The sequence below is a fragment of the Taudactylus pleione genome, unplaced genomic scaffold (assembly GCF_031769625.1).
Source record: "Taudactylus pleione unplaced genomic scaffold, aTauple2 ptg001478l, whole genome shotgun sequence".
Lineage (NCBI taxonomy): Eukaryota > Metazoa > Chordata > Amphibia > Anura > Myobatrachidae > Taudactylus > Taudactylus pleione.
In genome coordinates, this window is record NW_028285876.1 from 55764 (window position 1) to 127852 (window position 72089).

The window sequence follows — 72089 nt, forward strand, 5'->3', positions numbered from 1 at the left end:
CAAAAAAATGAATAGATGTGAGCGATTTGTCTGAGTAAATAAAGCAATATAATTATACTAATGATTAAGGCTATTAGTAAAATAGCTGCAAACTACAGCAAAACATGATGCACCAAGCTATAAAGCATGCCCATCTGCTCTAATGATTAATTTGGCATTAAACAGAAGGATGAAGTCCACGCTTGCACTCTACGTGAACATAAGGCGTGGACAACATTGCACATCTGGGTCTGGTAGTGGAATGGACATATACAGATTATGGGGGCAACCATGCTGGCTGGACCAGTATGTACCTAATCATTTACTAGGAACCAGTGACATCATAAAGGCACTGCCTAATATTCATGAGGCCTGCCTAATATTCATGAGGCCTGCCTAATATTCATGAGGCCTGCCTAATATTCATGAGGCCTGCCTAATATTCATGAGGCCTGCCTAATATTCAGTGAACAAGTAGATCAGCATGCAAAATAGCTGCATTTGTCATGAGGTTATGTAACAACTGCACAGCATTCTCATACCCCTTTCAGGCATACACCAAAAACCCGGGTTTTCGCTATATGTGAACAGAAATGACCCGGGTCGAAGTCCTGGGTCCATGACCCTGCTCTGTACCAGGGTTTTCCCGGGTGAACCCCTGGTAGGCTGTAGTGTGAATACATCCAACTCAGGTTTCTAGACCCGGGTTTTAAGAAATCTTTCTCATTGGCTGTTCCGTGCACCTGCAGATGACATCAATTGCAGTCACCCGGACCACGACAGGGGAGCAAATTAATTTAAGTGTGTATTATTTTACGTTTAACTTTTTTATGTGAAAATTTTGTCTTTGTATAGACCAAGACTTATATTCATAATTATCTTATATTGTAATGTAAACATTTATTGGTTTTCAATAAAAAAAAAAACACATTGGAAACAAAGTTTGTGGCCTTTACTCTAAAAATGGTAATTTTTATACTATGTCATTACTGTGAATAAAAAAAATAAAAATAAAAATGTTCCTTTTAAATCCATACCAAATTTCAGGGCAGACCCGGGTTTAGTGTTAATGTATCCGACCCTGGAATTTCCCGGGTTTTGGTGTAGTGTGAATGGGGGTCTCATCGATTTTGTCCCTCACTATTCTACCTTCTCCATCCATCGACTTCAGCTTTGTCCCTCACTATTCTATCTTCTCCATCCATAGACTTCAGCTTTCTGCCTCATTATTCTACCTTCTCCATCCATCGACTTCAGCTTTCTGCCTCATTATTCTACCTTCTCCATCCATTGACTTTGTCCCGCACTATTCTACCTTCTCCATCCATCGACTTCAGCTTTGTCCCTCACTATTCTACCTTCTCCATCCATAGACTTCAGCTTTCTGCCTCATTATTCTTCCCTTTCCTTCATTATAAATCATTATTCTACCTTCTCCATCAATCGACTTTGTCCCTCACTATTCTACCTTCTCCATCCATCGACTTTGTCCCTCACTATTCTACCTTCTCCATCGACAATGTGCCTCACTATTCTATCTTCTCCATCCATCAACTTCAGCTTTCTTCCTCGCTATTCTACCTTCTCCATTCATCGACTTCATCTTTGACCCTCACCATTCTACCTTTTCCATCCATCGACTTCAGCTTTGTCCCTCACTATTCTACCTTCTCCGTCCATCGACTTCAGCTTTGTCCCTCATTATTCTACCTTCTCCATCCATAGACTTCAGCTCTCTGCCTCATTATTCTACCTTCTCCATCCATAGACTTCAGCTTTCTTCCTCATTATTCTACCTTCTCCATCAATCAACTTTGTCCCTCACTATTCTACTTTCTCCATCCACTGACTTTAGCTTTGTCCCTCGCTATTCTATCTTCTCCATCCATCGACTTCAGCTTTCCTCCTCGCTATTCTACCTTCTCCATCCATCAACTTTGTCCCTCACTATTCTACCTTCTCCATCAATCGACTTCAGCTTTGTCCCTCACTATTCTACCTTCTCCATCAATCGACTTCAGCTTTGTCCTTCACTATTATTCTACTTTCTCCATCCATCGACTTCATCCTTCACATTTCTACTTTCTCCAACCCATCAACCTTAGTTTTGTCACTTAGGATTTTACCTTCTCCAACCCATCATCATCACCTTTGCCTCTTACGATTCTACCTTCTTCAACCCATAGACTCCATCAACCTTAATTTTGTCCCTCGCGATTCTACCTACTCCAACCCATCAACTTCAACATTGTCCCTCACAATTCTACCTTCTCCAACCCATCAACTTCATCCCTCGCAATTCTTTCTCCATACCAACAACTTCAGTTTTGTTGCTCACGATTCTACTAATTTTTCTGAAAACTTCTAAAACAAATTATAAATAACCAATACTTAAAATAAATTGTTTTTGCAGCAGTCACCTACAAGCAACTGTAGCAGCTATTTTGTCAACCGATACACAAGAACGCCGTTACGGAACCAGCGACACCACTGAGGAACTTCACAGCTATCCCGTATTGTACCTGTAACACTCTTTTGGTAGTGTCTACAAAGCACCACGCAATGACCCACAGATAGCACTACATGTAAGGAATGAGACTGTGCTTTTGTGCACAAGTTACTCTATGCTATAATCCTATCTCGCTGCGGATCTCACCTTTTCTGCAGGGTCTGTGCTCGCTTTGTCAAACTTTGAGGGTTTAGGAGCCACGATGGATAGCAGCTGAAAGAAACCAAAGTCAAGTAATCGTTATCACGAGATATAGGTCGCTTCCAGGTATTTTCAAATCAGAGGCCCTGCGCATTTTCAAGAAATCACACACTACAATTATCGGGGCGTTTAGTGGATATCGGGTGGGTCGCTCCGATAATTGCATTCTAGGGTGTAGAAGTTAATTTTATTTATTTTAAGTTAAAAAAAAAAAAAGTATCAAAATCTGCACTAATGGTTGTTTTGATGCCATCTAGTGGTCAGTGTTAGAAAATGCCAAGTCCAGACAAGAGATAACAGGCCTGATTCATTACGGATCGCAATATTGCGCACTCATGCATGCAGTTCAACTGCGATAACATGCAAATCCATTGCAATCGCAATGCAAACTCAGCACTATATAAGGACGCCAACTTTACATTGCACACATGCGTAATACTTAGCAGAATAGCGAAACCATCGGTACAATCGAGTACCATCGCAGACTCATGCACATTTGAACAAGCCCTGACCTTACTCAGAAATTGCTAACAACCACGCACACTTTGAGACCATGTATGGTAATGGACAATTTATGCACGCCCCTGCAACGGCGTGCGAACTGGCACACCTGCGTTTCCCTGACCACCACCCCCAGTCACCACCCAGAAACGGTGCTTCCTGTCAGTCTGCGTAGCCTCTGCGATCGCAGTCCCGATCACAAAAGCTAGTTTGCGCACTGCAAAGCATATGCATGCGCGGACGCAACAATCAGGCGACTGCGTGCGTAATCGCCGTTGCGTACGGTAATGAATCAGGCCCAATGTTGGGTTTGTATCATGGAGATGACCAATCCAAGCGCATTCCGTATCTGAAACCCCTAATCCTGGTTTCCCCGGTTAAAATTTTTTAATTCTGTTACCTACACATCTCAATTCATATGTTCAGACAATAGTAGCCGTTTAGCATGTATGGTACACAATACACGTACAGGACCAGAAAGCCGTTTAGCATGTATGGTATACAATACACGTGCAGGACCAGATAGCAGTTTAGCATGTATGGTATACAATACACGTGCAGGACCAGATAGCAGTTTAGCATGTATGGTATACAATACACGTGCAGGACCAGATAGCTGTTTAACATGTATGGTATACGATACACGTGCAGGATCAGATAGCAGTTTAGCATGTATGGTATACAATACACGTGAAGGACCAGATAGCATTTTAGCAGGTATGGTATACAATACACGTGCAAGACCAGATAGTTTAGCATGTATGGTATACAATACACGTGCAGGACCAGATAGCCATTTAGCATGTATGGTGTACAATACACGTGCAGGACCAGATAGCCATTTAGTATGCATGGTGTACAATACACGTGCAGGACCATATAGCCATTTAGCATGTATGGTATACAATACACTTGCAGGACCAGATAGCAGTTTAGCATGTATGGTATACAATACACGTGCAGGACCAGATAGCAGTTTAGCATGTATGGCATACAATACACTTGCAGGATCAGATAGCCGTTTAGCATGTATGGTGTACAATACACGTGCAGGACCAGATAGCAGTTTAGCATGTATGGCATTCAATACACGTGCAGGACCAGATAGCAGTTTAGCATGTATGGTATACAATACACGTGCAGGACCAGATTTTGGGAGTAGCCTCAGTCACATTCATTTCATCCTTGACCCTTCTCTCACTGGTTGTGAGCCACAGAAAGAGTACAGGGTGGGACACACTCCCACCTATAATGGTAGGACCATTTACCATGTATATAATTTAAAAGACTATTTCTGTGCAAACTATCACTCATTAACGTGTGGAGGCAGCTAGGTTACAACTATTTATTTTATGTACTTCCCACCAGTGTTCCTCTCACGGCCAGGTCTGTTACGCATTATTTTATGTACTTCCCACCAGTGTTCCTCTCACGGCCAGGTCTTTTACACATTATTTTATGTACTTCCCACCAGTGTTCCTCTCACGGCCAGGTCTGTTACGCATTATTTTATGTACTACCCACCAGTGTTCCTCTCACGGCCAGGTATGTTACGCATTATTTTATGTACTTCCCACCAGTGTTCCTCTCACGGCCAGGTCTGTTACGCATTATTTTATGTACTTCCCACCAGTGTCCCTCTCACGGCCAGGTCTGTTACGCATTATTTTATGTACTTCCCACCAGTGTTCCTCTCACGGCCAGGTCTGTTACACATTATTCTATGTACTTCCCACCAGTGTTCCTCTCACGGCCAGGTCTGTTACACATTATTTTATGTACTTCCCACCAGTGTTCCTCTCACGGCCAGGTCTGTTACACATTATTTTATGTACTTCCCACCAGTGTTCCTCTCACGGCCAGGTCTGTTACGTATGCACAGCAACCCAACAAAATATAGAGCTCCCTTGCTCAGGGACGAATAACTAATACGCCATTTGATACAATGATCTCTCAGCATTTGGCGCTTTCTCACCCGTAGGGCAGCCGATAAACTCTGGATGACGAAGACGACGGGAATTCCAGCATTTTTAATGGCCTCCACAGCTTCATCGTGTCTGGTTTCTCTCAGATCTACACCCGACACCTGGAAATTATATTCAGAGGCAAATTATACACCTCACATACAGGTTCTGTGTCACTATTCTATCATAGGAAACATTTTTAACAACTGAAACACATAATCAGTTTTATTGCAAATTTAGTAATGTACAAATTAGTACCAACATTTAAAACAATGCAACTGGAAGGGGGGAATGATCTACATAATGGCCAGACAGGGAGTACAATAATAAAATGCAATAATTCTAGATACCATAGCTTAAACTAATATTTAAATTCACTAGTTGATAACGAAGGCAGAGGTTTTACGGTACTCTGTGTTCGTGGGATGCAATTCCCACACTTGTCTGGGGTAAAAGAATGGTGAGAATGGTAACATGATGGTAACAGGATGGTTGTAATGGTAACAGAATGGGTAAAATGGTAACAGAATAGTTAGATTGGTAACAGAATGGTTAGAATGGTAACAGAATGGTGAGAATGGTAACAGAATGGTTAGATTGGTAACAGAATGGTGAGACTGGTAACAGAATGGTTAGAATGGTAACAGAATGGTTAGAATGGTAACAGAATGGTTAGAATGGTAACAGAATGGTTAGCACCTGTAAGTAACACCAGCGGCGATAGAGGCAGATAATTTATGTAATTGCAACTATTATCCAACAACTTGGTTACCTCTCCTACGGTCTCTGCTATGACTATGCTAAATGCTAACAATACAATTATGTCATACAGAAGATTATGGAGATCGTCACAAATATTGGGGGTTGCAAAAAAAAGCTTTGAAGGGCCGCAGCAGACTAAAAGAGCCCTGTATCAGAACATAAGTCATCCGACAGGTCCTTATACTCCTGGCAAGAGACACATGAAGAACATTGAACCTGGTAAACGTCTCAATTGACATATGTAATACTTTAATATTTACAGATATTTTCAAACTTCGCTGCTAAGCAGATGCATGTAACCACACCCTATAGAGTCCTGCACTACACGATTAAGCTTCCTTGCAATGCAAGATGCTACCTAAATGAAGTTTGTATATTCATCATATTCTAAAAGGTCCTCCCACAAGTCAAAAATATATTGTTGGGTTATTGGGCTTCGCTTCTGACTAATTTTTCCCTATTGTTTGTGCGCACTTGTGTGCCTATGGTCGGGGGATTAGATCATAGGCTCCACAAATTGTACTGTACAAATGGTTAGATTGAAAAATACAGAAACTGTACAGGAACAAATCTTTAAAGCCTTGAAACTTAGGGTAAGTTGGTAACTATGCCATGGAAGTCCCAGGGGTGAGGAACCGGTAGGCGTCCAGCTCAGTGGAATAAGACGGGAAGGCGACGTCACCAGGAGGAACAAAATTTACAGAACTGTTCCACAAACTATTAGTCCCATGGTGCATTTACAGTGCATCCGGAAAGTATTCACCACGCTTCACTTTTTCCACATTTTGTTACATTACAGCCTTATTCCAAAATGGAATAAATTCATTTTTGTCCTCAAAATTCTACACACAATACCCCATAATGACAACATGTAAAAAGTTTTTCGAGATTTTTGCAAATTTATTTAAAATAAAAAAAACTAAGAAATCACATGTACATAAGTATTCACAACCATTGCTCAATACTTTGTTGATGCACCTTTGGTAGCAATTACAGCCTCAAGTCTTTTTTGAATATGATGCCGCAAGCTTGGCAACCTAACTTTGGGCAGTTTCGCCCATTCCTCTTTGCAGCACCTCTCAAGCTCCATCAGGTTGGATGGGAAGCGTCAGTGCACAGCCATTTTCAGATCTCTCCAGAGATGTTCAATCGGATTCAAGTCTGGGCTCTGGATGGGCCACTCAAGGACATTCACAGAGTTGTCCTGAAGCCACTCCTTTGATATCTTGGCTGTGTGCTTAGGGTCGTTGTCCTGCTGAAAGATGAATCGTCGTCCCAGTCTGAGGTCAAGAGCGCTCTGAAGCAGGTTTTCATCCAGGATGTCTCTGTACATTGCTGCATTCATCTTTCCCTCTATCCTGACTAGTCTCCGAGTTCCTGCTGCTGAAAAATATCCCCACAGCATGATGCTGCCACCACCATCCTTCACTGTAGTGATGGTATTGGCCTGGAGATGAGCAGTGCCTGGTTTCCTCCAAACATAACGCCTGGCATTCATGCCAAAGAGTACAATCTTTGTGTCTCATGGTCTGAGAGTCCTTCAGGTGCATTTTGGCAAACTCCAGGCGGGCTGCCATGTGCTTTTTACTAAGGAGTGGCTTCCGTCTGGCCACTCTACCATGTAAGCCTGATTGGTGGATTGCTGCAGAGATGGTTGTCCTTCTGGAAGGTTCTCCTCTCTCCATAGAGGAATGCTGTAGCTCTGACAGAGTGACCATCGGGTTCTTGGTCACCTCCCTGACTAGGGAGGTGACCAAGATCCCCCGATCCCCCGATCGCTCAGTTTAGACGACCGGCCAACTATAGGAAGAGTTCTTGTGGCTCCGAACTTCTTCTTTTTATGGATGATGGAGGCCACTGCTCATTGGGACCTTCAAAGCAGCAAATATTTTTCTGTACCCTTCCCCAGATTTTTGCCTCGAGACAATCCTGTCTCGGAGGTCTACAGACAATTCCTTGGACTTCATGCTTGGTTTGTGCTCTGACATGCACTGTCAAGTGTGGGACCTTATATAGACAGGTGTATGCCTTTCAAAATCATGTCCAATCAACTGAATTTACCACAGGTGGACTCCAATTAAGCTGTAGGAACATCTCAAGGATGATCAGTGGAAACAGGGTGAACTTGAGCTCAATTTTGAGCTTCATGGCAAAGGCTGTGAATACTTATGTACATGTGATTTCTTATGGAGCATACACATGGTCAGATTTGTCAGATCTGTCAGATGAACGATTGAACGATTTTTGACCGCATTAAAATGAATGGAATCGTCCAAGTCTGACTGCAAACACATCAGATGTCAGATATAGTTATCTGACCATCGGGAACGCGCATCATTCAAATCGTTCATCTGACAGATATGTCAGATTTTCCTTCAGATATGACCGATTGAACGATTTTTTAAATCATTATCGTTCAGATCTGAAGAAAAGTCTGACCGTGTGTATGCTCCATCAGTGGTTTTTTTTTAATGAAATTTGCAAAAAAATCTCAAAAAAACTTATTGCACGTTGTCATTATGGGGTATTGTGTGTAGAATTTTGAGGACAAAAATTAATTTATTCCATTTTGGGATAAGGGTGAACATAACAAAATGTGGAAAAAGTGAAGCGTTGTGAATACTTTCCGGATGAACTGTAGCTGTAAGTTTTGAACATTTCAATTTTGGAATTTACTCTTAAATTCTCCTATTCCCAATCCAACCACATCACCCGGTAGAATGAAATGATCGTGACAGTTCTGCAAACCATACTGCAAATTTACAAATACAGTGCAGAATTGAAAAGGAAAAAGCTGGATAATGGGGCAATTCAATTAGCGGCCTGGCCGTGAAGTGCTGTCCAGGAAAGTTACATCGCGACCAGCAACATCGCTAGTTTCTCCTTGCACCCCATAGAAAACTAGCGATGCTCAGCCTACCCTAATAGGCAAATAGGAGCGCAGCCAAACATTGCGGGATGTGTACAGCGGCACAGCGTCTCCAATTCAATTGGTCGGTAAGACTGTATTGTTTGTATTTGCTATTACACTTACTTCTAGAATTTTATCTCCAGTCTTCAAGGCATTGGTTCTCCCCGCGGGACTGTCTTCCAGGACCTGCTTAATAAAAATCCCTTTCAGCTCCTCCCCATTTTTGAGGCGTTTTATAACGGTTTGCCCACCAACAATGCTGATTCCAAGGGAAACTTCAGGCTCTCTCCAAATTTCTACCCTGAAAGGAGATCAGAAAACAGGAGATGGTTGGACAACAGTAATGCAGTTATTGGAAGTGGTTAAAGACAGGGACGCACACTGACAGCTATGACATACACACGTGGGGCGCTCCAGTGGCTGAATGTTGGGGTCTCCTCTCCTTCCCCTTCTTCCCGTTCAGGTAGTTTCCTATAGATAGAATAAAAGTGACAAATGTAATACAGAGTACAAGACAGCAGTGCATCTTACTGCAAATGCCATTACTGCCATGCAAGTACCATGTACCAGTACATCCATGCCCTGCACCTGGGGCGAAGCTGGGAAGATAGAGAGCACTGGGCATCACAGGAATTTTTTGAAGTGGCCACTAACTGACTTCCATCGTTTTGTGCTGTTCTGCATAGCACGGCTATAGGCTACATGAGCTATCGTATACTACTGGAAAAGAAGGATACAACCGTATATACTCGAGTATAAGCCGACTTTTTCAGCACATTTTTTGTGCTGAAAAAGTACCCCCTCGGCTTATACTCGAGTGAAGTGTAGCGCTGACCGGACGGAGTTCGGTAAGTGCTACACACTGCCAAACACACAGCCGCCGGAGCCGGCAGCTGCGTGTTTGGTGTAATCAGCAGCGGCTGAGAGTCTGTCAGACTCTCAGTGGCTGCTGCTGCTCCCACTGCGGGAGCCATCTTCCGGCTCCCGCAGTGGGTAATGGGAGACACGTCGTCATGACGACGTCTCTACCATGCAAAGCGGCCGGAGGAGTGGATAGCGGCGGGACCAGGAGTGGGAGTTTCAGGTAAGTGATTTTTTTTTTAAATTCTTATCACGTCTCTCTCTATTGGGGGGGGGACTACAGGGGGCACTACCAGGGGGCGTTTACTACAGGGGGCACTACCAGGGGGCGATTACTACAGGGGGCACTACCAGGGGGCGATTACTACAGGGGGCACTAAAAGGGGGGATTACCACTGGGGGCACTACAAGGGGGGGATTACTACAGGGGGCACTATAAGGGGTGATTACCACTGGGGGTACTGCCAGGGGGGGATTACTACTGGGGGCACTAAAAGGGGGGGATTACCACTGGAGGCACTGAAAGGGGGGATTACTACTGGGTGCACTACCAGGAGGGATTACTACTGGGGGCACAACCAGGGGGAATTACTATAGGGGGCACTACCAGCTGTTGCCATTTCCCACACTAGGCTTATACTCGAGTCAATAAGTTTTCCCAGTTTTTTGGGGTAAAAGTAGGTACCTCGGCTTATATTCGGGTCGGCTTATACTCGGCGTATATACGGTAATACAACATTCAAGGCACTGTACCATCATTAACGTAATGTCCAGACAAGTTATTATCCTGCTTTAAAGAGACACAGAGGAGAACACATTTGGTGCTTCTTACAAAGTTCGTACAGTGAATATAATGGAGAAAATAACTTCATATTAACTGCTGGCTCGTAAAATAAGTTATTAGACTTCCAATGAAAACCTGGGAAGAGTAACTGTGCAGCCTTTGGCTAATCACTATTGGTACCTGCGATATGGGACCGTTAAAGTGCCCCCCCTTCGTCTACACACAGTGAAGACCGACAATTTTGGGGCAATATTCATCACCGAGGCAATAGGCAAAAAAGTGCCTTGTGCCTCAGTGATGTCACTGATCATTAGGAAATAGCTAAATCAAATATGGGCTCTTCATGCAAAATGTTCCAGGCGCCCTGCAAGTGTGTAAGCGACATTAAAAAATGCACAGTACAGGCAACATTATTAACCATGACAAGGAATTAACGCTGCTACTACAGAAAAAAAAACTTCCAAAATACTAACAGGAAGCAAAATTACAACAAAACTCTACATCTATCTATGTTAAACAAAATTGAATCAAAGACGCAGTCTCACAGCTTTAACATTTAATGCGATCATGCCCAATATATTATTAAGTGTGACACCTACTGTATTTGCCTGAATGTATAACCGTTTATTAGATATCTAGATAGAGCCAGGAGCAATACAGGTTGAGTCTCCCATATCCAAAATGCTTGGGACCAGGGGTATTTTGGATATCGGAACATTCTGTATTTTGGAATAATAGCATGCCATATTAAAATATCTTAGCTATAGGGCCCAAATCTAAACACAGAATGCATTTATGATTTATATACACCTTATACACACAGCCTGAAGGTCATTTTATACCATGTTTTCAATAATTTTGTGGCTCAAACAAAGTTTGTGTACATACATGAAATTTATTTATGTGTCATATACACCTTATACACACAGCCTATTGGTCAATTTATACTTTATTTTTAATAATTTTGTGCCTTAAACAAAGTTTGTGTGCATTGAACCATCAAAAATCAAAGTTTTCACTATCTCAGTCATGCTTAAAATATTCCGTATTTCGGAATATTTGGATATGGGATACTCAGCCTGTATCAGAAATGCATTCTAGAGAAGGCAAGGCAGACAGCACCACCTAGAGGAGACTAAAGAGCCAACAAATTACAACTAAGGCCCGTATTCAATTTGAGGCGAAAAGTCAAGACTTTTCGCCTGCTGGACTTTTCGCCTCCTTCACCTGTTTTCCAGGCAGAAAAGTATTGCGCGCGTGCCCACTATTCCCCGTATTCAAAGGACGCGAAAACGAGACCCGGCAAAACTGGGAGCGGCAAAAAAAATGGGAATTTTCGGGAAAACATCCTTGGACCCACCTAAAGATGAAGACATGGGGGTTCACTATGGGTACCCCCGTTTTTGCCTGCTGAAGGGAAGTCGGGTTTTTAAATAGCCGCGGCAGGTGCATAAATGCGGCTTTGAAGAAGGTGATACAGAAGAGGATTTAGCAATTTTTTTGGGGGAAAAAATAACTATGCCCATCAAATTTGGGGTACATGAAAATGGGTGCAAGCATATTTTTAACTCCCTAAAATGATTTTTTAAACATTCTTCAATAATATACCTGCCGCTACCACCCGCAATGCAGAAAACACCTTCCGCATATAAGGGAACCCCTGTGGATTTATTATCGCTATTTTAGAAGTGTGTTCCCTATTTTTTTACAACCAAAATTAAAAGTTCATTTTTTGGGGTGCCCCTTTTTTTTTTTTTTTACATACATTAATTTGAGGGGCCATTCCCAGTGGTGCAGGCTATTTTTTTTTTAAAGCCTGCACCCCTAAACCCCAATTCTGCACTTTTTTTCACCAGCTAAAGGAAGGAGAAAACTTATCCCTGTTTTTTTACAAAGACTTTTCGCACCTATGAAAAGTCTTTGAAATTGAATACAGGGATAATGCAAACAGGCGAAAATGATAACGGGTTTTCGCCTCAAAATGAATATGGCCCTAAATGTGCAACTTTTTAAAAAAAATGTTTCATTTCAGTAACTCTCCAATAGTCATTTTGCTGCAAATGGAGTACCCTCATTTTAAAGTAGGTGGACAAAGATTGGTACAGTAATTTTAATAAAGGAAATTCTGTTTGAACTAATAATGATGCACAGTGATTCAGTAAAAGTTGATGCAGTAATGTAGGGAGGAAAAATAAAGATTACACTGAAAGGATGAATAGTTAACGTGCCCTATTTATACCAACTGTGCATACTGTACTTAGGGGCAGATTAATACTACATCACGCCATAGACCCAAAGCCAAATATTTATTTTATGCCTGATAACCCCCTACTTTACACCATTTATTCTGTATGACGCACAATAAGCCTCATGCTTCCAGTATTTGCTGCTGCATCTCCCCAAGTTCATTGTAATATTCTGCACACCAAGATCATTTACATTACTCTGGCAGTCTGAATGGGTCCGGACATTGTGTACAGCAAGTTCCACTGACAGGCGTCACTTGGAGACGTGTTGGGGGTGCTGTCCCTCCAGGAAGGCACCTGAGCAGGATATTCATTTGGATACGTGAGTGCCGGGGTTTGCCAAAAAGTCTATTATATATATATATATATATATATATATATGTATATATATAAAAATTATCGGCACTCACCAGGTAAAGAGGCATAGAAAGGTTTAATTTACCATTAAAACAATAAGGTGCATAAGATCAGTCGACGTTTCGATCCCATTTAAGGATCTTTATCGAGACATAACAGCAGTTCCCAATAGCAAGACAGCCAAGTGCAAAGTCTATATATAATATATTTTTATATATATACATATCTTGGAGCTGTGGCTGTACATTGTTGATATGTCTGATTGTCGCTATCGTTGATATGTGCTATTGGCTTGAAAAAGGTCTGGATATGACCGAAACGTCGCTATGCTATTTCAACTTTTTGATAATATTGGAAAAAATCATCTTTTTGCTACATCTGACTGGTGAGTGCCTCCATTGGGATATAGATATATATATACACACACACATATATACACATATATATACACACATATACATATATACACACATATACATATATACACACACACACCTGTGAATGTTCAATGCAGCTCTTTATCACAAATATACATTTAAATTCCGGCAGGACCATTGTACGCGGACCCAAAAAGGGATGGGGCTTCAGAGGGTGGGTGTGGCTATTGTGCACTAGGGTGAATAAGAGGCACAGACAGTGTAATGGTTAGCGTTACTGCCTCACAGCACTGAGGTCATGGGTTCGATTCCCACTACAGCCCTAACTGTGTGGAGTTTGTATATTCTCCCTGTGCTTGTCTGGGTTTCCTCCGGGTACTCTGCTTTCCTCCCACATTCCAAAAATATACTGGTAGGTTAATTGGTTCCCAACAAAAAATTAATCCTAGTGTGTATATGTGTGTGTACATGTGATAGGGAAAATAGAGTGTAAGCTCCACTGGGGCTGGAAATAAATAAATGAAATAAATAAATGGTTTCCACAGATTATTTTGTCCTGATTTCTCCTGGATAAATGTTAGGAAGTATGACATAAGGCAAGCTGTACCTTCGGTAGGGATTTCCATTGAATGCAATAGTGAGGGGGTATATTGTGCTTGTGTGGGCGCTTCCAGGGTCAGAGCAAGCCTAAACTATGACTGTGATGAGTATCCCTAGTATAAAACTCACAGGAAGGTCAATACTGGCAATGAAAGGGTGTCATCCCATTGAGTGCTCTGCCATCAATAGCTGAAGGTTTTGAACTATAGTCGGACAACAATTTATGGCTGAAACATCAATAGTTCGCAGCCACGCATGCGCAAGCCTCTGAAACCAATGGTAAAACTAGGGGTGTTAAAATGGTAATTGAAGGCTCCATAGCAAGAGTTTGTAAGGGGCCCTTTGTACCACCCAATGGTGAAAAATATATAACACACTTAACTTTGAGAAGGAAGATGAGCCCCCCTCAGCTCTGGGCCCCACTGCAGCTGCATCCTTTACACCTATGGTAGTTACGCCCATGGGTAAAACCATCTACCTTTGCCAGCTAACCATTGATGGTCAACCCTAATTTTTGCCACCTACATAGGAGACCCATGGGATTTCAGGTACCTTTACCATAAGGGTCTTGTGTTATTATTTATGGTCCAATTCCAGAATTTAAGCAAAGGCTTTGTTCTGTCTCTTTCTGTGTGATCGATCAGGATCTACGAGATCTGCTTCACTTTCCTGCCAGCCCTGATTATCACCTTCACCAGTCCACTATCTGCTCCCAAGGGAGATTACTACAATAGGGGCTAGAACAGGGCAGCCAGTCCGCTAATAAACTGCACTAGAAAAACATTGGCCCTCATTCAGAGGCGGTCGCAAGAAGCGATCGCTCTCTCTGAATGAGGGCGGCCGCTTCCTTTTTTTTTTAGTGTGGCCTCCTGGTCGCTAGCTAAGCTGTGGGTTACCACCCACAGCTTAGCAACCGACCAGGGTGATGGTCGCGATGGTGAACACCATCGCGACCTGCAACGAGACCCTAAGGTTGGGTCTTGGTAAACGCAAGCCCCAGGGAGCTTCCTGCTCTGATTGAGGTCAGTGCGGCCGCCCACAAAACGGCAGGAGTTCCTTAAGGAACACCTCCATTTGTGAAATAACCCCTCGCCCCCAAAAAACAGGGTGAGCTGTCGATCAACATCGACAGCCGCCCCTTTTGTAGAGAGCTCCGGAGTGAGAGAGATTCTCTCTCGCTCCGGGGCTTGCGCACGCACAGCGCGGCACATGCTGCGCATGCGCAGGGCTAACCATCGACCAGGTTGCGAGCGCATCGGCGCTTGCGACCGGGTCTGAATGAGACCCATTGTTTCTTATTGTCAATAACAACTTTTTTTTTTTTTTCAACAGTTTCCAAAATTGGCCCCTACAGTGTATCACCGGTATAGGGGCATATTCAATTAGATGCAAAAAGTCCCGTACTTTTCGCTGACATCACTGGTTTTCAGTGCGAAGAAGTATCGTGCTCGTCCCCGTTTATCCCCGTAATCAAAAAGAAATCAGCAAAAACGGGACCCGGCGAAACTGTAACATGCGAAAAGTGCTGTCAGATTTGGGGAAATCAGCCTGACACCCCCCAAAAGATGCATCGACATTGGGGATCACTATAGATACCCCCGAATAGCTCTGCTGAAGGTATTTGGGGTTCTTAAATGGTCTCAATAGCTGCTATTTAGTGTCTTTGCATTAGTGGTGAAGAAAATTATTTAGCAGGTTTTTTTGGTGAAAATAAGTAGTCCCAGCAAATTTGGGGTACATGAAAATGGGTGCTAGCATATTTTAAAGTTGCTAAAGTGAACTTTTAATAAACGTAAAAAATCCACCTGCCGCGACCACCTGCAAACTTAAGAACACCTGGGGCATACTTGGGGACCCCCTGGAGTCTATTTTGCTAGTTATTAAGTTTGTAACTCAACTTTGGACTTTTTCGCCCCCAAAATGAAAACACTTTTTTGGGGTGATCTAAAGTATTTTTTAAACTTTTTTTACGCAGTTTACCTTTGGGGGACTGTCCCAAGGGTGCAGGGAGGTTTTCCGAGGTTTGCACCCCAAAACCCCAATTCTGTACTTGTTTTTGACACCTATTCATAGGCAAAACTTTTCACAGGTTCAAATACATTGGAGTTTCCGCACCGGTGAAAAAGTCTCCAAAATTGAATACGGAGGAAACTTTTCGCATGGCGAAATGTCACTCGCGATGCAGTTTTCTGCGAAAAAGTTTTTCGCACCTAAGTGAATATGGCCTATAGAATGGTCGATGTAACCTCCATAGCTGCATCAGTCATGTACCCAGCATCCCAATGCACCCGATTTAGGGGACTGTCCCGCACATCAGGACTATTGTCCCAATTCCAGGAGAACTGTGCCCCACTAATGGATTCCCCTCAATGCTGTGTGTGTGAGGGACAGGTGGGTGGGCACAGCAAGGGTGTTTGTAGAGCAGTATAGAGAGGACTGGGAGTGACCCAGCACTTTGGAAACTCTGGGTATACCCAAGGGGCACATGGCCCTGTTCTATTCTCACACATGGTCCTGAATACTATAATATATAATCTGTGAGGATCTGCCACCTCTTTATCTGGCCTAAATTGTGTTTTTTCTGTCATTTATGTACCTTGCAATGCCCAAATAATTCTCCCCCCACCTTCCCCCCAAAAATTATATTACAAAAATCATATAACTAGGCCATTCCTTCAAGCTATTGTATGAAGAGGCGATGATCACAAAGAAGGCAGTACAGCAGCAGGATTTACTGTAAACTGAGCATAGGGAAGAGAAGGCAAACAATGGCACCTCTCCTGAACGAGAGCTCAGCAAGCAGATTATACTAGCACCAACAGAAGTTGTTCAATAGCATGAATAATTATTATTATTATTAATCATTTCAGTTTATATTAGACAAATTATAGGGTTACAGTTCTTTTAAATATTTTTCTTACGGATACAACTTTGGTAAAATAGACGACAGCTCATTAATTCTCAGCTTGGAGGTTTGTCCTACACGCTCATGCTGTAAGCAGATCTACTTGTGTCACTCAGAGTCTTCAGATGCCCTCCTGATTAGGTCATAACAAAATAAAATAAAATTCTACCCAAGGGAGATGAGAGAGCATAAAACTCGATTGGCAAAAAAGACGTTAATGGCACTGCACGATACCCTTCTGAAACCGAATTTATCATTCCATTACCGAGTCAGAAGTAGGGAGCTCATTATATCGTAATAAAATTATACACCTTCTGAAATGTTGTTAACGAAAACACAATAATGTTTTATGTGCCATCCTTACAAAAGCCAAATAGATCAAGCCTCGGAAACCCTTGCCGCTCTGTTGCCTCTTCTAGATCGTCAAATGATTGATCAGACTTCAACAGAATACGCATAAATATACCGGCACCTCCAGATTTTATACCCAGTTTTTAAACTGAGAATATGCCAAGTTTAATTTCAGTCCAAAAAAAGAGTAATAAAAGTACAGAAGCCTTTGGCCCATTTTTATTAATGATGGAGGAGAGACAAAGATACAGTTACAGAAATTGGCTATTAATGGTTGGTGTAAGGTTCTATACCAGGGGTCTTCAACCTTGGCCCTCCAGCTGCTGTGGAACTACACATCCCAGCATGCACTGCCATAGTTTTAGCATGCTGTTATATCAAAAAGGTGGCAGTGCATGCTGGGATGTGTAGTTCCACAGCAGCTGGAGGGCCAAGGTTGAAGACCCCTTTTCTATACTATATTACTGGGTACTTTGCACTGAAATTTGTCTTTTTGTGATCAGTCTACAACAGAGGTTTTCAAACAGTTCCCGATTTCCAGGTCACCCAGCAGGTGCACAGGTGTACTCATTACTCACTGACACACTTTAAACGAGCCACAGTTGGAGCTAATTATTTCACTTGTGATTCTGTCAGGAGACCTGGCAAACATGACCCGTTTGGGGTCCTGAGGACCGAGTTTGAGAACCTGTGCTCTACAAAGATGATGTTCAAACAATTGCTTGAAGAGCCTTCAAAATACTACAAAACTTCTCCTACTAATAAAGTGTGTTTCAATGTTTTTATTTGGATGACACGTCAGGCCTGAGCCAAGTCTGTCCCTTACAGCCAATATAAAAAGGCTTCAGGGAGATAGATGTGTCCTCCTAAATCTATCCTCAATACGCCATGCAGCGCGACATGCCTGACGTGAGGGAGCCGTCAGGTCCTGTGCAGCACTGGTCGCATCGGTAGTCTTTTTGTGCCGAAAATGCAGATCCTACAATGTGACCCCTTCCACCTGGTACAAAAAGCTCTGCTCCTGGATTTCTCTCTTAATTGATGACTGCAGCTACTTGTGGTGAAACACCTGCCTCATCTTTTAGCTAGCTCTACACAGGTGTCTGTAATCATTAATTAAGAGAGAAATCCAGGAGCAGAGCATTTGTACCGGGTGGAAGGGGTCATGTTGGAGGGTAGGAAAATGCATCTAAGGGCCGTATTCAATTAGGCTGCGAAAAACCCGTTATTGGCGATACTTTATCGCCGATGATGTCATTTTCTCAGTTTTCACTTTTCCCCGTATTCAATTTCAAAGACTTTTCACAGGTGCGAAAAGTCTTTGGCAAAATCTAGGGATAAGTTTTCACAATAGAATAGGTGGCGAAAAAAAGTACAGAATCGGGGTTTTGGGGTACAAACTAAAAAAAAGTACCCTGCACCCCTTGCACTGTCCCCCCAAAAGTATTCTGTGTAAAAAAAAAAAAAAAAAGAGTTCCACAGGACAGGACACTCCACAAAATGCAAAATGTATTTATTTTTGGGAGCAAAAAATAAAAATTGGGGTGACAAACCTTTTAAACTAGCAAAATAGACTGTGCGGGGGTCCCTAAGTTTGCCCCAGGTGTTTTTTGATTGCGGTTTGTTGCGGCAGGTGGATTTTTTCACTTTAGGGACTTAAAAATATGCTTGCATCCATTTTCATGTACCCCAAATTTGATGGGACTAGTTATTTTTCCCAAAAAATGTTTGTCAAAGACGCATAAAAGCACCTGTAGAGACCGTTTAAAGACCCCACATACCTTTAGCAGGGCTATTCGGGGGTACTCATAGTGAACCCACATGTCAGAGCATCTTTTGGAAGTTGTCAGGCTGATTTCCCCTAAAATTACAGCACTTATCGCAGATTTCCTTTTCGCCGGGTCCCGTTTTCGCCAAAATGCAACGGAATACGAGGAATCGCGTGGACAAGCGCGATAACTTTTCACTTCCAAAACCTCCTTTGGCTCCGAAAAGACCGGCAACTGACTTTTCGCCTCAAATTGAATATGGCCCTAAGTCGCAATGCAATGTCACTAGGAAGCACCAGGAGACTGTGCTGATTAATATAATATGTGACACTTGTATATCTGTGTCTGCGACTGAGAATGTAAACGGTGCTTGGCGTGGGAAAAATCAGTGGTCGCTGCATTGTCGCACTTTGCGCGCTGATTGAGACAGCCAGTCGCACACAGAAATACAAGTGTCACATATCAGACTAATCAGCACACTGTCTCCTGGTGCACCCTAGTCGCATCGCATTGCGACTTAAGGTGCCCACACACATACCGATGTCCTCACGATACGATTTTATGGCCAATTTCCTCATGAACTTTCACGGAAGCTCCCTTGCCGTCGTGATCACTATTTTGGAAAGAAGACACCCAATCTGTGTTGCGATCTCACGATCTATCGGATCGTACACATCGTGAGATTGGCCATAACAAATCGTGAGTTAAAAAAAAAAAAAAAAACAGGCTCTTGACTATTAGTGGGAAATTTAAATAGCCATAACAATGGGAGGGGCTATCTAGGGAGTATAAAAAGCAGGCATCCTTTAAACTCTGTGTACATTCTGCTCTGCTACTAGATGAGGCTAGGTGTATTCCTGCTGAATCCTGTACATTGCTACTGTGCTCTTTGTATTTGGCTTGCCTTTTATAAAGGTTATTCTACCTGCAAGTGTGAGGTACCTACCTGCATTCTAACCTGTTCCTGAATTCTGTACTGATGCATCCCTATCGGTATAGAGTGTTGGTCGCTGAAGCTGGCGTCCTGGAGATTAGGAAGAGGGCCCAGCGAAGAAGGACGAGAGCATGCTGGACCAAGGAGTGGCTGCTACAAAGGGATACCCGCTCTCACATGTCCCTGCTGATGGAAATCAAGGAGAATAACCCGGACGACTATCGGAACTACCTGCGCATGGATGACGCCAGCTTCCAAGAATTGCTGCATCTGGTGACCCCCCACATCCAGAGACAGGACACAAGGTGGCGGAGGGCAATCCCTGCTGAAGACAGACTGGTGGCTACCCTAAGGTACCTGGCTACAGGAAGATCACTGGAAGACCTAAGTTTGGGACACTCATCTCACCTCAGTCTTTGGGCGTCATCATTCCGGAGACCTGCAAAGCCATCGTAAAAGTGCTACAGTACCAGTATTGCAAGGTAAGTTAAAAAAAAACACCACACATTGGTTTCTTGTGCAAAGAATAATTTTTATTTTTTACTCAACATAAAGCAAAAAATTGCCTTCTTTTAGTACAATGTGCACTGACCTGCAGGCAACTGAAAGTGTGCACTAAACTGTGTGCAATATACTTTTTTTGTAACAAGTTCACAAAAGAACATTATCACCAAATTTTATGAATCCCAATAGGTAGCCGGCTGTATGTGATAGGGTGGGTCAGACGCAAGTTTGAACAGGCCAATACACATATGGCACAAGTGTACATTGTGGCCCCAGCTTCCAGCAATGTGTACTTGTGCCATGTGCGTAGTGACCTTGTCCAAATAGCGTCATCACCACCCTATCCCATGCAGCAAGCACCTATTAGAATTCATAAAATTTGGTGACATTAAAAGCAAGACAGAAAAAACAACCAAATTACTTATCAAATAAATTTACATCTCTGTATATTGGGGCGACTCATCTGCATCCAGCAGAGCATTATACAAGGTCGTGCTGGTGCTTGGTGGGGGAGTAATATCTAACTGGGCAGGGGGGGGGGCGGACATACCTATTTGGGGCAGGGGAAAATAGCATTGGATCTGCAATGTATGTAGAATTTGTGAGATTTTTGCTCATATAGCGACTCAATAGGTCGTGGGTTAACTTTAGAAAATTTCTTTGGATATCTGTATCCATATTTCTCAATGTGCTGTTCACATGAGCTGTGAAATCATCTATTGCATCTGGGGGTTTCTGCAGAAGCCGTTCTGCGTTTTGTAAAATATTGTCCTCACGTTCAGTAAGATTTTCCTTTCTCCCTTGTTTTTTTTTCTTTTTTTGGGGTTGTTGAGAAGATGAGGGTCCAGGTGGAAGTGGAGTTTTCACTTGTGTGCTATTCTCCGGATCACTGTCACCACCGAGCAGACTGAGGTCCGGTGTGGATGCTAAATCAGGGTGTTGGGTGGGAGACTATATAGGAAAAAAAGATATGAAAAAAATTATAGTCATGTTTTAACCCCTTTTTTACTATTTTTACAGTTTCCTAACATCGTGGAGGAGTGGACCAGCATCGCGGAAGATTTTGAACAATGTTGGAATTTCCCTAACTGCGGAGGAGCCATCGATGTGAAACACATCCGCATCAACCCACCTGCCAACACGGGATCATACTACTACAACTACAAAGGATTCTTCAGCATCGTTCTCATGGCAGTGGTGAATGCCAACTACGAATTTCTGTTTGTGGATGTCGGCAAGAATGGCCATGCTTCAGATGGTGGGTCCTTCAAAAAGACGGCTTTCTACCAGAGACTCGCCAACAAAACCCTCAACTTGCCCTCACTGGACCAGACAAAGCACGGCCTAAATTACGTTTTCGTTGCAGACGAGGCTTTTGCATTACATGAACATGTGATGAAGCCATTTGCACACAGGGGCCTGACCAGAGAGAAAAGGATCTACAACTACCGTCTATCCCGGGCACGACGCATTGTGGAAAATGCGTTTGGAATAATGAGCAACCGCTTCCGCATTTTCCACACCACCATCAATCTACATGTGGAGAAGATAAACTGGGTCGTGATGGCGTGCTGTGTGCTGCACAACTTTCTGCGAAGAAAATCTACTCAACGAGGACCTGTCCCAGCTAGAGCAGAAGATGTAGGACCCCTGGAGGACATTGAACATTTGACATCTGTGTCTGCACCACCAATTACAACAACATCCACCGCACGTGCCAAAGAAGTGAGGGAGGAGTACATGACCTATTTCAATGGACCAGGTGCTGTACCATTGCAGGAGGACTGTCTGTGAACTACTGACTAAATTGGACATTTGGGATTTAACAACAAAAACATTAAGGATTTTGGTTTAAACTGTGTCACTACTTACCAAGACTTCTGCAACCTCCTCTTCTCCCTCACGCTCAGACATCAAGATGATAGATTCCCTTTGAGGCTCTTGTTCACTGATGAATGACATCATATGGTAGTACCACAGTGCAGGAGTATATATTTCATCTGTGCCCGCTCCTGATTTTTTGGAGTCATCCACCTTCTTTTTTTCTTTGATGTACACTGTCCTGAGATTTTGAATCTTTTGCCGTGCAGTTTTCAGGTCTGCATCAGATATGTATTTTTTCGTATACACCAAAAGTTCCTCTAGTGCGGCCAACTTGTGCGACTTATTGTGGTACTTCCGAGAACTGATCTTCCACAGACACTCTTTCGAGTGCAGGATTTCAATGAATCCTGTAACGAATTCACGTTCAGAATCCATGGACATTATCTATGAATAAGAAAAAAAAGGACATTTAAATATTTGTGTATATAGTTTTGTTAAATGTAATGTTGTTATAGTTCACATTTTTAATGTTTTAATATTATTTTTTTTACAGGTTTTTAAAGGTTTGTTATGGTATTCTAATCATGCTTTCTTTTACAGGAATGTGATGTGTTTATTGTTTTTCTTTGTTTGACAGTATGGGTTTTCCACCTTTGGGCCTGTTGTTGTGGTAGAACTACAGATCCCAGGATGCCCTAAAAACAGTTTCAAAGGTGGGTGGCAGGTCATCCTGGGATCTGTAATTCCACAACAGCTGGAGACCGAAAGGTAGAAGACCCCCAGCTTTAAATAATGTGTTTTTAAATGTAATGTATGGTGATTATTTTGTAAAATACGTGTTTATTTATTTTTTTGTTATATTACACACATTGGTGTGTAGTGGAAGCTTAAATGCATGACCCAGCCACCGCCCGCCTCAATACGGCGGGCGATGGCTGGGTCATGCATTTATTACCTGGGGGCACACATTGGTGGGCAGTGAGAGCTTAAATGCATGACCCAGCCACCGCCCGCCTCAATACGGCGGGCGGTGGCTGGGTCATGCATTTATTACCTGGGGGCAGACATTGGTGGGCAGTGGGAGCTTAAATGCATGACCCAGCCACTGCCCGCCTCAATACGGTAGGCGGTGGCTGGGTCATGCATTTATTACCTGGTGGCACACATTGGTGGGCAGTGGGGAGCACATATTGGTGGTCAATGTGGTTGTATTTCAACTGTACCAATACTCACCAAAACTTGTCCAAAACAAGAATCCAGTGTGCAGGCTCCTCAATGTGCGACTGTCTTGCTCCATACACGATGCTGCACAAGATGGCGATGGGGCGTGTCCAGGCTTCTGTCAGTCAAATTCCGCATTGTGTGATGAATCGTACGATTCATCATGAGGGAAAAAACCCTCACGATCTGCTTCCATCGTGTTCATGGTTGGCTAATCTGCCCTACAGCACGGCAGATCAGAAAATGCGATGTACGACGAGCGGGGACGTGCATCGGCATCGTGCCCGTGAGTATAAACTCACGATTTGTACTTTTTTTACCCGATTCGTCGAAATCGGCCAGATCGTGTAAAATGTCGCTATATGTGTGGGCACCTTCAGTGTCTTCCCTCACATGCTGCCTGCAGGAGAGAGAGCCAGTCCAGGCAGAGCAGGAAGGGGCGGGGACTCGGGATAGGGACTGGAAGGGTGCAGGGAGGCGGGGCTTCACACTCAGCTTGCTGGGGAGGACAGGCAAAGCAGGAAGGGGCGGGGACTCAGAGAGGGGGTGGGGAGAGGGGATTTATCTGTCTCATGATCATCCCCTGCAGAGGAGAAGTATGGACAGGTCATGCAGAGACACTATAAAGCTGGGATGATGTCGGCACGACATGTCTCTTACGAAAACAAATCGGAATGAAATATCGGCCGGATCGTACGATCGCGTGTACACCCAATCCATGCCCTCCCGTGGTCGCATGCGATATCGTCTGGTCGGCCATGCTACTCGGTCAACCAGATGATATAGTTTGCGGCGCCATTGCAGGTAATCGGGCGTTTCTAGAGAGGAGGGGGCCCGCGTGCAGTCTCCGACACGGGCCCCCTCCTCTCCGCCCGGCAGCGCACTGAGCTGTGCGCTGCCAGTGCCAGAGTTATAGACTCTGGGTACTAGAGTATGCCCAGAGTCTACAGTGTCTGCACAGATCACCGGGAAAATGGCCACGGTGGCCATTTTTCCTGTACTGCGCATGCACAAATGACGGGAAAATGGCATGCCGCAGCCATTTTCCAGTCGTTTTACAGCGCCGGACCCCCGCGCCGACATGGGACTTCGGAGAGGTAAGATTATGGGTGCAGGGTGTGCAATGCGGGGCCCCCCTGGACCCAGGGGCCTGCATCCATTATAGATACGCCCCTGCAGGTAATGAAGAACGGAGCAAGGGATCATTCTTTTGTTCATTACATCTCTCTAATGTGCACTCGCGGTACTATATCTCGACCTGTTGGGCCAATCTATTGTCCAGGTACACATCGTCCAGGGTGTAACCACCTTAAGTTGTGCAGTCTTGCAGCCTCTGCTTTGCTCTCCTATGAGAAGGGGCACACATCTTCCGCTAGCCAGTAGTCACAGTGACTGACACTGATAGGGGGGCCCACAGCTTACCACTGATCCTAGCTGCAAACTGCTTTGTCCTCACAAGCAGACATGTGTCTGTGACTAATGCTAGGTACACACACTAGACGATATATCGCCCGTTCCCGCAGATCGGAGCCACATATCGGGTACATTGTCTAGTGTGTACCCATGATATGTGCGCTCCCGCAGGTCGTTAGCGACATCGCCCGTCGAGGATGTTGTTAGGTCCCATTGCACTAGGTATACATCGTCTAATTTGTACCCAGCATAACAAGCCGTTCACAGGCTGTATCATCTGCACTCTGCGGGCCCTCCTCTGAGTACGGGCCCAGCACATTAGTACCGGCAGTACCCCCCTGATGCTGGCCCTGGGACTAAATGTAATAATGAGTATAGCTAGGAAAGCCAATCCCGCCTCATTTTTTTAATCCCAGGATTCGGGATTGAAAAAAATCTCAATCCCGGTAATCCCGGGATTGAGTTTATCAATGAAAATAGGCCGCCAGCCCCACAGAAAAAAATAATTATTTCATGGCCTCCAAGCCCCATCATGGCCCCCATATACAGAACAGTCACAGGAAGCCAGCCAGCCCAGCCCTCACACTCAGCCCACACTGAGAAGAAATTGTGAGCGTCTGTGTGTGTGTTACTGTCACACATTGACTCACCCTCCTCAAGAAGAACAATTACAGGCACAGCATAGTCATTTTGCAGAGTACAGGACCAGGCAAGCAGTGTGTCACCGTGGTTCTTTCACAGTCACTGCAGTCCTCAGGCTCAGACAGAGAGAGTCAACCTCCACTTTGAGGCGTACGTCTGCGCAGCATGACCCCTATGACGTCACACACAGTTGCATAGCTGTAGGAGGCCCGGGGGCAGCGTCTGAGCCCTCTGGACTGGTGCTGCCCAGGGTGAAAAAAGCCGCACAGCCTGCACTGGAGCATTCCGCAGTGGCCACTGAGTTAATCCCGAAAATCCCGTGAGTCGAGGCACCAATCCTGGAATTTAAATCCCAGACTTTGTAACGGTAAATCCCAGGGTTCCCGCTGATACCAGGATTGGCTTCCCTAAGTATAACTGATCTCTATGTGGGCTTGAAGGGCATAGACAATGCCGGAGAAAAATGGATGCAATTTTATGGGCCGGATTCAGATATTTATGCGAACCTGATGGTTTGCGCACATCTCCAAAGGCGGGGAAACTGCGCATGTGCAGAATGGTCCCTGTGTCCTTGCACGCAGAGATTGACAGGCTGCAGCCATTTTGGGGGATGTGATCGTCACGATGCTGATCTGATCCTGCAGGTGTCGGATCTGAGATGCCGACAGGAGGCGTCTTTTCCTTCCTCTGCAGACATTAGACTATTTTTGCACAGCAGCTGCGTCCAAAGTCACAGCTACTGTACAAAATCGTCCATCTCTGAATCAGTCCCTATGATCCCTTTTTTAAATATGACCTGTGTGTAAAGCCCACATTTATTAACCTAGGATTTGTTATCTGCCTGCTGCTACCATAACCCAACAAAAGTCAAACCCACCAGTGTTGAGAGGGTTGGCACCAGGGAGTGAAAGTTTGGGTACACACTAGGCGACCCGCCTACACAATGCCTGATCATCCGATGGAACGATATAGCTACACGATCCGGTGAATGACCATCATGCACGAATGATGGAACGACCCCGATGTCGGTGTGTGGGAGCACACCTAGGGCCTGATTCAGCAAGCATCGCACCTGCGATTACGCATGCAATGGGATGATTGTTGCGTACTGCACATGCGTATGCATCACAGTGCACGAACACTCCACTGCGATCGGGACTGCGATTGCAGTTGTCGAAGCCGGATGATTGGCTGAGACAGAGGGCCTGATTCAGACCCGCTCGCAAGCGCTATGGGCTCGCGAGCGGGTCGATGTTTGGCCACTGCGCACACCGGAGCCGGCTCCGACGCGCGCATGCGCGAGACCCGGCTAGCGACGGGTGCTCTGTTGCTCCGAGTCTCTCACCAAAGGGGGCGAGCTGTCGATGGTGATTGACAGCTCGCCCCATTTGGGAGGCGGGCATGGGGGGTGGCTGGCCAAAGGGAGGCGTTCCCGAAGGAATGCCTGCCATTTGGGGGCGGCCCCAATGACATCACGAGTGATGTCAGTGGTGAGCTTCCGTCTCTATTTAGAGCCGGAAGCTCACTGGGCCTTGCGGGAATGAGACCCTACCGCAATGGTCTCGTCGCAAGCCAAGATGGTCGCGATGGTCTCGACCATCGCGACCATCACCCGGCCACTCGCAATAACTGTGGGTGGTCACCCACAGCTATGCGAGCGGCCAGGAGGCCGCACGAAGAGAAAAAAAACGCCCTGATTCAGAGCGAGCGCTCTTTCAGACAGTCTGGCTCTGAATCAGGCCCAGAATCTGTTAAAATTAAAGTCTGCATGACGCCATTTTGCGAAAAGTCACACAGGGCCATTTTGCGAATCCCACATAGTATCAGTAAATATACAGCACTATGTTATTATTTAGCATTGTGCGTTTCCTACGCAACAGAACACTGTTAAAAGTCCTTACTAAAACAATACACACATTTATTAATACACATATGACCAACCCCGCAAAACACGTACCACGGTGTACTCCACAAACACGTAGATGCACGACGCATACTAGCATCTTTTATCTAATATCCCCACACTTACATATTGCATACTAAAAACACTGAAAGGTTCCCCAGCATTAAGGCCGGGCTTCGGTCAGCGAAGTTGAATAGATGAGGCTTGGGACTTCAGTGAGGTGAATGGGCAGGGGATAAGCTAAGGACAGCCGGGGTTAGTGGGTTGAATGGGCGTGGCTAGGGACTATTGGGGGAGAGTAGGAATTAGACTTTGCAATGCTGCTAAAGCTGATGGGACAGAAAAAAAGTAATAAACTGTCAGCACTGGCATTTTCGTTCATATGGGCCTATTTTCATTTGGGGCCTGGAGCTGTAGCTCCACCCGCCCCATTGTTAATCCGGCCCTGTATATAATAGCTATAGAAAAACTTTCTATAGCTCCACCCCCATTTCCTGAATCTATTTTTCCAGTTAAGCAGCCCTGTTATGTATATATCGATAGATATAGAATATATTGTATCAGCGGTACTCTCCTTCAATATTCTAATGTCATGGTGACGTCCTATAGCTCCTACTGTACATAGTGACAGGACATAATAAAATCCTTAAACAGGTGGCATATTGCAAGTATAAAACAAACATGAGGCAAATTAACCCACTTTACCCTGCCTCATGTTTCTTTTATTTGTACAAGTGCCGTCTGTTTAAGGATTTCCAAATATAACAATTACATTGGGTGCCAGGATGCAGTAGTAAATATATATTTGCAATATGCAGTAATAGACACTCAGAGCCTGAATCAATTAGCACCGAAAACAAACGTTTCTATCGCCATTTGTGAAAACGGGCGTTTCCGCCCACAAAACGACAACAGGCGAAAAAAAACTGGAGAAAAGTTTTCTCCATCCCAGACCAGGCAAAAAAAATGCAAAATCCCTATTTTTACCTAAAAATGTGGGGATTTCTTTCAGAACCCTGTGGATACCCCCTAATCATAAATTACCGTAAAAAAAATTGTAAGTTGCGCACTTTAGCCAAAAAAGAAGCTCAAATTTTGGGCAAAAATAAATAAATTTGAAAATGGTTTGAACGTATTGGGTCTGATTTTTCGATGGGCGATATGGATGCGTCAAGTGTTTTAAACATCGCACGCAGTCGCAGCAGGCGGTTTTTTAAGTTTTTAAAACTGTGTTTTTACAACATGAAAATATACTTGTACCCATTTTAACGTACCCCCAATTTACATGGAACAGTCATTTCCTGGAAAAAAAGTAGCTTTCAATCTTTTTTCAACGTTTTTTTTTTTGCCCAAAATTTGCAACTTACGATTTATTTTTCTGGTAATTTATCATTGGGGGGGGGGGGGGGGTGATAACCTGGCAAAAAAAGAGTCGGTCTGTTTGCATTTTTCTCTGTCTAAATGAATTTACAAATACACAAATGTAGATCTAATCTGTCCTGCGGCTGGAATCATGACCCAATAGCCGTAGTATATAATATAATTGTACTAAAAAGAGGTTCATATGGTTAGGACTTATGAGAGCTGCCCCATACTATTAATGGTAGTGCCCAATGCTCCTTTTACATTATTGTGCAAGTGCTGCAGCAGCTGCAGGAGACCTGAGTGGGCAGGCAGGAGCCGGAACTCTCAGCACACGGGCGGCAGTTGGCAGCTGCATGCGCTGCTGTATAGGGAACCACCATCCTGAGCGTCTCCTTCCAGAGGTCACCCGCAGGAGAAGGCTGTGTCAGAGATGTGAGGGTAGGATTTAAGGTGGAGCCAGTGAGAGTGACAGGCTGTGGGCAGAGATATCTGGCAACTGAGGGGGCGGGGCTGGAAGTTACACTGGGCCCTATCAACGCTGATGAGTGGTCAGACAGAAGAGGACGGCTTCCGGCTGTGAGACGCACCCTGAGGTACAGTGCCCAAACTCAGTTACTTATCCTCATTGTATAAACCATACATTCATTTATTGGTATTGAGGTAAATTGTTGTATCAATCAACTAAAAGATTAGTACATATAGTGCAATGCACATATCAATACAATTACAAAAATCAATGTAAAAAAATTACACTTAAGTTACAAAATACCTTTAGTGCAAAATTAACTGTTGCGTCACGGTGACAACACTTTACAAAAAATAAGTTGCCTAAACCTAGTGACCAGTATGGGAATTTCTTCTTGAAAGGCTGGGGTAATTCGGGAAGGTTACCGCATATATGTGATACGATACACATTTTTTAAACATTTATTTATATATATATATATATATATACTATACACACACAGTATATCGCATCGTGCATGCAGCACAGTTCAGAATTCAAACACCAACTGTCACTCCAACTGCTGCCACTCAACACTGGCAGTTGGTGTGGCTCCCCTACGTCAACAGTGAGGGAAGGGATTGCGTTACTACAGAGGTGAGAGAGGAAATGTCAAATGTGTACTACGGGGTGAAGGAAGGGAATGAGTTACAACATGGATGACGGTGGAGAATGTGTTACTAAAGGGGTGAGCAGGGGTAATGTGTTTTACTATAGAGGTGAGGGAGTGGAATGTGTTAGTACATAGGTGAGGGAGGGTAATGTCTTACTATGGCAATGATGCATAACTATTAGAGATGTGCGGGTTCGGATTTACTCGGTTCTTTTTGCCACATTACCGCAAGTTCGGATTAGTTTGGATTTATCTTATTGGCTATCAAAAACACGTCACAGCCGGATAGCCAATATCATGCCGTTTTTAAAATCCGAGTAAAACCGATCCGCACATTTAGGATTAATGTGTTACTGGAGAGGTCTGTTTCCATCTTGGAAATGGAAACAGTAAATAGCTACCTGAGCAAAACTGGGTACATCTGCTAGTGTCTTTCCGCTGAGTCCAGAACGAGGCAAAACATTATCTTCTGTGCCAAGATGTCCGTGAAAGATGACATTTTGCCTCGTTCTGAGATTTGATTTTGGGGGGATGATCCGATCCATAACCGAACCCCTCATCTCTAATATTTATCTTTGATATCCTGAGTATATCTTGTAATCGGACAGAATAAGAATTACAATTGTAATGCAGCTATTACTATGTGTATCATAATTATCCTTCTGTATTTTCATCATTGTAATATATGACCTCTTACAGGGAAACTAATTGTCTCAAACCCTTATTCGGGTCCAAGAACCAAGAGCTTGCACTCACATTCCTGACTGATTTGCCATTTCAGAGGGCGTTTAATAATATGTGAACTTTTGCATTACAATTTATAGTCTTAAAAAATGACTGTAAGACAGAATTTCTATCTGCTATAAATATTGCAAAATATAGTTAGTATATACGATATATATATATGATGACCAGGGCCCTATCTGTGTGGAGTTTGTATATTCTCCCGGTGTTTATATAAGGGTTTCCTGTGGCTGTTCTGGTTTCTTCCCACATACCAAAAACATACTGCTATTTTATAAATGTACCCCATGGCACTGTTTCCCACCTCCATTCCTCAGTGGCCCGACAGTGCATGTTTTATGGATCTCCTAGATGGTGCACAGGTGTATTAATTACTGGCTCACACAAAAGGTGCAAATTATTTCACTTGTGATACTGAAAATATCTGTAAAACATGCGCTGATGAGGTTCCTGTGTACTGGAGATGGGACTCAAAACCTTAGTGTGTATACATTCTGAGAGAGGGAATGTAGAGTGCAAGCTCCAATTAGGCAGTAAACTGATGACAGTGACAAATAATCTATTTGTACAGTAACACATTACTTTATACACTGTACTTATGAATAAAACAATAATAATCACGCAGAAAAAAAGCAGAGGGGGGACCTGCTGAGAACCCCAAAGAGGCAGCCGAAGCGCCGACACACATTGAAACAGCAGAGGGGGACCTGCTGAGAACCCCAAAGAGGCGGCCGAAGCGCCGACACACATTGAAACAGCAGAGGGGGACCTGCTGAGAACCCCTAAGAGGAGGCCAAAGCGCCGACAAACATTGAAACAGCAGAGGGGGACCTGCTGAGAACCCCTAAGAGGCGGCCGAAGCGCCGACAAACATTGAAACAGCAGAGGGGGACCTGCTGAGAACCCCTAAGAGGCGGCCGAAGCGCCGACAAACATTGAAACAGCAGAGGGGGACCTGCTGAGAACCCCTAAGAGGCGGCCATAGCGCCGACAAACACTGAAACAGCAGAGGGGCACCTGCTGAGAACCCCTAAGAGGCGCCCGAAGCGCCGACACACACTGAAACAGCAGAGGGGGACCTGCTGAGAACCCCTAAGAGGCGGCCGAAGCGCCGACACACATTGAAACAGCAGAGGGGGACCTGCTGAGAACCCCTAAGAGGCGGCCGTAGCGCCGACAAACAATGAAACAGCAGAGGGGGACCTGCTGAGAACCCCTAAGAGGCGGCCGAAGAGACAACAAACATTGAAACAGCAGAGGGGGACCTGCTGAGAATCCCTAAGAGGCGGCCGAAGCGCCGACAAACATTGAAACAGCAGAGGGGGACCTGCTGAGAACCCCTAAGAGGCAGCCGAAGCGCCGACAAACATTGAAACAGCAGAGGGGGACCTGCTGAGAACCCCTAAGAGGCGGCCGAATCGCCGACAAACATTGAAACAGCAGAGGGGGACCTGCTGAGAACCCCTAAGAGGCGGCCGAATCGCCGACAAACATTGAAACAGCAGAGGGGGACCTGCTGAGAACCCCTAAGAGGCGGCCGAAGCGCCGACAAACATTGAAACAGCAGAGGGGGACCTGCTGAGAACCCCTAAGAGGCGGCCGAAGCGCCGACAAACATTGAAACAGCAGAGGGGGACCAGCTGAGAACCCCTAAGAGGCGGCCGTAGCGCCGACAAACATTGAAACAGCAGAGGGGGATCTGCTGAGAACCGCTAAGAGGCGGCCGTAGCGCCGACAAACATTGAAACAGCAGAGGGGGACCTGCTGAGAACCCCTAAGAGGCGGCCGAAGCGCCGACAAACATTGAAACAGCAGAGGGGGACCTGCTGAGAACCCCTAAGAGGCGGCCGTAGCGCCGAGAAACATTGAAACAGCAGAGGGGGACCTGCTGAGAACCCCTAAGAGGCGGCCGAAGCGCCGACAAACATTGAAACAGCAGAGGGGGACCTGCTGAGAACCCCTAAGAGGCGGCCGAAGCGCCGACAAACATTGAAACAGCAGAGGGGGACCTGCTGAGAACCCCTAAGAGGCGGCCGAAGCGCCGACAAACATTGAAACAGCAGAGGGGGACCTGCTGAGAACCCCTAAGAGGCGGCCGAAGCGCCGACAAACATTGAAACAGCAGAGGGGGACCTGCTGAGAACCCCTAAGAGGCGGCCGAAGCGCCGACAAACATTGAAACAGCAGAGGGGGACCTGCTGAGAACCCCTAAGAGGCGGCCGAAGCGCCGACAAACATTGAAACAGCAGAGGGGGACCTGCTGAGAACCCCTAAGAGGCGGCCGAAGCGCCGACAAACATTGAAACAGCAGAGGGGGACCTGCTGAGAACCCCTAAGAGGCGGCCGAAACGCCGACAAACATTGAAACAGCAGAGGGGGACCTGCTGAGAACCCCTAAGAGGCGGCCGTAGCGCCGACAAACATTGAAACAGCAGAGGGGGACCTGCTGAGAACCCCTAAGAGGCGGCCGAAGCGCCGACAAAAATTGAAACAGCAGAGGGGGACCTGCTGAGAACCCCTAAGAGGCGGCCGTAGCGCCGACAAACATTGAAACAGCAGAGGGGGACCTGCTGAGAACCCCTAAGAGGCGGCCGAAGCGCCGACAAACATTGAAACAGCAGAGGGGGACCTGCTGAGAACCCCTAAGAGGCGGCCGAAGCGCCGACAAACATTGAAACAGCAGAGGGGGACCTGCTGAGAACCCCTAAGAGGCGGCCGCAGCGCCGACAAACATTGAAACAGCAGAGGGGGACCTGCTGAGAACCCCTAAGAGGCGGCCGAAGCGCCGACAAACATTGAAACAGCAGAGGGGGACCTGCTGAGAACCCCTAAGAGGCGGCCGAAGCGGCGACAAACATTGAAACAGCAGAGGGGGACCTGCTGAGAACCCCTAAGAGGCGGCCGAAGCGCCGACAAACATTGAAACAGCAGAGGGGGACCTGCTGAGAACCCCTAAGAGGCGGCCGCAGCGCCGACAAACATTGAAACAGCAGAGGGGGACCTGCTGAGAACCCCTAAGAGGCGGCCGAAGCGCCGACAAACATTGAAACAGCAGAGGGGGACCTGCTGAGAACCCCTAAGAGGCGGCCGAAGCGGCGACAAACATTGAAACAGCAGAGGGGGACCTGTTGAGAACCCCTAAGAGGCGGCCGAAGCGCCGACAAACATTGAAACAGCAGAGGGGGACCTGCTGAGAACCCCTAAGAGGCGGCCGAAGCGCCGACAAACATTGAAACAGCAGAGGGGGACCTGCTGAGAACCCCTAAGAGGCGGCCGAAGCGCCGACAAACATTGAAACAGCAGAGGGGGACCTGCTGAGAACCCCTAAGAGGCGGCCGAAGCGCCGACAAACATTGAAACAGCAGAGGGGGACCTGCTGAGAACCCCTAAGAGGCGTCCGTAGCGCCGACAAACAATGAAAGCGCAGAGGGGGACCTGCTGAGAACCCCTAAGAGGCGGCCGAAGCGCCGACAAACATTGAAACAGCAGAGGGGGACCTGCTGAGAACCCCTAAGAGGCGGCCGAAGCGCCGACAAACATTGAAACAGCAGAGTGGGACCTGCTGAGAACCCCTAAGAGGCGGCCGTAGCGCCGACAAACATTGAAACAGCAGAGGGGGACCTGCTGAGAACCCCTAAGAGGCGGCCGAAGCGCCGACAAACATTGAAACAGCAGAGGGGGACCTGCTGAGAACCCCTAAGAGGCGGCCGTAGCGCCGACAAACATTGAAACAGCAGAGGGGGACCCGCTGAGAACCCCTAAGAGGCGGCCGAAGCGCCGACAAACATTGAAACAGCAGAGGGGGACCCGCTGAGAACCCCTAAGAGGCGGCCGAAGCGCCGACAAACATTGAAACAGCAGAGGGGGACCCGCTGAGAACCCCTAAGAGGCGGCCGAAGCGCCGACAAACATTGAAACAGCAGAGGGGGACCTGCTGAGAACACCTAAGAGGCGGCCGAAGCGCCGACAAACATTGAAACAGCAGAGGGGGACCTGCTGAGAACCCCTAAGAGGCGGCCGAAACGCGGACAAACATTGAAACAGCAGAGGGGGACCTGCTGAGAACCCCTAAGAGGCGGCCGTAGCGCCGACAAACATTGAAACAGCAGAGGGGGACCTGCTGAGAACCCCTAAGAGGCGGCCGAAGCGCCGACAAACATTGAAACAGCAGAGGGGGACCTGCTGAGAACCCCTAAGAGGCGGCCGAAGCGCCGACAAACATTGAAACAGCAGAGGGGGACCTGCTGAGAACCCCTAAGAGGCGGCCGAAGCGCCGACAAACATTGAAACAGCAGAGGGGGACCTGCTGAGAACCCCTAAGAGGCGGCCGAAGCGCCGACAAACATTGAAACAGCAGAGGGGGACCTGCTGAGAACCCCTAAGAGGCGGCCGAAGCGCCGACAAACATTGAAACAGCAGAGGGGGACCTGCTGAGAACCCCTAAGAGGCGGCCGAAGCGCTGACAAACATTGAAACAGCAGAGGGGGACCTGCTGAGAACCCCTAAGAGGCGGCCGAAGCGCCGACAAACATTGAAACAGCAGAGGGGGACCTGCTGAGAACCCCTAAGAGGCGGCCGAAGCGCCGACAAACATTGAAACAGCAGAGGGGGACCTGCTGAGAACCCCTAAGAGGCGGCCGAAGCGCCGACAAACATTGAAACAGCAGAGGGGGACCTGCTGAGAACCCCTAAGAGGCGGCCGAAGCGCCGACAAACATTGAAACAGCAGAGGGGGACCTGCTGAGAACCCCTAAGAGGCGGCCGAAGCGCCGACAAACATTGAAACAGCAGAGGGGGACCTGCTGAGAACCCCTAAGAGGCGGCCGAAGCGCCGACAAACATTGAAACAGCAGAGGGGGACCTGCTGAGAACCCCTAAGAGGCGGCCGTAGCGCCGACAAACATTGAAACAGCAGAGGGGGACCTGCTGAGAACCCCTAAGAGGCGGCCGTAGCGCCGACAAACATTGAAACAGCAGAGGGGGACCTGCTGAGAACCCCTAAGAGGCGGCCGTAGCGCCGACAAACATTGAAACAGCAGAGGGGGACCTGCTGAGAACCCCTAAGAGGCGGCCGTAGCGCCGACAAACAATGAAACAGCAGAGGGGGACCTGCTGAGAACCCCTAAGAGGCGGCCGAAGAGCCGACAAACATTGAAACAGCAGAGGGGGACCTGCTGAGAACCCCTAAGAGGCGGCCGAAGCGCCGACAAACATTGAAACAGCAGAGGGGGACCTGCTGAGAACCCCTAAGAGGCGGCCGAAGCGCCGACAAACATTGAAACAGCAGAGGGGGACCTGCTGAGAACCCCTAAAAGGCGGCCGAAGCGCCGACAAACATTGAAACAGCAGAGTGGGACCTGCTGAGAACCCCTAAGAGGCGGCCGTAGCGCCGACAAACATTGAAACAGCAGAGGGGGACCTGCTGAGAACCCCTAAGAGGCGGCCGAAGCGCCGACAAACATTGAAACAGCAGAGGGGGACCTGCTGAGAACCCCTAAGAGGCGGCCGAAGCGCCGACAAACATTGAAACAGCAGAGGGGGACCTGCTGAGAACCCCTAAGAGGCGGCCGAAGCGCCGACAAACATTGAAACAGCAGAGGGGGACCTGCTGAAAACCCCTAAGAGGCGGCCGAAGCGCCGACAAACATTGAAACAGCAGAGGGGGACCTGCTGAGAACCCCTAAGAGGCGTCCGTAGCGCCGACAAACATTGAAACAGCAGAGGGGGACCTGCTGAGAACCCCTAAGAGGCGTCCGTAGCGCCGACAAACATTGAAACAGCAGAGGGGGACCTGCTGAGAACCCCTAAGAGGCGGCCGTAGCGCCGACAAACATTGAAACAGCAGAGGGGGACCTGCTGAGAACCCCTAAGAGGCGGCCGAAGCGCCGACAAACATTGAAACAGCAGAGGGGGACCTGCTGAGAACCCCTAAGAGGCGGCCGTAGCGCCGACAAACAATGAAACAGCAGAGGGGGACCTGCTGAGAACCCCTAAGAGGCGGCCGAAGAGCCGACAAACATTGAAACAGCAGAGGGGGACCTGCTGAGAACCCCTAAGAGGCGTCCGTAGCGCCGACAAACATTGAAACAGCAGAGGGGGACCTGCTGAGAACCCCTAAGAGGCGTCCGTAGCGCCGACAAACATTGAAACAGCAGAGGGGGACCTGCTGAGAACCCCTAAGAGGCGTCCGTAGCGCCGACAAACATTGAAACAGCAGAGGGGGACCTGCTGAGAACCCCTAAGAGGCGTCCGTAGCGCCGACAAACATTGAAACAGCAGAGGGGGACCTGCTGAGAACCCCTAAGAGGCGGCCGTAGCGCCGACAAACATTGAAACAGCAGAGGGGGACCTGCTGAGAACCCCTAAGAGGCGGCCGAAACGCCGACAAACATTGAAACAGCAGAGGGGGACCTGCTGAGAACCCCTAAGAGGCGGCCGAAGCGCCGACAAACATTGAAACAGCAGAGGGGGACCTGCTGAGAACCCCTAAGAGGCGGCCGAAGCGCCGACAAACATTGAAACAGCAGGGGGGGACCTGCTGAGAACCCCTAAGAGGCGGCCGAAGCGCCGACAAACATTGAAACAGCAGGGGGGACCTGCTGAGAACCCCTAAGAGGCGGCCGAAGCGCCGACAAACATTGAAACAGCAGAGGGGGACCTGCTGAGAACCCCTAAGAGGCGGCCGAAGCGCCGACAAACATTGAAACAGCAGAGGGGGACCTGCTGAGAACCCCTAAGAGGCGGCCGAAGCGCCGACAAACATTGAAACAGCAGAGGGGGACCTGCTGAGAACCCCTAAGAGGCGGCCGAAGCGCCGACAAACATTGAAACAGCAGAGGGGGACCTGCTGAGAACCCCTAAGAGGCGGACGAAGCGCCGACAAACATTGAAACAGCAGAGGGGGACCTGCTGAGAACCCCTAAGAGGCGGCCGAAGCGCCGACAAACATTGAAACAGCAGAGGGGGACCTGCTGAGAACCCCTAAGAGGCGGCCGAAGCGCCGACAAACATTGAAACAGCAGAGGGGGACCTGCTGAGAACCCCTAAGAGGCGGCCGTAGCGCCGACAAACATTGAAACAGCAGAGGGGGACCTGCTGAGAACCCCTAAGAGGCGGCCGTAGCGCCGACAAACATTGAAACAGCAGAGGGGGACCTGCTGAGAACCCCTAAGAGGCGGCCGTAACGCCGACAAACAATGAAACAGCAGAGGGGGACCTGCTGAGAACCCCTAAGGCGGCCGAAGAGCCGACAAACATTGAAACAGCAGAGGGGGACCTGCTGAGAACCCCTAAGAGGCGGCCGTAACGCCGACAAACAATGAAACAGCAGAGGGGGACCTGCTGAGAACCCCTAAGAGGCGGCCGAAGAGCCGACAAACATTGAAACAGCAGAGGGGGACCTGCTGAGAACCCCTAAGAGGCGGCCGAAGCGCCGACAAACATTGAAACAGCAGAGGGGGACCTGCTGAGAACCCCTAAGAGGCGGCCGAAGCGCCGACAAACATTGAAACAGCAGAGGGGGACCTGCTGAGAACCCCTAAGACGCGGCCGAAGCGCCGACAAACATTGAAACAGCAGAGGGGGACCTGCTGAGAACCCCTAAGAGGCGGCCGTAGCGCCGACAAACATTGAAACAGCAGAGGGGGACCTGCTGAGAACCCCTAAGAGGCGGCCGAAGCGCCGACAAACATTGAAACAGCAGAGGGGGACCTGCTGAGAAACCCCTAAGAGGCGGCCAAAGCGCCGACAAACATTGAAACAGCAGAGGGGGACCTGCTGAGAACCCCTAAGAGGCGGCCGAAGCGCCGACAAACATTGAAACAGCAGAGGGGGACCTGCTGAGAACCCCTAAGAGGCGGCCGAAGCGCCGACAAACATTGAAACAGCAGAGGGGGACCTGCTGAGAACCCCTAAGAGGCGGCCGAAGCGCCGACAAACATTGAAACAGCAGAGGGGGACCTGCTGAGAACCCCTAAGAGGCGGCCGAAGCGCCGACAAACATTGAAACAGCAGAGGGGGACCTGCTGAGAACCCCTAAGAGGCGTCCGTAGCGCCGACAAACATTGAAACAGCAGAGGGGGACCTGCTGAGAACCCCTAAGAGCGCGCCGAAGCGCCGACAAACATTGAAACAGCAGAGGGGGACCTGCTGAGAACCCCTAAGAGGCGGCCGTAGCGCCGACAAACATTGAAACAGCAGAGGGGGACCTGCTGAGAACCCCTAAGAGGCGGCCGTAGCGCCGACAAACATTGAAACAGCAGAGGGGGACCTGCTGAGAACCCCTAAGAGGCGGCCGAAGCGCCGACAAACATTGAAACAGCAGAGGGGGACCTGCTGAGAACCCCTAAGAGGCGGCCGAAGCGCCGACAAACATTGAAACAGCAGAGGGGGACCTGCTGAGAACCCCTAAGAGGCGGCCGAAGCGCCGACAAACATTGAAACAGCAGAGGGGGACCTGCTGAGAACCCCTAAGAGGCGGCCGAAGCCCCGACAAACATTGAAACAGCAGAGGGGGACCTGCTGAGAACCCCTAAGAGGCGGCCGAAGCGCCGACAAACATTGAAACAGCAGAGGGGGACCTGCTGAGAACCCCTAAGAGGCGGCCGAAGCGCCGACAAACATTGAAACAGCAGAGGGGGACCTGCTGAGAACCCCTAAGAGGCGTCCGTAGCGCCGACAAACATTGAAACAGCAGAGGGGGACCTGCTGAGAACCCCTAAGAGGCGGCCGAAGCGCCGACAAACATTGAAACAGCAGAGGGGGACCTGCTGAGAACCCCTAAAAGGCGGCCGAAGCGCCGACAAACATTGAAACAGCAGAGGGGGACCTGCTGAGAACCCCTAAGAGGCGGCCGAAGCGCCGACAAACAATGAAACAGCAGAGGGGGACCTGCTGAGAACCCCTAAGAGGCGGCCGAAGAGCCGACAAACATTGAAACAGCAGAGGGGGACCTGCTGAGAACCCCTAAGAGGCGGCCGAAGCGCCGACAAACATTGAAACAGCAGAGGGGGACCTGCTGAGAACCCCTAAGAGGCGGCCGAAGCGCCGACAAACATTGAAACAGCAGAGGGGGACCTGCTGAGAACCCCTAAGAGGCGGCCGTAGCGCCGACAAACATTGAAACAGCAGAGGGGGACCTGCTGAGAACCCCTAAGAGGCGGCCGAAGCGCCGACAAACATTGAAACAGCAGAGGGGGACCTGCTGAGAACCCCTAAGAGGCGGCCGAAGCGCCGACAAACATTGAAACAGCAGAGGGGGACCTGCTGAGAGCCCCTAAGAGGCGGCCGAAGCGCCGACAAACATTGAAACAGCAGAGGGGGACCTGCTGAGAACCCCTAAGAGGCGGCCGAAGCGCCGACAAACATTGAAACAGCAGAGGGGGACCTGCTGAGAACCCCTAAGAGGCGGCCGAAGCGTCGACAAACATTGAAACAGCAGAGGGGGACCTGCTGAGAACCCCTAAGAGGCGGCCAAAGCGCCGACAAACATTGAAACAGCAGAGGGGGACCTGCTGAGAACCCCTAAGAGGCGTCCGTAGCGCCGACAAACATTGAAACAGCAAAGGGGGACCTGCTGAGAACCCCTAAGAGGCGGCCGAAGCGCCGACAAACATTGAAACAGCAGAGGGGGACCTGCTGAGAACCCCTAAAAGGCGGCCGTAGCGCCGACAAACATTGAAACAGCAGAGGGGGACCTGCTGAGAACCCCTAAGAGGCGGCCGAAGCGCCGACAAACATTGAAACAGCAGAGGGGGACCTGCTGAGAACCCCTAAGAGGCGGCCGTAGCGCCGACAAACAATGAAACAGCAGAGGGGGACCTGCTGAGAACCCCTAAGAGGCGGCCGAAGAGCCGAAAAACATTGAAACAGCAGAGGGGGACCTGCTGAGAACCCCTAAGAGGCGGCCGAAGAGCCGACAAACATTGAAACAGCAGAGGGGGACCTGCTGAGAACCCCTAAGAGGCGGCCGAAACGCCGACAAACATTGAAACAGCAGAGGGGGACCTGCTGAGAACCCCTAAGAGGCGGCCGAAGCGCCGACAAACATTGAAACAGCAGAGGGGGACCTGCTGAGAACCCCTAAGAGGCGGCCGAAGCGCCGACAAACATTGAAACAGCAGAGGGGGACCTGCTGAGAACCCCTAAGAGGCGGCCGTAGCGCCGACAAACATTGAAACAGCAGAGGGGGACCTGCTGAGAACCGCTAAGAGGAGGCCGAAGCGCCGACAAACATTGAAACAGCAGAGGGGGACCTGCTGAGAACCCCTAAGAGGCGGCCGAAGCGCCGACAAACATTGAAACAGCAGAGGGGGACCTGCTGAGAACCCCTAAGAGGCGGCCGAAGCGCCGACAAACATTGAAACAGCAGAGGGGGACCTGCTGAGAACCCCTAAGAGGCGGCCGAAGCGCCGACAAACATTGAAACAGCAGAGGGGGACCTGCTGAGAACCCCTAAGAGGCGGCCGAAGCGCCGACAAACATTGAAACAGCAGAGGGGGACCTGCTGAGAACCCCTAAGAGGCGGCCGAAGCGCCGACAAACATTGAAACAGCAGAGGGGGACCTGCTGAGAACCCCTAAGAGGCGGCCGAAGCGCCGACAAACATTGAAACAGCAGAGGGGGACCTGCTGAGAACCCCTAAGAGGCGGCCGAAGCGCCGACAAACATTGAAACAGCAGAGGGGGACCTGCTGAGAACCCCTAAGAGGCGGCCGAAGCGCCGACAAACATTGAAACAGCAGAGGGGGACCTGCTGAGAACCCCTAAGAGGCGGCCGAAGCGCCGACAAACATTGAAACAGCAGAGGGGGACCTGCTGAGAACCCCTAAGAGGCGGCCGAAGCGCCGACAAACATTGAAACAGCAGAGGGGGACCTGCTGAGAACCCCTAAGAGGCGGCCGAAGCGCCGACAAACATTGAAACAGCAGAGGGGGACCTGCTGAGAACCCCTAAGAGGCGGCCTAAGCGCCAACAAACATTGAAACAGCAGAGGGGGACCTGCTGAGAACCCCTAAGAGGCGGCCGAAGCGCCGACAAACATTGAAACAGCAGAGGGGGACCTGCTGAGAACCCCTAAGAGGCGGTTGAAGCGCCGACAAACATTGAAACAGCAGAGGGGGACCTGCTGAGAACCCCTAAGAGGCGGCCGTAGCGCCGACAAACATTGAAACAGCAGAGGGGGACCTGCTGAGAACCCCTAAGAGGCGGCCGTAGCGCCGACAAACATTGAAACAGCAGAGGGGGACCTGCTGAGAACCCCTAAGAGGCGGCAGAAGCGCCGACAAACATTGAAACAGCAGAGGGGGACCTGCTGAGAACCCCTAAGAGGCGGCCGAAGCGTCGACAAACATTGAAACAGCAGAGGGGGACCTGCTGAGAACCCCTAAGAGGCGGCCGTAGCGCCGACAAACATTGAAACAGCAGAGGGGGACCTGCTGAGAACCCCTAAGAGGCGGCCGTAGCGCCGACAAACATTGAAACAGCAGAGGGGGACCTGCTGAGAACCCCTAAGAGGCGGCCGTAGCGCCGACAAACATTGAAACAGCAGAGGGGACCTGCTGAGAACCCCTAAGAGGCGGCCGTAGCGCCGACAAACATTGAAACAGCAGAGGGGGACCTGCTGAGAACCCCTAAGAGGCGGCCGTAGCGCTGACAAACATTGAAACAGCAGAGGGGGACCTGCTGGGAACCCCTAAGAGGCGGCCAAAGCGCCGACAAACATTGAAACAGCAGAGGGGGACCTGCTGGGAACCCCTAAGAGGCGGCCGAAGCGCCGACCCACATTGAAACAGCAGAGGGGGACCTGCTGGGAACCCCTAAGAGGCATCCGTAGCGCCGACAAACATTGAAACAGCAGAGGGGGACCTGCTGAGAACCCCTAAGAGGCGGCCGAAGCGCCGACAAACATTGAAACAGCAGAGGGGGACCTGCTGAGAACCCCTAAGAGGCGGCCGAAGCGCCGACAAACATTGAAACAGCAGAGGGGGACCTGCTGAGAACCCCTAAGAGGCGGCCGAAGCGCCGACAAACATTGAAACAGCAGAGGGGGACCTGCTGAGAACCCCTAAGAGGCGGCCGAAGCGCCGACAAACATTGAAACAGCAGAGTGGGACCTGCTGAGAACCCCTAAGAGGCAGCCGTAGCGTCGACAAACATTGAAACAGCAGAGGGGGACCTGCTGAGAACCCCTAAGAGGCGGCCGAAGCACCGACAAACATTGAAACAGCAGAGGGGGACCTGCTGAGAACCCCTAAGAGGCGGCCGAAGCGCCGACAAACATTGAAACAGCAGAGGGGGACCTGCTGAGAACCCCTAAGAGGCGGCCGAAGCTCCGACAAACATTGAAACAGCAGAGGGGGACCTGCTGAGAACCCCTAAGAGGCGTCCGTAGCGCCGACAAACATTGAAACAGCAAAGGGGGACCTGCTGAGAACCCCTAAGAGGCGGCCGAAGCGCCGACAAACATTGAAACAGCAGAGGGGGACCTGCTGAGAACCCCTAAAAGGCGGCCATAGCGCCGACAAACATTGAAACAGCAGAGGGGGACCTGCTGAGAACCCCTAAGAGGCGGCCGAAGCGCCGACAAACATTGAAACAGCAGAGGGGGACCTGCTGAGAACCCCTAAGAGGCGGCCGTAGCGCCGACAAACAATGAAACAGCAGAGGGGGACCTGCTGAGAACCCCTAAGAGGCGGCCGAAGAGCCGAAAAACATTGAAACAGCAGAGGGGGACCTGCTGAGAACCCCTAAGAGGCGGCCGAAGAGCCGACAAACATTGAAACAGCAGAGGGGGACCTGCTGAGAACCCCTAAGAGGCGGCCAAAACGCCGACAAACATTGAAACAGCAGAGGGGGACCTGCTGAGAACCCCTAAGAGGCGGCCGAAGCGCCGACAAACATTGAAACAGCAGAGGGGGACCTGCTGAGAACCCCTAAGAGGCGGCCGAAGCACCGACAAACATTGAAACAGCAGAGGGGGACCTGCTGAGAACCCCTAAGAGGCGGCCGTAGCGCCGACAAACATTGAAACAGCAGAGGGGGACCTGCTGAGAACCGCTAAGAGGAGGCCAAAGCGCCGACAAACATTGAAACAGCAGAGGGGGACCTGCTGAGAACCCCTAAGAGGCGGCCGAAGCGCCGACAAACATTGAAACAGCAGAGGGGGACCTGCTGAGAACCCCTAAGAGGCGGCCGAAGCGCCGACAAACATTGAAACAGCAGAGGGGGACCTGCTGAGAACCCCTAAGAGGCGGCCGAAGCGCCGACAAACATTGAAACAGCAGAGGGGGACCTGCTGAGAACCCCTAAGAGGCGGCCGAAGCACCGACAAACATTGAAACAGCAGAGGGGGACCTGCTGAGAACCCCTAAGAGGCGGCCGAAGCGCCGACAAACATTGAAACAGCAGAGGGGGACCTGCTGAGAACCCCTAAGAGGCGGCCGAAGCGCCGACAAACATTGAAACAGCAGAGGGGGACCTGCTGAGAACCCCTAAGAGGCGGCCGAAGCGCCGACAAACATTGAAACAGCAGAGGGGGACCTGCTGAGAACCCCTAAGAGGCGGCCGAAGCGCCGACAAACATTGAAACAGCAGAGGGGGACCTGCTGAGAACCCCTAAGAGGCGGCCGAAGCGCCGACAAACATTGAAACAGCAGAGGGGGACCTGCTGAGAACCCCTAAGAGGCGGCCGAAGCGCCGACAAACATTGAAACAGCAGAGGGGGACCTGCTGAGAACCCCTAAGAGGCGGCCTAAGCGCCGACAAACATTGAAACAGCAGAGGGGGACCTGCTGAGAACCCCTAAGAGGCGGCCGAAGCGCCGACAAACATTGAAACAGCAGATGGGGGACCTGCTGAGAACCCCTAAGAGGCGGTTGAAGCGCCGACAAACATTGAAACAGCAGAGGGGGACCTGCTGAGAACCCCTAAGAGGCGGCCGTAGCGCCGACAAACATTGAAACAGCAGAGGGGGACCTGCTGAGAACCCCTAAGAGGCGGCCGAAGCGCCGACAAACATTGAAACAGCAGAGGGGGACCTGCTGAGAACCCCTAAGAGGCGGCCGAAGCGTCGACAAACATTGAAACAGCAGAGGGGGACCTGCTGAGAACCCCTAAGAGGCGGCCGTAGCGCCGACAAACATTGAAACAGCAGAGGGGGACCTGCTGAGAACCCCTAAGAGGCGGCCGTAGCGCCGACAAACATTGAAACAGCAGAGGGGTACCTGCTGAGAACCCCTAAGAGGCGGCCGTAGCGCCGACAAACATTGAAGCAGCAGAGGGGACCTGCTGAGAACCCCTAAGAGGCGGCCGTAGCGCCAACAAACATTGAAACAGCAGAGGGGGACCTGCTGAGAACCCCTAAGAGGCGGCCGTAGCGCCGACAAACATTGAAACAGCAGAGGGGGACCTGCTGGGAACCCCTAAGAGGCGGCCAAAGCGCCGACAAACATTGAAACAGCAGAGGGGGACCTGCTGGGAACCCCTAAGAGGCGGCCGAAGCGCCGACCCACATTGAAACAGCAGAGGGGGACCTGCTGGGAACCCCTAAGAGGCATCCGTAGCGCCGACAAACATTGAAACAGCAGAGGGGGACCTGCTGAGAACCCCTAAGAGGCGGCCGAAGCGCCGACAAACATTGAAACAGCAGAGGGGGACCTGCTGAGAACCCCTAAGAGGCGGCCGAAGCGCCGACAAACATTGAAACAGCAGAGGGGGACCTGCTGAGAACCCCTAAGAGGCGGCCGAAGCGCCGACAAACATTGAAACAGCAGAGGGGGACCTGCTGAGAACCCCTAAGAGGCGGCCGAAGCACCGACAAACATTGAAACAGCAGAGGGGGACCTGCTGAGAACCCCTAAGAGGCGGCCGAAGCGCCGACAAACATTGAAACAGCAGAGTGGGACCTGCTGAGAACCCCTAAGAGGCAGCCGTAGCGCCGACAAACATTGAAACAGCAGAGGGGGACCTGCTGAGAACCCCTAAGAGGCGGCCGAAGCGCCGACAAACATTGAAACAGCAGAGGGGGACCTGCTGAGAACCCCTAAGAGGCGGCCGAAGCGCCGACAAACATTGAAACAGCAGAGGGGGACCTGCTGAGAACCCCTAAGAGGCGGCCGAAGCTCCGACAAACATTGAAACAGCAGAGGGGGACCTGCTGAGAACCCCTAAGAGGCGGCCGAAGCGCCGACAAACATTGAAACAGCAGAGGGGGACCTGCTGAGAACCCCTAAGAGGCGGCCGAAGCGCCGACAAACATTGAAACAGCAGAGGGGGACCTGCTGAGAACCCCTAAGAGGCGGCCGAAGCGCCGACAAACATTGAAACAGCAGAGGGGGACCTGCTGAGAACCCCTAAGAGGCGGCCGAAGCGCCGACAAACATTGAAACAGCAGAGGGGGACCTGCTGAGAACCCCTAAGAGGCGGCCGAAGCGCCGACAAACATTGAAACAGCAGAGGGGGACCTGCTGAGAACCCCTAAGAGGCGGCCGAAGCGCCGACAAACATTGAAACAGCAGAGGGGGACCTGCTGAGAACCCCTAAGAGGCGGCCGAAGCGCCGACAAACATTGAAACAGCAGAGGGGGACCTGCTGAGAACCCCTAAGAGGCGGCCGAAGAGCCGACAAACATTGAAACAGCAGAGGGGGACCTGCTGAGAACCCCTAAGAGGCGGCCGAAGCGCCGACAAACATTGAAACAGCAGAGGGGGACCTGCTGAGAACCTCTAAGAGGCGGCCGTAGCGCCGACAAACATTGAAACAGCAGAGGGGGACCTGCTGAGAACACCTAAGAGGCGGCCGTAGCGCCGACAAACATTGAAACAGCAGAGGGGGACCTGCTGAGAACCCCTAAGAGGCGGCCAAAGCGCCGACAAACATTGAAACAGCAGAGGGGGACCTGCTGAGAACCCCTAAGAGGCGGCCGAAGCGCCGACAAACATTGAAACAGCAGAGGGGGACCTGCTGAGAACCCCTAAGAGGCGGCCGAAGCGCCGACAAACATTGAAACAGCAGAGGGGGACCTGCTGAGAACCCCTAAGAGGCGGCCGTAGCGCCGACAAACATTGAAACAGCAGAGGGGGACCTGCTGAGAACCCCTAAGAGGCGGCCGTAGCGCCGACAAACATTGAAACAGCAGAGGGGGACCTGCTGAGAACCCCTAAGAGGCGGCCGTAGCGCCGACAAACATTGAAACAGCAGAGGGGGACCTGCTGAGAACCCCTAAGAGGCGGCCGTAGCGCCGACAAACATTGAAACAGCAGAGGGGGACCTGCTGAGAACCCCTAAGAGGCGGCCGTAGCGCCGACAAACATTGAAACAGCAGAGGGGGACCTGCTGAGAACCCCTAAGAGGCGGCCGTAGCGCCGACAAACATTGAAACAGCAGAGGGGGACCTGCTGAGAACCCCTAAGAGGCGGCCGAAGCGCCGACAAACATTGAAACAGCAGAGGGGGACCTGCTGGGAACCCCTAAGAGGCGGCCGAAGCGCCGACAAACATTGAAACAGCAGAGGGGGACCTGCTGGGAACCCCTAAGAGGCGGCCGAAGCGCCGACACACATTGAAACAGCAGAGGGGGACCTGCTGGGAACCCCTAAGAGGCGGCCGAAGCGCCGACACACATTGAAACAGCAGACCTGCTGAGAATAGAGGCCAAAATATGATAATTCTGTCAATGTCCCAATATTTATGCACCTGACTGTATATTACAAAATTCTCCGGTGTACATCCCTTTGTCCCAATTTAAGATGATTACCAGCTGTATAACTTCATTTATTTGGGGAAATAATGCTCAACGTATAGCTTATAAGACACTGTCGACCTCGAGGGGAAGGTGACTAGCGTTGCCTGATTTATATCTTTACTACCTCGCAGCTCAGATGTCCCAGATGAGGGAGTGAGTTACTCCGGTGGATCGGGGAGATCTTCCCTTGGCTCTCCTTGCAAAAGCGGGCCTGAAGCTTTCCCCCTTACAATTTTTGTTGGCTTGTACACCTCTCTCACGGTGTCCACCATTGCTGCAACAGGCTCGTAGAGTGTGGCTGGCCGGGAGAAGCTATTGGGTGAGACTCCAATTGATCTATGTTCCCCACTTTGGGATAATCTCTCTATTTCTGAGGTCAGGGGATTACAGGGTAGAGAGGCTTCGAGGTCATATGAAGTGGTAGCTATTGGGCAGCTGTACCAAGATGGGGTTCTTTATTCATTTACGTATTTGTCCTCCAAATATGGTCTCCCAGCTCACTTCTTTTATAGATACCTCCAGATTCAACATGCTCTCTGTGCAGTGGAGGGATGCAGTTCCTAACTTTAGTGAAGCCCCAAAGCGCCTATTGGTGCGTACTCTGCCCTCTAGTAGAACAGTTTCGGTAGGCTATTCCTTACTTTTGTCTTCTGGGGGAGGAGGGAGTTTGGCTGGCCTTAGAGCCCGTTGGGACAATGATCTGGGTACTGTCTGATGATGACTGGAAGATTGTTATCGGGTCTCCTCAGGTGGCTACGGCATATACAATATTTCAGCAGATACAATTGTATATTCTGCAAAGGGTTCATTGGACCCCACTTACACTTTTTGAGTTTGGAGGTTCTGCCGTGGACTCCTGTCCCAAGCGCCTTGCTCCGTCTGCTGATTTCTGGCATCTCCTCTGGTCATGCCCCTGTATTGCTTTGTTTTGGACTAGTGTGGTTACTGGTGTGCGAGATACGGGTATTCATGTACCTCTATTAACTCCACGTATCTGTTTATTTGGCCTGGACTTGGAGGATTCACTCTCTGGTTCCCATAAATTATATGTCAATAACCTTTTAATTGTGGCAAGGGTTTGTATTCCCCTCATGTGGATGGCCCCTGATCCGCCCACCTTTGCATCCTGGGTCGCCTTGGTTAATTTTACAACATCCCATGAACGCTATTTGTATCAGAAACGTGGCTGTCCGAGTAAATTTAATAAAGTCTGGTCTTTGTGGCAGAGATCCCGTCACGCCCTCTCTAATTAATAGTGATTATGATTTATTAGTTTTTGTGTTTGGAGTGCCTCGTCAGCCGTTTATTTATAAGTGCTTTTCACACAGTATTTTTGTAAGTCATACATGCAAGAGTGATAATGTAAAAATTGAGTGATTGTAATTGTTCACCCTCTGCTTTAAAGTATGTACTATAGAAATATTATTTAGATGTTTGCCGGAATGTCAGATACTCTGCTACTGTACTGATTTGTATGTAATGCTGTACAATACTGATCGTTTATTTCTTTATTATATGTACTTTGTTTTTCTTTTCTATTGATAAAAGAAAATTTATTAAAAATATTTGTTTAAAAAAAAAAAAAAAAAGCACATTGAGGCAAGAAAATCCCTCAAGTATTTCCCAGAAGGTACAAAAACTTGTACCTTCTCACTGAACCATCCCTGCAACTGTGTTTATTTTATTAAAGACAGATGCATGCATCATGGATCTCCCCGTGCGTGCATCAGTCTATTTTTTTTTTAACAAATGACGCAGCTCGAACGCATGATGCACCGCATACTGAAAAGCACAGCACGATCAGCATACGACGGATAATATGGGCTGCACATCTGATCATACGATACATTTTAAGAGTAGCGGGAGCGCGCATCGCATCGTATCCTACCTTAAAAACTACACGATTTCCACACGATTCATCGTACGACGTGTCGCATATCGGGCAATCGGCTTGAAATTGCACTAGAGTATGGCCAGCTTTACATTAAGGATGACCTATGAGTAATCTCCTGTACACACAGTACGATAACATGTCAGATTTCAATGATAACGATCCTATCGTTATTGTTAAAATCTGACAGTTTCTGGGCCCTGCTAACGACCATACGATGGACGATGCGCGTCCACATATGTTAGTTGACGACGAACTACCGTCGTCTGTGCAAGCAGGCAGACCTGGCCGATATCGACCAGGTAAGCCTGTTTACTATAGGGACCAGTGATTGTTGATCGGGGGTCATTATAGTAGTGGAGGGTCTGCTGCATGTGCTGGATGCCCGACCCAGCACATGCAGAACATTCAGACGATCGTCTGATCGTTATCTGATCGTTGCTGTCGTACCGTGTGTACGCAGCATAGCAATTAGAATGTAACACAATGTAACATTGTATATCCTCAAAATCTAAACATATAGGCCCTCATTCAGAGGCGGTCGGAGGATGCAAGCGGTCGTTCAGAAACTGGGTGGCCACTTGCATCCTGACCGGCCGCCTGTTTCGGTCGTTAGGCTGTGGGTTTACACCCACAGCTCTAATGACCGCTAGGGTAATGACTATTGGGGCTTACGACGAGACCCTAGGGTAGGGTCTCACTTGTCATAAGCCCCGGAGAGCTTCTGGCTCTGTCAGAGCCGGAAGCTCTCCACTGACATCACTAGTAGACCGTACGGCCGCCTCTGAATGAAGCCCATAATCTCTGCCAGTATATAAAATATTCAGTTTAAAGGCATTTGGTGTATTCTTTCATCAGGACAATATATGCCCACGAACTGTGTTATGCACTACATAAGGAAAAGAAAAACAATTATTATAGTTCATGCTACCAGACTCTTACAAGCTGAATAGGCTACCTATTACAATAGGTTTATTCCTATTAGTGTGTACTAAGTGCAGGGGCGGATTGGAAAACTTAAGTGACCCTGGAAAATTTTCATAAAGTGGCACACGTTGGCTAACAGTGATAGCAACCAGCACTATTCACTACTTGCATGGACGGGCCTACACCAAGTAGAGCCAGGGGGTGAAATGTCTGAAGGAAAAAAAATTAACTATTTTTTGTGTGTACTAAATAAAAATACACCTTAATTGTATTGTGGTTTCTCTGCAACAGGGGAACCTCTGAAGAATAGATACTTCTTGGACTGGCAGTGTCGGTATTCACTATCCATGCAGGTGTTCAAATGGTGCGGAAGCCGCCCGATTGCCTAGGAATAAAGCCAACATCATCATCATGCAATAGCGATTCAACCAGATAATCCCACAATAACAGAAGTTTTGGGGCAGGGCAAAATGTGAGTTTCTCTGATCTAACAATTTTATATTAATAAAATATATTTGCTAATTTGGTGCCATTTGTATATATGGTTTTAAGAATTGATGTTTTAATGAAGATTATTGACCCGCCGGCCTTTTTTTCTAATCCTACCAGCGGTCCGGGATGCGGTCATAATACCGACTGTGGGTATTCCGCTGGTCAGAATGCCGGCGCCGGAATCCCAACACCTGACAGAATCTCGGCGCTGGAATCCCAAAGGTAAGTAGTGGCATTGGGGGAGGGTTAGGTGTTGGTTTAGGCGCTAGGGGGAGGGTTAGGTTTAGGGTGCGGGGGTGGGAGGGGGAGGTATAGGGGTAGGGAAAGGGGGGGTTAGGATACAGACCAACCGATGTCGGTATCCTAACCCTGTCGGGATGCCGGCGTTGGGATTTTGTCCGCCGGGATCCGTGCCCAACCAAGTGGTCCTAATGATCGGGTGGGGGCGGAGAGAGAGAGTGATATATGGGAGGGACACTGGGCTAGAAGAAGGGACAGTGAGATGGGGGTGCACCTGTCTAGACGGGAATGAAGGGCAGTGAGATTGGGGGTGGGAAGGGGGAACACTGGACTCAATGGGGTGGGCACTGTTACTGGGCTGGCTGGGTTTTTTTAAGAGGTGGAGCAGTGATTGGGGAGATGGTTGTGGAGGGAAAGGGGAGACAATGGGATTGGGGACGGTGAAGGGGTCAGTGAGATGGTGGGGGTTTGAGAGACACTTGGCTGAAGGGGGGTGGAGACACAGGGAAGGGAGTACTTACCTGGGTTGTTGAGCATGCCTGGTCCCCGCAAACTCACTGGAGCAGCATCCGTAGCCACAGCAGCCTCCAGAGCACCTCAGCTGGGATTTGGGAGGCAGGAGCTGAGGTCCAGGAGCAGAGTTGAGAGTGGAGTGGCATGGCATGGTGTGGCGGTCAGGAGAGCCGCACCGGGCCATGGGGAAGGGGTGTGGCCTAACTGCGGGAGGCATGGCCACACCCCCTTAGAGAAAAAAACAACACAGTTTTGCAGCGCCACGGAGGTGGGCTTTGTGAGACCCGGCACATAGGCAGTGGAGGGGGGTGCAATCAGTATGATTGCTCTCCCCACAGGCACTGGAGACTGCTGTGGCTGCTGCTTTAATGTAAGAGGGAGGGGGAGGCAGCACCGGGTCCCTCCATCAAGGCAGGGGTCGGGTAATTAGTACCCGCTCCCCCCCCTCTCGGGAGCACTGGTGGCATTGTGGCCCGGTGGGGTGGGACTGCCGAGCCGTCAGTCTAAGGCAGCTGTCTGAACAGAGGCTGCTGAATTCATTGGAGGCAGGCCTCTCTCCAGCTAAGGAACATGATATGAGGGCGGGCCTCCTCCCGATCAGTGCTGACCGAAACACTGGACCTCAATCAGAGCCGCTCGCAAAATGCGAGCGTTCGCTCTGAATGAGGGAGGCCGCTACTTTTTTATGAGCCGGCCTCCTGGCCGCTCGCTGGGCTGTGGGTGACCACCACAGCTCTAGCGAGCAACCAGGTTGATGGTCGCGATGATCAAGACCCTACCTTGTATACAGCCTGGCTACACCCCTTCATCATACCCTCCCAGCCTAGAGTCACCTTGTATACAGCCTGGCTACACCCCTTCATCCTACCCTCCCAGCATAGAGTCACCTTGTATACAGCCTGGCTACACACCTTCACCATACCCTCCCAGCATAGTCACCTTGTATACAGCCTGGCTACACCCGCTTGAGAGATATGGTAAGAACTTACCCTTGTTATCTCTCTTTCTTCGAAGTCCACAGGGTTGACCTTTAGGTATAGCTGGATCTGGATCCACGGGCACCACACAGTTAAAAGTTTTAGCTCTCAGGATGCACTTGGTCCATCCTCATTTTTACCCCGCCCCCGAGCCACAGGCACCTCAGTTGATAAGTAGCCAAGGCCGGCGGAGGAACAACAGAAAGAAGGAAGACTGGAACACACAAGAACCATACTCACAGAAAGTGAGATGGAAAACCAGTGACCAGTAACACAGCCCATATGAAGCCAGGTGCGTCCAGGCGGGTGCCCTGCGGACCCTATGGACTTCGAAGAAAGAGAGATAACAAGGGTAAGTGCTTACCATATCTCTCATTTTCTTTTTCAGGGTCCATAGGGGGTCCACAGGGTTGACCTTGGGGATGTCCCAAAGCAGTCCAATTAAGGATGGAGACGCTCCTGCGCTGAGAGTAGAATCCAGTGCCCAAAGGAAGCATCCTGAGAGGCGAAGGTGTCAAAAGCATAGAACCTCAGGAAGGTCTGGATGGAAGACCACATAGCCGCCTTACACAGCTGACAGCCGAGGCACCACGGCGAGCTGCCCACGAGGAGCCCACAGACCGAGTAGAATGAGCCTTAACAGAAACTGGAACAGGCAGGCCCGTCTGTGTATAAGCCTCAGAGATAGCCAAACGAAGCCATCTAGCCAAAGTGTGTTTGCTTTCTGGCCATTCCCTCTTGTGAAATCCAAAGAGTACGAATAAGGAATCGGATTTCCGAAGGGAACCGGTCCGGTCCCATAAATTTTGAGAGCACGGACCACATCCAAGGAGGCCTCACCAGCTGTGAGGTCTGGTGACTGAAAGGCCGGTACAACAATTTCCTGATTAATATGGAAATTAGAAACAACTTTAGGTAGAAAACCAAGATGAGTGTGAAGCACCGCCCTGTCCTGGTGAAATATCAGAAAGGGAGGACGACAGGAAAGCGCCCCCAATTCTTATACCCTCCTGGCCAAAGCAATTGCTAGGAGAAAGAGTCTTAGTCGTCAACCACTTGAATTCCACCGACTCTAGTGGTTCAAATGGAGGGCCCAAAGAACTACTGCAAAATCCCAAGGAGCCACTGGGGGGACAAAGGGAGGTTGAATCCATAAGACACCTTGGAGGAAGGTGTGGATATCCGTTAGCGGAGCAAGTCTACGTTGGAACCATACTGACAGAGCAGAGACAAGCACTTTCAATGAGACCAGGGTCCAATCCAGCTTGAAGGAAGGCCAGGACTCTGGAAATCCAAAACACCTGGAGGTCGTAACCTCTGGGACGAAACCATTGGAAATACCTATGCCACACTCTGTGATAGATCTTAGCAGAAGCTGGCTTACGTGCTCTAAGCATCGTGTTGATGACAGAGCTAGAGAATCCTTTGGACCTTAGGAGGGATGTCCCAAGAGCCATGCTGTCAAAGACAGACGACCCAGGTCCGGGTAAAGGCAAGGACCTTGAGACAGCAGGTCCGGTCGTTGAGGCAGCAGGAACTGTGTTGATGGAGAGACTCCAAAGATATGAGTACCAATGACGCCTGGGTCAAGCTGGAGCCACTAGCCGGACAGTGCCTCCGTCTTGTCTGAAATTGCGAAGAACTTGAGGAAGAAGAGAGACTGGAGGGAATAGGTACGCAAACTGGAAGGTCCACTTCACTGATAATGCGTCTACAAAGGTTGCCTCGGCATCTCTTGTTCTGGACCCGTACACTGGCAGTTTGTGACTGTGCCGGGAGGCTATGAGGTCCACCTTTGGGAGGCCCCATCTGTTCACTAGGAATTGAAATGCCACTTGGTGAAGAGACCATTCCCCGGAATACACGTCGTGACGGCTGAGGAAGTCTGCTTTCCAATTGAGAACTCCCGGAAGAAACCCAGCAGAGATGGCTGGAAGGTGACCCTCAGCCCACGTTTGAATGTGTGACACTCCTGTCATTGCTGCCCGACTTTGAGTGCCTCCTTGTGAGTGATGTAAGCCACTGTTGTGGCATTGTCGGACTGAACCTGTACAGGTTTTCCGTGAAGTATGTGCTGGGCTAGTTTGAGGGCCCTGTAGACACTTCGAAGTTCCAATATGTTGATTGGCAGGGTTGATTGGACTGATGTCCAACGGCCCTGAAAGGAATGCGGACTGGTCACTGCGCCCCAGCCCCGGAGACTAGAGTCCGTTGTTAGGATTACCCAGTCCGGGATCCAAAAGGGGCGAACCCTTGATTAGAATAGATGTCTGTAGTCACCAAGATAGAGACAGAAGCACCTCCGGAGAGAGCACCATCGTTTGAGCTTTGATCCGATGTCTTAACCTGTTCCATCTGGAGAGAACTAGCCTCTGCAAAGGCCTGTAATGGAACTGAGCATATTCCACCATGTCGAAGGTGGACAACATGGATCACAGAACTTGCATTGCTGAGTAGATCGACACTCGGTGACTGTGAAGACATCTGTGCACTCGTATTCGAAGTGTGGAGATCTTGTCTGATTTCAGAAAGATTCTCTGATCCTGAGAATCCAGCAGGGCCTCCAGATGAATCATTCTATGTGAGGGATTCAGGGAGGCCCTTATTTCCAGATGATTAACCAACTGTGCTTGTGAAGGAAAGCAATGATTAGCTATAGATGGCTTTTTAAGCCCCTCTGGGGATTCTGCTAATAGCAGGAAGTCGCCCAGATATGGTAGCAGTCGGACACCCTGACCATGCAGGTGGGCTGCTATGACAGCCATAATTTTTGGAAACACCTATGGAGCTGTGGACAGTTCAAAGGGCAGAAAACTGGAGATATCGGTAATGAGAGGGCGCTATAGGTACATGTATGTACTCGTCCTGAATATCCAGCGATACCATAAAGTCTCCCAGCTCCATAGCTAGGATGATGGAGCATATGGTTTCCACCCTGAACCTTAGCACCCTTAGGGATTTGTTCAGGGATTTGAGGATAAGCCGATGAGACCTATTCGGCTTCTGAACCAAAAAGAGTAGAATTATATTCAGTCCCTCGCTGAGATAGCAGGACTGGCACAATTACCCCTGCTTGCAGCAAGTACTGTATGGCCTTCTGGATTTGTATAAAAACTGGTGGGGAGGCAGTCTGAGAAAGTAGAGGGCATACCCATGAGAGACCACTTCTCTCATGGTCTCCAAGCATCCGTGGTGGTTTGACACCAATACTGGGCGAACTGAAGAAGTCGGCCTCCTTCTCTGGGAACCCCTAGAGGGAGGCCCGTCCCACCAGGCTAAGGGGTTTATCCTCGGGTTTTGAAGCAGGGCGTCTGCTTGGTTCTGGTTTTGGGGAGCCCTCGTGGAAGCCAAATGCCTAGAAAAGGATTTCCTTTAGGCTTTCCTTGAGGAGGAAAGGACTTAAAAAGATTTAGAGCCTGATTCAGACCCGCTCGCGAGCGCATAGCACTCACAAGCGGGTCGATGTTTGGCCCCTGCGCATGACGGGTGCTCCGTCGCTACGGGTCTGGTACCAATACAGGTCGGCTGTTGATTATAATTGACAGCTCGCCCTGTTTTGGAGGTGGGCAGGGGGGGTTGGCTTGACAAACGGAGGCGTTCCAAAGGGAACACCTGCCGTTTGTAGGCAGCCCTACTGACATCACCAGTGATGTCAGTAGGTGGACTTCCTGCTCTATTAGAGCAGGAAGTCCACTGGGACTTGCGATGGACGAGACCCTACCTCAAGGGTCTCGTCACAAGCCCGATGGTCGCGACCATCACCTGGCCGCTCGCAAACTGTGGGTGGTCACCCACAGCTATGCGAGCGGCCAGGAGGCCAACACACACAAATAAAAGAAAAAGGCCCTGATTCAGAGCGAGCACTCTGAAAGAGCGTCCGGCTCTGAATCAGGGCCATAGTCCGAGGCCTTGTAGTAGAGGTAGCTGAAGGCAGAAATGCCGCTTTTGATACTACCAACGTGGTTACGATATTTGTCAATGGGTCAAACAAGATCTCCCCATTATAGGGTAATCCTTCAAGTCCTTTCCTGGAATCCACATCTGCCTTCCATGATCACAGCCACAGGGTACGGCAGGCAGACAAAGAGGCGGCCGAAACTGTGGAGGTTAGGAGACTGGCATCTAAGGTTGCTTCACCAATATAGGAAGCTGCATCTCGAATGTGAGCAACAAAAGACATCTGATTCCTAGAAGCTTCTGAGGGAAAAGTGTTTTCAAGTGCGTCAGCCCAGCTCTCTATAGGTTTAGCTACCCATGTGATAGCCATGGGTGGGCGGGCGACAGTCCCTTAAAGAGAGCATATCGATTTCAGGCAATCTTCCACCTTCCTATGTAGTTCAAGGAAGTAATTGTAGGAATAGGCAACGTATTTTAATTAAACACGTAACATGGGAATCCACAGGGGGTGTTTCTGACTTTGCACAATGAGCCACAGAAAAAGGGTAACATGAAGTTAGCTATTTTTGTGGTTGAAACCTCTTACCAGACCGATTGCCAGGCTGCAGCCATGTGTTCAGCTAGCTGATCCGATATAGGGAAATCTGCTGAAGTCCCTTTCTGCCATTTAAACAGCGGGTGCTTGGATTTAGGGGCTGGCTCGTCATCTTCTATTAATAAGATGGATCTGACAGCTCGCACCAAAGCAGGAATATTATTTTTGACCGACTCTCATTCTCCTCCAGAAGGGAGTCAGGTTTAAAGAGATCAGCATCTTTTACCTCATCGGATGATACCTCAGAATCTGAAAGTTGCGTGGACTGTGACGATACCACAGGACACTTAAAGGGGTTACTGGGAAGGGGCTTCTTACCCTGCAACATGGAGTGAAAGCCATTAGATGTAGCCACCAGACTCTGCACCGAGTTAGAAAGTACATCTACCCATGGTGGCAGTACAGGGGGCTTGTATCGCCTGAACCTGTTGAGGCAACCCCAAAGGGGACATTACTGCCTGCTGTGATAACCCCATAGGGGGAATTACAGCCAGATCCGCTATGCGGTCCGCAATAGTGGCTAGTACCTTGGAGAAAATTAAGCTCAGGAGGGCCCTAGCACCGGCTCTGTCTGATGGGCCAGGTGGAGTATAATACTTACTACATAGCCCATCTTGTATGAAATCCTCCTCACTTAAGCCTGCAGCACATAACTTGCAAGATAGCAGTATGTGAGCAGATGCCTGTTGTTACTCTTGCCTTTGCTAAACATAGCTGCAGAGTAAATTGCACACAATATGGCACTGGGTATAATGCAACCTCTGTGTTATTGTAGGATACTAGTAGCAATGCAAAATACTGGTCTTGTCTTATGCTTGGCTAAGCAGCATGAGCCCACAGCCCAAATATGGCACAGTGCAACGAACTCCTGTATGTGACAAACCTCACAAATACTTAGTTCTATAGAAGTGAGGCATTGGAAACCCCCTGAATACACCTGTATGTTAGGGTAATAGTCAGAGAAAAGATAAGGATAAATTCCATCCCATCATGGTACCATAATAATCTATGGTATTTAGTGTTCCCTCTAGCTCCGGCGGCAGGCAGGGCGCCGGAGCTAGAGAGGGCAATGTTGTGCGCGCGACGAAGGCGCGCGCGTCCGAAAAGGGGGCGTGGTTACGAAAAGGGGGCGTGTCTATAAGACGCGTCACCTTTTCGTCATACTTGGGTGCGTGCCCGGCGCTTACGGACATGCCGGGCAGTCCCCAAGCGCTGCAGAAAGGGAGAATAGACGTCGGGCGCATGCGCCCGGCGTCTATTCTCCGGCGGTGACCGGGTCACCGCATGTTTGTCCACCCGCGGGACACTGCGTCCCGCGGGTGAGAACGGCTCCCGCAGGCTGTTAGGGCAGGGTGCTTTTTGCCCTCCTCCTGGAGGGCAGGGTGCTTTTTGCCCTCCAGAAGGAGGGCAGGGCGCCGCGCCCCGCTAAAACAGCCTAGCGGGAACGCTAGGTATTCTAATGGTGCATACACACGGTCAGATGTGTCAAATGAACAATTAAACGATTTTACCAATGATTTGAACGATTTCTGACTGCATTAAAATGAATGGAATCGTCCAAATCTGACTGCAAAGACATCAGATGTCAGATATCGTTATCTGACAAGCGGGAACGCGCATCGTTCATCCGACCAACATGTCAGATATGTCAGATTTTCCTTCAGATATGAACGATTTTTAAAATCGTTATTGTACAGATCTGAAGGAAGATCTGACTGTGTGTATGCACCTTAACCCTATATTAGTCTTCTTTTGCATCCTGAAGATAGTGCATTAAAGCACTGAAACGAACTGTGAGTGGAGTGGTTCTTTATGGATGAGTGCTGCACCTATGACATACTTATTGGATTTTATGTGAAGGCACCGTCTGCAGTTAAAGGTTTGGTATTTGAAGCGCCAGACCACGATATATATAAAGATACAGTCAAATCCTGCATACTCAATAATCAAATGAATGATGGGTGCTCAGTCATAGGTGATAAATGAAAAAGTCCGGTATGCACTAAAAACAAGTAGTGTGTGTTATTGTTTAACTGTGATTTGCCCCGTGATGAATATGCCAGTGGCCACCGAAGCGGCCGTCGGGCTATCTATATATCATGATCAATTGCTGTTGTATCGGCTCCAGGCAGATGAAGTCCGTTAAGTATTAACTGCTATTTTCTGCATGTAGCACTTTGATTTGTGACTGAAGAATTATACTGGAGGCTGTTTTATGAGCATGCATTATATATAAATTACATTTTGGCATAGTTATTTGAAGTGCTGTTTTTTTTCAGTGCATACCGGCACTCTCTCTAATTCTATACTTCACCCCGCTGCTCTCATTATGTCATGTCTCCAACATGAGGATGTATGCAGGTATTGACTGCGGCACTCAGGGTTTCTCAAAAGAATAAAACAGCAGCCTTTGGTATGTCAACGTTTCAATGTTTAAACCAACATTTTCATCAGAAATAAAGAATAAGTGTGTATTCACCATTTATATGTGCTCCCCTTCACCATGCTCAGCCTCCTGCCGGGGGTCCTGTCAATAGGATAGAGCAGCCATAAAGAAAAATATAATATCAAAAAGTATAGTATGTAGTATACACCATATGAGGAAAGCAACACATATTCATGTCACTATCATTGATGTCAATGAGGGAATAGTCCCAGAAGAAACATATTGGCCAGAAGTATGTATGGGGACCGAACCAGGAGACTGCATCCATAGGCACCTCTCTCTGGTCTGCAACCCAGCCGTCCAAGCCAGTCTAACTGTCACAGAAAACATGAGTACGAAATACTTACATTTAGGCCCCAAGGAGCGACAACATCGAGTTTAAAATTCACTGTGCCTCCCGTCTAAGCAGCATCTTGCCCAGATCACCCCTATGTTTAAGTGGAGGGATGTGGTCTATCATTCTGTATTTTAGCGATGTAAGGGGATGATTATATTCTAGAAAGTGGCTTGCCACCGGTTGTTCTCTAACACCAGTGCTGCCCGGATGGCTGATCTGTGGACCGCCATCCTTTCCTTTAATTTTCCTGTCCGGTCATAAAATAATAATAATAATAATAATAAAATACATAAAATACATAAAATAGAAATATAAAATTATTATTAACATAACATTGTGCTTAGCTGCCATCCTTTAGATGAATGAAGTGGTGCTGTACACACCTGTATTTCTATGGTCTGCACCACTTCTGATGGCAGACACCAGCCATGGGGAGGTGGAATATGCACACATGATGAGGTAGCAGAGGTACTAGATGGGGAAAGAAGCATAGGGACAAATGGAGATGGTTGCAGAGGTACAGATGACAAAGGGGGCAGAGACATAGCAGGGGGAAGTATCAGAGGCACAGATAGAGGAGGACAGAAGGAAAATGTGGCAAAGGATGGGAAACAGGAATGAGGCATACCTGTAAGGGGAGGGGCAGAGGCACAGCATATAACGGTGGCAGAGGCACACATTGGTGGCGGTTTAGGGGAACACGTGGGGTGGGTAGGTGGAGAGGCACAGGTGAGGAACGTCTGAGTGCCTCTATTTAGCCCAGCGAGGGGAAGCAGGGGGCGGAGGAGAAAGGAGGAGCTGTGGGGGACGTTGGGGTGGGGCATCATGCAGAGTAGTCGGGAGAGGAAAGTGAAACTCAGCCGGACAGTGAGACTAAAGTCCCCTGCAAGAGTGGGGGAGGAGAGCACACACCACCAATGCCCCCATCTAAAATCTGACTGGGTCTAATGATCAAAACTGAGGGGCCACTGGTGCTAACGATCCCAGCCCAAGCGGCTTCTGACTCACAGACAGAGACATGTGGCTGTGAGCGAGAGGCAGGCTGCAGCTGCGATCATCAGCACCAGCAGCCCATCTGTCAGATCTGTGCCCTGGCGCTTCCTTTACTTTCCTTTATGGGAGTGTTTAGATCCCCTTCAATATATGTACTTGGAAGTAGCGTTCCCGCTAGGCTGTTTTAGCGGGGCGCGGCGCCCTGCCCTCCTTCTGGAAGGCAAAAAGCGCCCTGCCCTCCAGAAGGAGGGCAAAAAGCGCCCTGCCCTAACAGCCTGCCGGAGCCGTCTTCACCCGCGGGTCGCAGTGTCCCGCGGGTGAAGAAATTTGCGGTGACCCGGTCACCGCCGGAGAATAGACGCCGGGCGTATGCGCCCAGCATCTATTCTCTCTGTCTGCAGGGCTTGGGGGCTGCCCGGCGTGTCCGTAAGTGCCGGGCACGCCCCCAAGAGTGACGAAAAGGGGACGCGTCTTATAGACACGCCCCCTTTTTGATGACCACGCCCCCTTCTCGCTCCGGCCCTGCGTCACGCCGGAGCTAGAGTGAACACTATGGAAGTGACGTGGATTGAGTGCAGTAAGGAATGACATTGGACAGTAACTAATGTCAGGGTACAAATAATGAAAGGGATCTATCCACTACCCTTCCTTTATACCCCTCAGCTCCATCTGCCGCCCAGCTCATCTGTCAGCGTGGCCTCCCAGCACAACCGGCTGACTGACGTATGCTGCGTATACGCGCAGCAATTTAAATGAACGATTTGAACAATAACGATATCGTTCATATCGTTATCGATCATTTTTTGCCTACCAACGATCAGCGATGTGCGGGCACGTATGGACGATAGCGATACCGTCCATCGGCCATGCATGCTGGCCAACCTGCTCGATATCGAGCAGGTTACTATAGGGACCTCGCTATAGTCATTGGTGTGCTGGATGATCGATATCGATCATCCAGTACACCAGGACGATCAGCCAGCGATATCGTTATCGCTGGCTGATCGGTCCGTGTGTACGGAGCTTTGTAGAGCACTTTCCGGCCCACTTAGCTCCGCCCACCTCATTTGTCAGCCCGCCCCTCAGCCCCGCAGGATGACTGCAGACTGTAATATATGCCTGGCCTCACACTTTAGCCTGCCGTGTGTAATTTAATGTGGTCCGGCCCCACTGCAGGCTGCCTCGGCTCACCGGGAATCTTCCTGCTGACTCCAACAGCCAATCCACCCCTGGCAGAAGACACGCAAATGCAGAAGGTCAATGCAGCGATCTTTAGCATCTGTGAGATATGGCAGCAAAAGACCCACCAGAGTGCCCATTAACACTACGACACCAGACACAGCGCCTCACCTGGGCTCTTGACGTACAGTCAGGTGAATAAATATTGGGACATTGACAGAATTTTCATATTTTGGCCTCTATTCACCACCACAATGGCTTTGAAATGAAACAAACAAGATGTGCTTTAACTGCAGACTTTCAGATTTAATTTGAGGGTAATTACATCCAAATCAGGTGAATGGTGTAGGAATTACAACGGTTCTATATGTGCCTCCCACTTTTTAAGGGGACAAAAGTAATGGGACAAACTAAACAATCCTAAATCTAACTTTCACTTTTAATACTTTGTTGCAAATCCTTTGCAGGCAATTACTGCCTGAAGTCTGGAACGCATAGACATCACCAGACGATGGGTTTCATCCCTGGTGATGGTCTGTCAGGCCTCTACTGCAAATGTCTTCAGTTCCTGCTTGTTCTTGGGGCATTTTACCTTCAGTTTTGTCTTCATCAAGTGAAATGCATGCTCAATCGGATTCAGGTCAGGGGATTGACTTGGCCATTGCATAACATTCCACTTTTTAGCCTTAAAAAACTCTTTGGTTGCTTTTGCAGTATGCTTCGGGTCATTGTCCATCTGCACTGTGAAGAGACGTCCAATGAGTTCTGAAGCATTTGACTGAATATGAGCATATAATAATGCCCGAAACACTTCAGAATTCATTCTGCTGCTTTTGGCAGCAGTCACATCATCAATAAATACAAGGGAACCAGTTCCATTGGCAGCCATACATGCCCACGCCATGACACTACCACCACCATGCTTCACTGATGAGGTGGTATGTTTTGGATCATGAGCAGTTCCTTTCCTTCTCCATACTCTTCTCTTCCCATCACTCTGGTACAAGTTGATCTTTGTCTCATCTGTCCATAGGATGTTGTTCCAGAACTGTAATGGCTTTTTTAGATGTTGTTTGGCAAACTCTAATCTGGTCTTCCTGTTTTTGTGGCTCACCAATGGTTTACATCTTGTGGTGAACCCTCTATATTCACACTTGTGAAGTCTTTTCTTGATTGTTGACTTTGACACATATACACCTACCTCCTGGAGAATGTTCTTGATTTGGCTAACTGTTGTGAAGGGGTTTTTCTTCACCAGGGAAATAATTATTTTGTCATCCACCACAGTTGTTTTCCGTGGTCTTCCGGGTCTTTTGGTGTTGCTGAGCTCTCCGGTGCGTTCTTTCTTTTTAAGAATGTTCTAAACAGTTGATTTGGCCACACCTAATGTTTTTGCTATCTCTCTGATGGGTTTGTTTTGATTTTTCAGCCTAATGATGGCTTGCTTCACTGATAGTGACAGCTCTTTGGATCTCATATTGAGAGTCCACAGCAACTGATTCCAAATGCAAGTGTCACATCTAGAATCAACTCCAGACCTTAATTGATAATGAAATAATGAGGGAATAGCCCACACCTGTCTATGAAATAGCTTTTGAGTTGATAGTCCCATTACTTTTGGCCCCTTAAAAAGTGGGAGGCACATATAGAAACCGTTGTAATGCCTACACCGTTCACATGATTTGGATGTAATTACCCTCAAATTAAATCTGAAAGTCTGCAGTTAAAGCACATCTTGTTTGTTTCATTTCAAAGCCATTGTGGTGGTGAATAGAGGCCAAAATATGAAAATTCTGTCAATGTCCCAATATTTATCCACCTGACTGTAGCTAATTTGACACTGGAGTACTGGCAACATGTGGCGTGGTCCGGTGAGTCACGGTTCCAGTTGTTTCGGGCTGATAGTAGGGTTCAGATATGGCGCAAACAACATGAGGCCATGGACCCCAGTTGTCAACAAGGTACCGTCTAGGTTGGTGGTGGTTTCATAATGATGTGGGGTGTGTTCATCTAGCATGGGTTGGGGCCACCTGAAAATGTCACTGACCGTTAACCTCTACGTTGCATAGCTTTATGACCATCTGCAGCCCTTCATGGATTTCATGCACCCCCACAATGATGGAATATTCCAGCAGGATAATGCACCGTGTCATCGGTCCCAAGTCGTCTAGTATTGGTTCGAGGAGCATTCTGGAGAGATTTGACAAATGGTGTGGCCACCATGTTCTCCCAACATGAAATCAAATCTAGCATTTATGGGACGTGGTGGAGAGGTTCATTCCTGCATCTACAAATATCAGGGAGTTGTGGGAAGCTATCCAGACAGCATGGGTCACATCTCTCCAGAAGTCTTCCGTCCACTTGTGAAATCGATGTCATGTCGAGTTGCTGCACTTCACCAGTCTAGAGGGCTTTCTACACGATACTAGGCATCTATCCCATGAGTTTTAGCACTTTTTGTCAGCAGGGATTTATTACAGACATTGCTGCTGCAAGGGAGATCTGTCTCAGGAGATGTCAGATGCTGTTAGCTCTGTCACATGTAATCTAGCAAATCTAACAGTAGGAAAGACCAGACAGAGGCTCCCAGACTAAGCATATGTACATAAGGTAAACTTTCTAAGGCTGCACAATAGAGCTGGCCCTAGCCAATTTGGTGCCCTAGGCAAAATTTTGACTGGTCTCCCTATCAAATAATCCCACCACCAATCTAAGGCCCCTATTTATCAATGAAGTATAACCCCTTTAGCGCTTGCTAAAGGGGTTATGCCATCTTTTCTAGAGAAAACAGTTATAATCAAAGATTACCGCTGTTTGTCATTATAGCTCTCGCTATCTTTTATATATACACACATTTACATATATACATATACAATATATATATATATATTAGTAACAAAAGTCAGGTGGCACTCAGAGTCTCAGTAAATCCATGGTTGCATGGTTGTACAGTGGGGTAAGTGCATATTGTTTTATGTGTTTATATGCCTTGTTGTATGTGTTTCACTTTGTTATGTTGTCCTGAGGAAGGGGTGGATCACCTCGAAACGTCGACCATTGACCATTAAATCCCTCTGGTGAGGGTATTGGATTTACTGAGACTCTGAGTGCCGCCTGACTTTTGTTACTATTACATTTTGGGGGTGCTGTCCTCCTTGGAGGGCACCAGAGCAAGTATTGGGCTTCTTGCCCTATGACACGGATAGTGGGAGTGCCGGTGCGCAGTATTGTATGTATGTATGTATGTATATACTATACGGACAGAGGTCGGCGCCACAAAATATAAACGGCAAGGGTGCACATCCAGAGACCAAAGCTGACCCCAAACGCAGAGAAGCGCAGCACTCCATGAACTTCAAGGAAATGACCACAGCACAATGCATAATTTTACGAACATTAAGCGCCGTATTCAATCAGAGGCGAAATCGGCCGTTTTCGCCTTCGTTTGCGAATCGGACGATTTGTGAAAAACTGCGAAAAACTGACATTTTTCACCTAAAAACTGGAGAAACCTTTTCTCCAGCCTAGGGCAGGCGAAAAAATTTACAAAATCCCTATTTTTGGGTAAAAATGTGGGGATTTCTTACAGAACCCTTTGGACAGCCCCCCTAATGATAATTTAGCGAAAACATATTTCGTAAATTGCGTACTTTGTCAAAAATCAGGCGCTGAAATTTCAGTCTAAATTTTTTTTCCCCGTAAAAAATGTGTTTAACGTATCGGGTCTGGTATTTCGGAGGGCCATAAGGCTGCGCCAAGTGTTTTAAACATCGCACGTGGCTGGCGCAGGTGGTTCTTTAAAACCACTAAAAAACCACCTGTGCCGGCAACGTACGATGTTTAAAACACTTGGCGCATCTTTATGTCCCTTCAAAATACCAGTCCCAATACATTAAATGCATTTTTCACAAAAAATAAATAAATTTCAGCTGTCATTTTTCGCCAAAGCACGCAATTTATGTAAAAATGTTTTGCCAAAGTATCATTGGGGGGGCTGTCCAAAGGGCTCTGTAAGAAATCCCCACATTTTTACACAAAAATAGGGATTTTGCCCATTTTCCACCTTTTTAAAAATGAAGGAAAGTTTTCTCCATTTTTACATGATGGCGATAATATCGCCGAAAAATCGGGTGATTGAATACGGCCCTATGCCTTGTGCCGTGGTTATTTCCTTGAAGTCCACAGAGTGCTGCAATTACTTCATTTGAGATAGATGAGAGAGAGATCTCTATCTATATATATATATCTATTTGAGATATATCTGAGATACATTATATATATATATATAGATATATATATATAATATGCAAATGGCCCGGCACTCTGCAAACCCTAGTCAGGGTATATACCTTGCTCCAGGTGCCCTCAGAGGGTAGAGATCACTCCCCTCAATGAAGTCGACAATGGATCAGCGGCACTCAGGAGTCTTTAAAAGTTAGTGAAGAAAAGGTGTCTTTATTGCGACGTTTCGGGGTCAAGTGACCCCGTCTTCAGGAACACACACAGGTTCCTTTTCTTCACTAACTTTTAAAGACTCCTGAGTGCCGCTGATCCATTGTCAACATATATATATATTATAAATATCTATAGATATATATCTATATATATCCCCAAAAAAACAAAGATATCATAGATATGTTTGTGTGTGTGTATGTATATCTATCTATATATAGATAGATATAAATACACACACATATCTATGACATTGTTGTTTTTTTGGGGGATATATATATATATATATATATGACAGCTCAGCCCCCCTCTCTGCCAACATTGCCTGCCTACGCAGGTTACACTTACTTTTTGATGCAGGTAATGCTGCTGGGCAAGGGCTGGGCGCTGGGCAATGCGGGTGGAGCGCCGGCGGTTAGTCTGGGAGCAGAGCCGTGAGGTCACACATGGCTCTGCTCCGCAAAGGCACATGGGAAGAGTGGCCGTGACTGGGCATGCGCAGCATACCCTCCGCGGCCATCTTCTCTCCTACTGCAGCCAATAGCCAGAATGAGCTTCTATGCAGACGCTCATTCTTCTGACCTGGCTCACAGTCAGTCACCTGACTGGCTGACTACCGTACTGTAGTGCCCGATCGGAGCTGCAACGGGAGGGGAGGGGGTGAGGCAGCGTCGCGAAGGGTGTGGGGGCAGCATCAGAGCCCTGGAATGCCTCCCCGCCCCAAGGCGTTTCAGTCGCCCTAGGCATTTGCTTAGTATGCCTAGGGCCGGCTCAGTATTTGTGGGAAGGTACATAAAGCAGTTCATATTCTCTGTAGAGCAATCACAGTAAAATGCACTGACAGGTAGCCACTAGCCAGGGCAGGAGGAGACATCATCTGCAGGTTATGAGGAGACAGGCGCTAACACACACAGGACGCTGCATGGCATCTGACGTCACACCACTGTGCCAGTGCTCTGATTGGCTAGTGAGTGTCATCACGTGATGCGGTAGTAGCAGGGAAGGAGACAGGCGTCTCCGTTGTTATGGTGACCAGGCGCAGGTATGGCGGAGAAGAAGAAGTTTAGTGGAGCTCCCTTCGGCAGCCAGGAGGCCAGGTACAAATGCCCAGCCCAGGACGCACAGGCTGCGGGAATATAATGCTTTTGGGACAGTGGGAAACTAAAGCAAACAGAGACATAACAGCACACCTTGGTGTATGAGAAGGTCTATAATGTTACAGCCTAACTTTCTTTAATGTATCGTTAAGTCAGGGGCGTATCTACATCCAGCGCTATCACACACACACAGCAGCTGGCTGGTTAGTTCTTCTATCATGTATGTGAAACAATGTAGCTGCAGCATGACAGGACACGCTGTCCTGGAGCTGAGCAGCCTAAGCCCGTCCTCCCTCCTCCCTGACTGCTCTGTGTATCGTGTGTGTACTGCTGCTGCGGGGATCACTGATTTAGAGCAGACAGGCAAGAGGCAGCGTCTGCTCTTAGTCACAGGCAGCAGCTTCTATAGCACAAATCCTCCTCCCCAACGCATAAAATTGGCTGGCAGCAAAGTGTTAAACACATAAATTACATACAGTACTTGAAGTTGTCTCTGTCTCTGTCCTCTCTGTCACCCGTCCACTACACCCCACGCTGATTGGATAAGGTCCAATGGTGGGGGTGGGACAAACTTTAAATGACAGGCTACTGGACAAATGATTGCCTGTATAGTGGTGAGTGGACTTGTGCTGTGTGTACACAGGAAGGGAAGTAGAAAGGAATTATGCGTTCCACCTGCACATGGATTCTACTTCCCTATGCTGAGTCTGCATGCTGCATCTGGTTAGACAAGCAACCTGCCAGCCAGGGAGCCCAGCAGCCAGCCAGGGAGCCCAGCAGCCCGCTTACCAGTGACAGGGCCCAGCAGTCTTCCAGCCCACCAGAGACCTGCCAGCAATCTGCAACCCAAGTAAGTGGAGTGGGTAGCCCCTGATAGCTTTGTCCTTATAGGGCGGTATTCAATTGTTACGCCCCTCGCAGCCCCAGCGGGTTGCGAGCTGAAATGTGCGAAAAGTGACCTGTTTGGGCACCCAAACATCACTTTTCGCGGTCGCGCCCAGCACTTTGGTCGGGGGAAGCTGCTTTACACGGCTAAACCTGAACACTTTGGGCGCGATCAGCGCGAAAAACTGCAACAATTGAAAAGCGCCCTGCGATCTCCTGTCACTTTAGACGGGAGATTGGGAGCACTATAACAATTGAATACCACCCATAGTGTAGTAAGGGGGATGAGCAGGAGGGTAACGGGGTAAGAAGTTTGTGCAGTAGTTAATTTCCTGTGTGCCTGTTATTCATAGCAGCCCCAGATAGCTTCATAAAGAGTTTTTTAGTTCTTTTAAAACTGATTAATTTTGTTTTTATTTGCAAATATTTAAGTTATAATTAGAAAGTATAATTATTCCTATAAAAAGGAGGGGAGCGGGAGGGGGGGCGCAGGTCCTTTACTTTGCCAGGGGTGCTCGGACCCCTAGATACACCCCTGCGTTAAGTAGATGGCTGAAATGAGCCCAAGGTATTTTAAAGGGGAGATAGACAATCATTTATAAAGAATAATAATGCCTACAATAGATAATATGGACAAATAATGTTTAGTAATTGAGTCCAAAATGTGGCAAAATATATGCAATAATGAGAATGTGACAACAGTGGGAATCACATAGATTATAATTGAAATGGCACCAGAATAATAGCAGCATCAATTATAGTAATAGAAGTTGCTTTCAAGTAGAGAACTGTTCTATAATGCCCAGATGTCTCCTGATAAAAAAAAGGTTTACACGGTACAATATTGGTGTAAGTCATTCATGTATAAGCAGCGCAAGAAATAAAGGATAATACTCTGTATTAAGTAAACACACCCCTATTTGCACTTTGGGCCTGATTCGTTACTGATCGCAACTGTGATTATGCACGAAGACGGCCGATTGTTGCGTTTGCATTGCAGTGCGCAAATGTCACTGCGATCGGACTGCGATCGCAGTGACTACACAGGCCTATAACAGAGTGAGTGTTTGGGAGTGGTGATTGGGGGGGTGGTCGGCAAAACTCAGACATGCCAGTGCATTTGAACGCCATTACAGTGGCGTGCATAAATGCCACTTCGATGGCATATGCAGCTTGGGATCTCACTGCGTGCGATGAGGTTAGCAAATTCTGACCTTGTGCAAGTGTGCGTGAGGGTCTGATGGTACTCGTTGCTACCGATGATTATGCAGATTTGCAAAGTATTATGGATGTGAGTAAGGAGAAGTGGTCATCCTTATTTTAGGCTGCGATGGCACTGAGATTGCAAACATTAGCATATTTTCGCTGTGCAATCCGTAATGAATCAGGCTCTTTGACCCTCCACACTGTTCCAATAGTTTGGCATTTTGACATTACACAATGACAAAGTCCATTTATACTGAACTCTACCAATAATGATGTAAAATTTGCCTTGATGACCTTGAAAAGACACTTTGAAAATTTTTAGGTGAAATGCCAGTTTCATGTTTGGTAAACAGCGAATCGAATTTTAAATGGAAATATAATTTTTTATGTTGTTGATAAATGTGCACTATTTCCCTAGATTCTATGTTTCTAAAGCATCATATACGGTTCTTTTACCAAAATAAAATGGGCAGACTAGATGGGCCAAGTGGTTCCTATCTGCCGTCAAATCCTATAGTGTATTTTAGCTAGTGGCAGGATTAGCAGTATGAAAGCTCCCACCCATGTTAATACATTTAAACGTGCAGTTGCAGATATGTTATGCAACTTAAAATTAGAACTAAATGTTTATAGAAAAATAAAGTGAAATTAAACCAACTTAGAAAAATATTTTTTTACCATGAAATGCTCTAGTGCTGTCCTTCTGTTGAGATCTTCCTGTCAGGTGTCATACAACAGGGCACAAAAAGCATTTTAAAAAATATATTTTTTTGGAATAACCGAAAAACTGAAATATGGTCTGGTAATTGATGTATATAATACTGCACCAACACTCATGAAGGGATACACCATAGTCTCCAGCTGATCTCTAACTTCGCACTATAGGGGCTTTATTTACGTAGTGGCAGGTTTTATAAGCTGACACTTCCAGGGCCGGCGCTTCCATTAGGCAGCTTTAGGCAGCTGCCTAAGAGCGTCGAGACCTGATGGGCGGCCCGCTGAGGCTGTCTTGGAGAGAGGGCATTGCCTTCCCTCTCTTAGAAGCCACTATTGCAGGCTGAGACCCGGTGAATCCCAGTGGCGGCGCCCATTACACCCGCTCCCTCCCACCCAACCGCGGAGAAGACAAACTAAACAGACACACATAGAGGGGAATTCAATTAGAGGCGAAAAGCCATATTCACCTGTTTTTTTGTGAAAAATTTGCCTAAAAAAAAATTCGCCAAATTCAATTCCAGGACAATTTCGCCTAAGTGGAAACAATTCTCCAAAAATGATTCTCCAATCAATAGCTGGTGAAAAGAAATGCAAAATCTTTATTTTGGGGTGTAAACGTGGTGAAAAAACTCAGACCCCTTGGGACAGCCCACCAAAGGACAAATCTGCAAAAAAAAACAGAAACAAAAACCTAAGAACACCCCAAAAAAGACATGTCATTTTTGGGGTGAGAATTTAAAAAGTGGGGGGATAAACATTAAAAGTATCGAAATAGACTTCTTGGGGGTCCCCAAGTATGGGTCAGGGGTTTTTGGGATTGCAGGTGCATGCAGCAGGTGGATTTTTCACGTTTTTTAAAAGTTCACTTTAGAGACATAAAAACATGCTAGCACCCCAAATTTGACTGGTTTACTTAATTTCACCAAAAAATACAGCTTTATGCCATTCTTCACCACTTTTACAAAGACGCTAATAGCAAGCAATTTACACAACTTAAGTACCCAAAATAGTCTTATTAGGGCTATTAGTACACATTTATATTGATTCCCTAGGTTAATATATCTTTTTCTGGGGTACAGACTCATTTCCCCAATTCTTTCAGTATTTTTCGCCTGTTCCGCAGTCGCCTATTTCCGTTTTCGCCTGTCTTGCAATTGAATTAGGCGAAAAGCGGGGACGAGCATGGAATAAATTCGCCTCTGAAACAGGCGAATGAAGCGAACAGTCGGACAGGTGAAAACTACACCTCTACTTGAATATGGCTCACAATGCTAGAGGCTGCGGCAGCTGCCTGGGTCCTGTGCCGGCGATGTCATTGGCCGGCCCAGTCTGCTGCTCCGCCTCCAGTCTTCAATGTTCCCTGAGTCCTGGTGCTATGTATGCGCCCCTCCTGGACTGATTCCGGGGGTGGATGGGGGTGGATTGGGCTGCCGGGACGCCAGGTCAGTTCACACTCAGCCCGCCCTTCAATATCTGATCCCCCTCCATGCGATCAGGCAGCTGGATGCTTGATGGAGTTAAAAAAAAAAAATGGCTGACGGAGCCTTTGCTCTGTCTCTAGCCCCTGCGCCGTCAGCCTCAGACTTCAGACCAGGCAGCAGATGTAATGCAGCACTGAGCCAGGCTGCCAGCGCCCAGCAGCAAACTGCCCAATATTATTGTACAGTACTGCAGCACCAGGTAGGCACCAGCAGAAATATATATAATTCTATAGTGTCCTGTGTGGGTGTATATATATATATATATATATTAGTGTCCTAG

The 72089-nt window shown here is 48.3% G+C and overlaps 1 protein-coding gene across 1 annotated transcript; it reads right to left on the minus strand.

The window, feature by feature from the left end:
• Positions 1-20619: 20619 nt before the first annotated feature.
• Positions 20620-50576, minus strand: LOC148442508 (uncharacterized). The gene is made up of 3 exons (XM_088463875.1): positions 50564-50576; positions 22388-22783; positions 20620-21466 (listed from the first exon to the last, which is right to left on the minus strand). The coding sequence occupies exons 2-3, from the start codon at positions 22778-22780 to the stop codon at positions 20996-20998; spliced, it is 864 nt and encodes a 287-aa protein (XP_088320001.1). The 5' UTR covers positions 22781-22783; positions 50564-50576; the 3' UTR covers positions 20620-20995.
• Between the last annotated feature and the right edge of the window lie 21513 nt (positions 50577-72089).

Coding starts and splice junctions, on each gene's coding strand:
- LOC148442508 (XM_088463875.1), bottom strand. CDS start 22,780: ATGTCCATGGATTCTGAACGTGAATTCGTTACAGGATTCATTGAAATC. Junction 21,467..22,387: donor AGGAGGTTGCAGAAGTCTTG/GTAAGTAGTGAC, acceptor TTTCCTATATAG/TCTCCCACCCAACACCCTGA.